General features: G+C 32.2%; 5 protein-coding genes and 1 long non-coding RNA gene across 9 annotated transcripts; 5 read left to right on the top strand and 1 right to left on the bottom strand.

Moving 5' to 3' along the window:
• Positions 1–3,316: 3,316 nt before the first annotated feature.
• Positions 3,317–6,464, bottom strand: LOC105785631 (hypothetical protein). Its single transcript, XM_012611754.2, has 4 exons — positions 6,410–6,464; positions 4,714–5,560; positions 4,466–4,624; positions 3,317–3,727 (listed from the first exon to the last, which is right to left on the bottom strand). The coding sequence occupies exons 1-4, from the start codon at positions 6,415–6,417 to the stop codon at positions 3,503–3,505; spliced, it is 1,239 nt and encodes a 412-aa protein (XP_012467208.1). The 5' UTR covers positions 6,418–6,464; the 3' UTR covers positions 3,317–3,502.
• A 25,352-nt stretch (positions 6,465–31,816) lies between these two features.
• Positions 31,817–34,016, top strand: LOC105785729 (succinate dehydrogenase assembly factor 2, mitochondrial). The gene is made up of 5 exons (XM_012611869.2): positions 31,817–31,976; positions 32,063–32,170; positions 32,276–32,402; positions 33,494–33,562; positions 33,648–34,016. Exons 1-5 carry the CDS (start codon positions 31,891–31,893, stop codon positions 33,792–33,794), a joined length of 537 nt encoding a protein of 178 aa, XP_012467323.1. The 5' UTR covers positions 31,817–31,890; the 3' UTR covers positions 33,795–34,016.
• Positions 34,017–40,704: 6,688 nt separating this feature from the next.
• LOC128042397 (uncharacterized) lies at positions 40,705–43,917 on the top strand. Of its 2 annotated transcripts, none has more exons than XR_008197735.1 (4): positions 40,705–40,835; positions 41,282–41,357; positions 42,021–42,085; positions 43,714–43,917. It is a non-coding gene; the product is annotated as an uncharacterized LOC128042397 (long non-coding RNA). The 2 variants fall into 2 exon arrangements; XR_008197734.1 differs by having other exon boundaries at positions 42,021–42,100.
• Positions 43,918–46,568: 2,651 nt separating this feature from the next.
• On the top strand, positions 46,569–51,193 carry LOC105785717 (uncharacterized). Of its 2 annotated transcripts, none has more exons than XM_012611842.2 (6): positions 46,569–46,762; positions 46,959–47,217; positions 47,293–47,329; positions 48,792–48,897; positions 49,933–50,043; positions 50,963–51,193. In XM_012611842.2, exons 1-6 carry the CDS (start codon positions 46,649–46,651, stop codon positions 51,077–51,079), a joined length of 744 nt encoding a protein of 247 aa, XP_012467296.2. In that variant the 5' UTR covers positions 46,569–46,648; the 3' UTR covers positions 51,080–51,193. The 2 variants fall into 2 exon arrangements, with proteins under 2 accessions (XP_012467296.2, XP_012467315.2); XM_012611861.2 differs by having other exon boundaries at positions 46,614–46,762; positions 46,871–47,217.
• An 857-nt stretch (positions 51,194–52,050) lies between these two features.
• LOC105785701 (floricaula/leafy homolog) lies at positions 52,051–61,495 on the top strand. Of its 2 annotated transcripts, none has more exons than XM_012611836.2 (3): positions 52,051–57,751; positions 58,098–58,459; positions 60,893–61,495. In XM_012611836.2, the coding sequence occupies exons 1-3, from the start codon at positions 57,277–57,279 to the stop codon at positions 61,265–61,267; spliced, it is 1,212 nt and encodes a 403-aa protein (XP_012467290.1). In that variant the 5' UTR covers positions 52,051–57,276; the 3' UTR covers positions 61,268–61,495. The 2 variants fall into 2 exon arrangements, with proteins under 2 accessions (XP_012467290.1, XP_012467284.1); XM_012611830.2 differs by having other exon boundaries at positions 52,065–57,751; positions 58,089–58,459.
• Positions 61,496–62,206: 711 nt separating this feature from the next.
• On the top strand, positions 62,207–65,407 carry LOC105785696 (uncharacterized). The gene is made up of 5 exons (XM_012611821.2): positions 62,207–62,388; positions 62,486–62,605; positions 62,694–62,783; positions 63,643–64,263; positions 64,949–65,407. The coding sequence occupies exons 1-5, from the start codon at positions 62,242–62,244 to the stop codon at positions 65,267–65,269; spliced, it is 1,299 nt and encodes a 432-aa protein (XP_012467275.1). The 5' UTR covers positions 62,207–62,241; the 3' UTR covers positions 65,270–65,407.
• The last annotated feature ends 1,491 nt before the right edge of the window (positions 65,408–66,898 follow it).

The raw sequence follows: 66,898 nt of genomic DNA, 5'->3' as shown, positions 1-66,898 counted from the left end.
AATTTTATCCAAGCCTAATCCGGATAAAAATGCTAAAATTTGGGCCTGGCCCGACCATATTAATTTTTACATTATTTTTAAATATATATAATAGATCAAAATACTAAAAACATCAAAATAAATATTTCCCAACAAATTGAATTTTTTTAAAAAATATATGTATACTTAAATAACACTAAGATATATGTAATTTAACAAGCAAATGCCTCTAAAATAATAAAATTAACAATAAAACAAGTTTTATACAATATCCAAAAAATAACAACATAATAGTAAAATATTAGAAAAATAAAAAAAACAAGAAAATAACATTAAAAAACAAAAAGAAAAGTATATATTTTTTTATCCTTTAGTGAATTTAGGTCAGGTCAAAAATGTATTACCCAAGGTTCGACCCTTTTTAAATGGGCTTTATTTTTTTGTCCAAACATTTCTTCGAGCTTTATTTTTATTCGATCTCTCTCACATTTTAAGCCAGACCGGGTAGCCCAAACCATGATTAGGGATAGCTTGCAATAAAAATTACAATTTCAAATATCACTCAAAGTATCATTGTCTTATAAATGGTTTACATTGTGTTCCTTTCAGAATATTAGTGGTGAAGCTAAGCAAGCGACACATTCACCCTCTCATTATGGGTTTCTTGCAAGTCCTGCGCAAATTTGGGTTGAAGAGATGCCACCATGTGTCTTTTTCAATACCTAGAGGTGGATAAGTTAAACATTTTAATCAGTTTGGGATTTTTAAGCCTCTTGACAGTAGATTTGATGATCATTTCTTCTTGGGTTTTGTTTTGCTTGGCTATCTCTAATTGGGAAGATTTTAGATTAATTTGTGACTACCACTCATTTTCTTAAATGAAAATAAATTAATTTGAAACTTTTAAATATGTATATCTCTTAAGTAAAAAATTAAATATATATTAATTAGGTATTTCTAAAATAATTTTAAAATAAAATATTTGTGACCCATTTTAGAATATTATTATTATTTAAAAATACATGATAAGGTGAAAACACTACTAATATTTATTACAAAGTTGAAATAAATAATGTCATCTAACATTCAATTGATGTATTTATTGGAAAATATTAAAATATATTTGAAAATAACAAGATAATAAATAAAAATAAAAAAGTAACAATTTTTATTGGATAAGGACGAGAGAAAATGATATAAAATTTTATGCTTAGAAAATGAAATCACAAAAGAAAAATTAGAAGTAAAAGTAAAAGAGTTATTAATCAAAATAATAAAATATTATTGAAGATAACAAACTGTGCCCAACTTAGCCATTCACGCGGGAATGAGGATTTTTTGAGATATTTTCATATTTGGTCCCTTAAATTTTGTTAGACTTATAATTTAACTATAAATTCTTTTAAATTGTTTCTATTTAGTGTAAAGTTTGTCTTCTTAATTTACAGAAATTAAGCATTTCTGTAAGGAATAATGATTCCAATTTGAACTCATTATAAGGATTATAATAAGTATAAAATTTTACTTATAATAATTTTTAGATATACATATATATAATTTTCATTGAAATACTTTTTAAGCTTCTGATTGGTATACAAAATTACTTACATTAATTTTAAAATAATTATAACTGTTTAAAAACATATTAAATTAAAAAATTTAAAAGATTATACAAAGTTTATAATCCATTATTTGTACAATTTTAAAATTTTAAATAAAATTTATACACTTTTTAATATTTTAAAAGTTTTAAAGTGTAAAGTATAACAATGGGGGAACCGAAGAAAAAGCCCCCTAAAAAGAGAGAAAACGATTGGTTGATTACATTACAATTTACAATGGTGTAATGATTTATTTGATCTTCTAACTTTATAAAAAAAATCATTTTAACCTTTGAACTTGTATCATTTGTCACATCACCTTATAAATGAAAAAGATTACGTTGGTTAACTTTGCTGGTGTGACATTCACATGACAGTTCATGTATATGCCACGTTAGCAAAGCTAACAAATGTTAACTTTTTCATCCATTTTGATGTGATTTGACAAATAGTGCAAGCTTAAGAGCTAAAAGAAGTGAAAATTAAATGAAGCCTAAAATAAATTTTTTATAAAATTAGATGGTCAAATAAATCATTATATCTAAAATAAACTCTCTTTATAAAGCAAATTGTATTATTTTAAAGGGTTTTTTTGTATCTTTTAATTATCGATAAAATAAAAATATATATACATAATAAGATTTAAACATGTATCTTTTTTTTTCTTCACAATTTTTATACTTTACCATTCAAATCAAAACATTAGTTATTCATATCAATTTTAATTATTCATATTAACGTTATATCTATAATTCTATTTATAATTATTTTTATATATTACATTTGTGTGTATCGATTCATTTATATTTTGTATAATTTATCATGATTCAATTAAATGTTGATGGTGCGTGAAAAGAAAATACAGATATGGCCGCTTGTGGGGGAGTTATTCAAGATTGAAATGGAAAGTGGATTATTGGTTTTTCTAGGCTTATTGGCTCTTGCTTAGCGTTTGAAGTAGAACTATGGGGTGTTGTTGAAGGATTTAAGATTACCTGGAGAATTGAACTTCAAAAAATTGTTCTGAAAATTGATAGTATGGAGGTTGCTACCATGTTGTCTAGTAGTGCTAAGCCTGATGATCATCGGTTGTGTAGGGAGGCTCGCAAGTACACAAATAAGGAATGGGAGGTGATTACTCTAACATACCTATAGAGAAGGTAATAAGCTCGCCGACGGATTAGTTTCAATGGCTTGGGATCAACCGCTACAATGTTTTGTCTTTTATTATCCACCGGATACAATTCATAGTTTACTAAATGCAAATGTAAATAGGGTTGTGACGCCAAAATTTGTGGTTGACTAGCCACTGTTTTATGCTCTTTCTTATTAATTAAAAAAAAAAGGAATAAGTGGTTAAAAGCTTTATATTTGCCATTCATGTTGAAGTCTCGACTATGAAATCTCCTCTCACCAATTTGTAATGAATTAAAAAAGACAAAATTAAATAGTTGAGTAATTATTTTGTAATTTTTTATAATTAGACGATAAAAAAATTACTAATAATTGAATTAAGGGATTTGTCACCGGCACAAACACTCATGTTGAAAAAAAAAGTCAAATGTTAAACACTATTATTTAAAATCCATGTCACTGTCAAAGGTGGCAAAAATGCCTTAGTGCATGAATTTTATATGAAGTAGTTGGTACTTGATTTTGTACTTTCTTTTCTTTTAATTAAGAAGACTTTATCTATATTTTTCAATTTTCGTAAGCAACATATATTAGACATAATATAAGTATATAATCCTCTAAATAATATAAACCATTCACAAATTTGGAACACTCAAACAACTTACCTATGGTTTACACTACAACCAAGAGTTACATTATTCATGCCTATCTATCACTAATTTCACAAAGAAAATTATTGGAATTCATATATTTTTAATAACATAATTACTTGAGCAATGGCTCATTGACTAAGCCAATGTCTCGGCCACCAATATGTAGAATAGCCCCATAACTCCAGTATGCTGTTTGATACTGCTGTAATTAGACTCTAAAATTAGAGTCTCCCCTTTTGATATTTTCTTAGTTCCTGGTTTAGGGTAGCAGGTCGACATTCCTACGATATAACCACTTTCGTTTCCAGCTTCCTCTCCCGTCCCGTAAATCGGTATCGAAGAGCATAAACTCCGGCCGTCCTAAAGTCATTGTACGAAAACATGCACACCACGACATTAGAAGAAGACATTATATTACTAAAATTCACTACATGATCGCATTGGACTAAAGTTGTTAATTTTGACTTTACTTGATTAACCCGAATCTAAACCTAATTTAACTTAAATTAATAATTAAAAGTCAATAACTCTAACTTGAAATGACTCAAATCATAAATGATTTAAATTTGGAATAATCTAAACTTGAAATTATTCAAATTAAGTGTCAAGCCCGAATAAAAAAAATTCAAAATGATCCAAACCTAAAATGACATGACTCGAAAAACCTTGAATAACCCAAACCCATATATGAATGAAACAAAAAATAACTCGAAGCTTGAATGACCAAAACTCTAAATGACCCCAAAAAATAACCTAAAATTATCTAAGTTTAAACTTGAATACCAAATTGAAATAACATGAACTAAATGTCAAAACTGAATGATTGAACTAGAAATGACTCAACCCAAAAAAACTCAAATGACCTAAATTCAAAGCGACTCTAATTGTATTTGATCCAAATTCAAAAGAATTCAAACTAGAATTAACCTAAATCCAAAATAATATGTTAAGTCAACCTATCCTATTAAATTTATAGATATGCATTGAACACATAAATTGCTTTTGAACTACCATGTTGACATTCTTATAAAATTTATGGGAATTGACCATTGTATTTTGGATAATTTATGCATATGCATGCAAAGGGAATTTCATTACCTTCCCATAGAGAGCAGAACCAGTGCCGCCCGCATGTTGGTGTGCAACACCATATACCAAATAACCACCAAATGGCATTTCGAGACTAACGCTTTTGGCGTCAATGCATTTGTCGTTTGCCGATCCCGTGGCACGACAAGATTCAACTTGATACTCCACCTGCATAATTGTATTCATCACGATCATATTCAAAAATAAATTTGATTCTACGAAAAAAAATTGTTACATCAAATAAACATTTTAATTACCTGGCAATTGTGCTCTGAATTAATCCCAGTTGAATTACGAGATTTCTTCCAAATATCAGAAACATCAAATATATAAATATTAACTGGCACAATCAAACTATTCATATCGATCCACTTCACGGTGTATTGGAGGTAAAGGTTTCTTTCGATACCAATAAACCCATCTTTCAACCTACATTTTGTGCCATCATAGCAACATGATAGTCCCCCATCATAATTTGGACTCAAAGGTGTTCCATCTTCCTCCTTGGTAACATTATACAAATCGCACCGACATTCGGTACATCCCGTCCTATCTTCCACTCCCCTTGTATCGATAGCATGGACGTTCAACCCCCATATTTCTACAAACCCTGATGGAATCTTAGTAGGGTTACCGGTTTCTATCCCGTAAGGATCAGGGATATGAGTCTTAGTTCTTCGTGTCTCGGAACCGAGACCAAAAAATTGATCAAGTGCTCCATCTTGACATATTCCGCTATTTCTCCCCGAAATATAATCCGAATTGTTGAGCTTTGAAATGTCTTGATTTTCCAAACCTTTACGTACATAGAATTTAAGAACTAGCCAATGATGCAAGTAAGTATCATACAATGGAATTGGATTCCCACTTTCATCAACAACCTCAGCATCGAAACTTTTTAAGGCAATATGACCTCTCGGAAAATCGATATTTGAAAAAAGTTTATTCGCTACCGATCCCGGCCCGAGCACGAACTGAGGTGATCGGAAAACACCAGTTTTTACCTTATGTTGTTTAGTCCGAGAGGCTTGTGAAAATGGTAGAGCTGAAATCAACAAAACTGCAGCAAAAAGTAACCATCCAAGATTGAAAGTCTTCATTTCCCTGTCAATTTCAATGTCTTGAGTTAAAACATATAATCCCTAATTAAATATTTCAATGGAGCCAAATTTTATAAAATTATATAAAATAAGAAAATTTGTTAGTGTTACTGTACGAAATGAACCAAAAGGGTCTTTTTTGCCAAATTATTTTCATAGTCATTTTGATGGCGAAAAGCAACAAGTATAATTTCGAAATCATAAATATATAATATACATACGGAAAAAAAAGCAAATTTTCAAAAACTGACCCTTCATGGTGCATTATACATAATAAAGATATAAAAGAAATGTTGGATGCTTTATTTAAGCATTTAATTATGTTTTTTTATAATTCGATTATGAGAAGTTACAAAATAATCATTGAATTATTAGTAAATTTTTTAGTCACCAAATTATAAAAATTACAAAATTATTCAACTATTCAATTGTCTTTTTATCACCTAAATATTTTGTATTTTTTGTGTTTCCATTTTTTTTAGAACAATTTCATTATAGGTTTTAATAATACTGCTCTTTTTGATATAATGCGTAGAACTACTCATATCTCCTCCTCAATCTATAAAGCGCATTCAAACCTACGTTCTCTTGCATTGGCAACAATGTTCATGCCAATCAAATTAAGACTCAATCGGGATTGTGTTTCCATCTTTACATTAAGTAACTAGTAGTTAAAAGGGAAAGGAGGAAAAAATCAAATCAAGTACTAAAACAACTTGAATTCGATTTGATTAATAACTCGAATTCAACTAAATTACCACTTAATCGTATTCAAATTTTTCGACAGGAAACAAACATTAAAGCTACTTGAATCGAACTGAAAAAATCAAAAGGAAAAAGAAAAGCAACGTACCTCAACATTTTGAGATTATTTTCTTCACCAACTATTGCTTGCTATATATTTCAACGTTGATGTTGATCAAATATCCAGAGCTTTAGTTCAATATATATACATAAACATTTTAATTAATTAATTAATTAATTAATTAGAGATGGTGACAAGGTAGCATATGAGACTTGACTTCCTGTTTTTGACTTTTCTCAAGTGTATTTTGATATGCTAATATTTTAAAGCAAAATTCACATTAAAGAAACCCCTTAATCCAAAGTGGCTGCTGCTGAGTGCTGAGCAACAGAGGCTTACCATTCGTGCCTCTTGTTTTGACTGTTCTACATAATAATATTCCTCCTTGAACCTCAAAAAGGTCTATTTTGGGTGTCAGTTCTTGTACTCTTCCAATTTTTAAAATTTAATCTCTTAGACTTTTCAAATATTTAACTCTTCTACTTATTTGATTTAAAAAATAAACTTCAATTGAAAAGGGTGAAAATGGACTTGTATTAAGACACATTATCAATAAATTAATAAACAATTTTATAAATTCATTTAAAATAACTCTTTAACAAGTAGCATCTTAGGATTCATTGATAATATATAAATCAAATAAATAATCTATATTAGCAAATTTAAAATACTAAAATGCCATATATTAAAATTTAATGGAACTCCATTAATAGTATTACCGATGGAATTTTAATAGTAAAAAAATTATATGGTCACTCTAAATTTTTGATATTGAGTAATTCGATTCTGTAAAAAATTACAACGTTAGTGTTTTTGTCAATTGTATATATTTTATTGGTACCCTAAAAGTTTATAATATCAAAACTGTACACTCGTGTACTAATGGTAAAAATTCAAAGATACATGATTGAGATGGGTTTTTAAGAAAATGAATCTGAGTTAAGAAAAGTAAAAGGTAAGCTTTATAACATACTAGATAAGTCTTAGTTTAATGTTCAAACTTCTCAACTTGTTTCATTGACTCTATTTTTTAATTATATTGCTTGCGTTACTTCCAAAAAAATTACAAAATTACACTGCTTACGAGGCATGACAAAAATAAAGGGCATTAAAGTTTATTCTTAGAGATAGTGAAAGATGCTTAAGTTAAAAGCTTCGTTTGTTTGTCATTTAATTATTTATTTTTCTAATGTTTGGATGAATCTGTGTAAAATATTTTCTGTTGTTTGGTAGATTTCTTGAAAATATTTTCCGAAAAAATTGTTTTTACATATATTACAATGATTTATTTATAAACAAATCAAATTAAATATATAATAATACTCAATTATTAAGCTAGAATATACATTAGAAAATAAAAGGGAGAAGAACAATGCAAAATGTGAAATATTTAAAATTAACCTGTGCTGTCAAAGCACAAAAAAATTATTACTGCACTTCGACGCGTGTCCTGTAAGACAGAGCTTTGAAAACTCCATAAATCAATTTATGAATTCTGACAAATAGATCCATAATGCCAAATACATGAAGAGAAAAAAGGCATGTAAAGATTAACTTCATTACTTGAATAAGCAATATGCCATATACATAAGTAGTCCGGATTACATGTGTTGGTTTTTTTAGCAGAAAACTAAGGAGAAAAAGAAAAACGAATGCAAAGAAGTTTGAACAAGAAGAAAACTGAATTTGATCTCCAAAAATCATATCTTTTTCATTGACTTGAGAAGCATTTATGTTACAATGAAATATGGCAGTTACCTAATGTATAACTGCTCCCACTAATAATTGACTAAAGCCTAGCTAGAATTACACACAAAATGTAGTTGACATACCAGCTATAACATCAAACATAAATCAACAACTACTCCTACTAACTTTAAGTATAAATTACATTGGAACTAAATCAAGTTACAAATGAACAAGATTTCCTTTGACTTTACATAACAAGAAAGATGAATAATTGTAATAAGATCTGAAGCTATGATTTCCTCTGCTCATTATTAACAGTTTTAGATTTCAAGACTAGATGATCAGCAGACATAATCTACTATAGCTAGAAATTAATACCAAAAGAGCTACCCATAAGCAATATATAATGTTGAAATCCCAAACTGTTGAACATTTTACCTCTTAATATTCTGTCTAACACTTGATCATATTATGCAACTTAAAACAATATAAGATGCTGCCCAATTGTTACAACAGCAAATAAACAAACTCATTAATTGTTAGGATGAATCTAATAACCACCCCCATACTTCATACCTGACAGAATACAAATCGCTAACACCAGCAAAGCCTCCTAGCCCTGAATCGAGAGTAGCTCTCTAGAAACCTGTGTAAGAACCCACAATTAGCAGGAGTTAGTGGGCATCGTGGACAGAAATCACCCTGGTGAAAAGACTTAGCAGCATGAACGAGAGCACACCCAATTGGACATAGCCACATGCAAGCTACTAAGCACTGAAATTTGCTAGTATTAGGGCCTTTTGACATAGAACCAGAAGGGGATACTTACAATTATCGACGATGTAGAATGACAGATTGAAGGAGGAGGAGAATGTCAGGTTTGAGGGGAAGCATTGACTACAGACAAAGTTTAACCCTACAAAGAAACGGGTATGTATTTCCCTCAGACTACTACCCTGCCTGCTCATCACATAAACTTATTGAGATGTGCCAACAATCTCAATCTAAAAGTGCACATATTTATTAAACTAGCAGAACAGAACAACTCGCTTTAACCATGAGAATGAAAAACCAATATTAGTATACTTTGTAATTAGCATCACAAGTTGCTCTCTTCTCAAACTTACCAACATATGGAAAGCTCTGTCTTCTAATAAATCCCTAGTATCACATACATGATCCATAAATAAAAAAAGATGACTCTTCTTTACACATATAACACACACTTAACAGAGCAGTACATTGTTTCACGGATTGACATCACGATGTAATTTCTTCTCAGCAAAGTGGGTATGGGATAATAAATCACGTTTATGTTAGATCAACATATGTAAAACTTGTTCACGAAAGAAAGAAAGGTAAGGCAGAATAAGAAGGGAGAGGGAGGGAAGAAGGTCTCCGCTACCCAAAGACATGCGTCCAAAGGTAAGGGAAAAGGAGAAGCTTAGCACGAGACAAACAGAAACCCAGAAACAAACAGAGCATAAAAAAAGCATAAAAAAGGAAGAAGAAGAAGATTCTTCAACAGACAGATGAAATACAGAAAATAAAAAGCATAAAAAACTTTTACCTTGATTGAGATTCAAGAAGGGAACCAGATGGAGAAGGAGAAGGAAGATGAAGAACGGAAAAAGGAGAAAGAATACGGTGAGAGTGGAGGTAGATTTTCTAGAAAATGTCTTACAGAAATAAAATTGGTAATGTTGAAATATACAAAAACTATATCTGATGAATATTCTTTTTTACTTACTTATCATAAGACTCAGTACATATATTTATACAGTATTGACAGAGAGTAACTTCCTCAACTAACTAACTGTTTACTTAACAACTAACTACTTCATTAATAGCTGGCTTAACTACTAACTTTCATTCTATTACTCTAACATTCTCCTGGTCTTTTTATGTCTTTTAATTCAATCAACTCATCTTTTGTTGTAACTCGAATAGCATGACGAATATCTGCAAACTTCTTGGGAGCTATAGGTTTTGTAAGCCCGTCAGCAATCTGATTAGCAGATGGTACAAAATTGACCTGTAACGACCCATCTGTCACCTTCTCTCGCACGAAGTGATGATCAATCTCAATATGTTTCACCATTACATGATGCGTAGGGTTGGCTGACAGAGACACTGTGGACGTGTTATCACACCAGACTGTGGGTGCATGATCCATGCAAATCCCTATCTCATCCAGTATTTGTCGAACCCACAACAACTCGGAGACACAGTTTGCCAGACTCCTATATTCAGCCTCTGTAGATGAACGGGATACAACAGGCTGCTTTTTGGAGCACCAAGCTATTGGATTTGTTCCAAGATAGATAACATAACCTGTGGTAGAGCGGCGATCTTCAATAGAAGAGGCCCAATCTGCATCTGAGTAGCAAACTAACCTGAACAATCCTTTGGAAAGAAATAACCCATGACCAATAGTTCCAGCTAAGTATCGAATGACTCGTTTGACAGCTTTCTAGTGAACTTCAGTAGGTGAGTTCATGTATTGACTCAACTTATTTACACAGAAAGACAAATCCGGTCTTGTAATACACAGATATTGTAACATGCCTATAGTGCTACGATAGAGATGCCCATCAATAGCATTACTACCATCAGAAGAAGCCAATTTAGGGAAACACACCATAGGAGTGGGTGTGCCAGCTGCACCATCCATCCCTGTCTTCCGTAGAATATCATGAATATACTTACGCTGAGTGAGTAGAAGCCCGTTAGACACTGACTGAACCTCGATGCCCAGAAAAAAATTAAGAGGACCCAGGTCTTTAAGAGCAAACTGCTTGTGCAACTAAAGAACAACTTCATAAATAACTTGAGCAGAATCACCAGTGAGCACAATGTCATCCACATATGCCATAAGAAACAATTGACTGGTACTGGCCTTGGATGCTCGAAATCCCAGCTTACTTACCACAAACTGTTGGAGTGTATGAAACCACGCACGAGGGGCCTGTCTTAATCCATACAAAGCCTTGTTTAATTTACACACCAGTTTCTGACCATCTGAGCCACACACTTCGAATCTTGGTGGCTGATCCATAAATACTTCTTCAATAAGTTGCCCGTTAAGGAACGTATTGTTCACGTCCACCTGTCGTAGTGGCCACTCTTTCATGACAGCAATAGCAAACACAATGCGTATGGTAACAGCTCGAACCACTGGACTAAATGTATCTCTAAAATCAGTCCTTGTATGTTGAGAGAAACCCTTAGCTACCAAACGAGCTTTATATCTGTCTATGGTGCCATCTGCCTTCTTCTTCACCTTGAATAACCACTTGCAGCCAATGGTTCGTCGGTGAGGTGGAAGTGAGCATAGAGTCCAAGTATTGTTATTGACAAGTGCATCCAACTCGACACGAACAGCCTGTTGCCAAAGTGGGTGAGCCATAGCAGCGTGAATATTTTCAGGAACATCAGATGAAGTACCAGCCTCACTTAGATAAACTTTCGGTTTGAAGATGCCGGCTTTACTGCGAGTAATCATAGGATGATTATTTTGTGGTTCAGAAGTAGGAGTTGGAAGAGGCATAGGGACAGGTGGCAGAGACAATGACACAGGTAAGGAATTAGTTGACACGGGTGACATGGGTGAGTGAAGTTGTGAGCTGACTGATGAAGGGGATAATGACTGAAATGCAGACACAGTAGGTTGAGTAGTGGATAGTGTAGGTGACGTAATATTGGTTAAGTTAGGGGCTAGAACCATCAACTTGGAGCTGGTATGCGTAGGCTTAGACATAAATGTTGGTTTAGCATGCATTTCTTTGAACCAAAACTGATCTTCATGAAATGTGACATGTCGAGAGACATATACACGGCCATTACTATCCTGACAACGGTATCCTTTATAAAGGCTTGAGTAACCAAGAAAAATACAGGGAGAGGACCGAAAATGAAGTTTACTCTTGTTATATGGTCGTAAGTTTGGAAAACATAGGCAGCCAAAAGTTTTAAGAAAGGAGTAGTTAGGTTTAGTTTGGAAAAGCTGTTCATAAGGAGAAATAAAACCTAGTGGTGCAGTGGGTAACCTGTTGATGAGGTAGATAGCGCTGCTGAAGGCATCACTCCAATATGTGATAGGCATTGACGCATGAGCAAGCATTGAAAGCCCAGTTTCGACAATCTGACGATGCTTGCGTTCAACCAACCCATTCTGAGCTGACGTATAGGGACACGTGACTCTCTACCGAATTCCATGATGGGCAAGATATGGTCGGAGGGCTTGAAACTCACCTCCACCATCTGTTTGCAACTGTTGAAGTTTTAACCCAAGTGTTCTTTCAACTTGTCTATGAAAGTGAGGAAACACAGTGGCAACATCAGACTTTCTATGTAAAAAATAGAGCCAAGTGTATCTTGTAAAAGCATCTGTAAATGCTACATAATATCGAAATCCATTAGACGATACTGGTGATGGACCCCAGACATCCGCTGCTACAAGTTGCAAAGGAGCAATATACTGAGTCTCGGATGAAGGTAGTGGTTGTTTATGCTCTTTACCAAGATGACACGCAACACATGCAAACAGATCTTTATTAAAAGCCATATTACAACGTTGCAAAGCTTTGATCAATACATTTCTGCTAGGATGACCTAGTCTAGCATGCCACAAACTTAGTGGACTTGAAACATGAGCCTGAAAACAACTAGCTGCCTGACCAGACTGATTCTTCTTAATCGCATTGTTGAGATGAAGTTTATACAATCCATGCTGTACAGTGCCTTGAAAAAGGACCTCCTTGGTCTTTAAGTCTCGAACTTGACATTGAGAGGGAAAGAACTCAAACATCACCTGGTTGTCTCTGGTGAACTTAGACACAGAGAGTAGATTTTTAGTTATGCCAGGTGTGTATAGTAAGGACTTCATATAAAGAGGTCTGGTCTTAGCAGAAAAAGTTGATTGACCGGAGCAGAACACAGGGAGAGAATTGCCATTACCAACATAGACCCTACCTGGCCCAGAACGAGAGGTATTATCACCAAGAGACTCAACCGAATGGGTGAGATGATGTGTGGCCCCAGAATCGGGATACCATGCAGGGTCCCCAACTGTGTCAGGTGTAGCAATCATCTCATGTGGTTGAGGAGTAGACACTGATATGGGTGGAACCTGTTGTACAGTATTACCAACAAAAGTATTTGACCAACTAGGAGAGGGTGTCACCTGATACGTCCAGTTTGGGTAAGTGACCACAGAAGGAGCTGTCATACAAACATTAGCCTGTGGAGGCCTCATGTTTGTGCTTTTGTAGGACTAATCGAACCGATGATAGCAACGATCCACCAGATGTCCTATCTTACCACATAACTGACACTGAACCCGAGTACTTGAAGAACGACCACGCCCCCGGCCACGAGAGCCAGGTTGGCGATAAACCGGATTAGACCTGTCTGTGGTGGAGTCAACAGGCTGCTGGGACACAAGATTAGCAGAGCTAGGAGCCTCAACCATTAGAGCTTGATGTCAAGACTCAGCATCAATCAACATAGTCATGACACTCTGAAGACTGTGCAATGTCGGACTGGAAACTATGATAGAAATAATTGGCTCATACTCAGATGGCAGTCCATTTAAGATTGCGGTGATGTGTTCATGTTCACCAATAACCTCTCCACAGCCAGCCAAACTATCACAAAAAGACTTAACCTTCATTAAAAATTCTCGCATACAAAGATCACCCTTTCTCTGTGAATGTAGCGCACGGCGATAAAACATTAGCCGTGACGTAGACTTGCTTGCATACAGCGATACAATGGCATGCCAGATCTGTGCACTGGTATCCAGGGCAATTAAATGCGGAAGAACCGTAGTACTAACAGAAGTCAGAAGGCAAAAAGCCAAAGCACTATCTTGCTGTTCGAACCTCTCAAAGTCAGCATTTGCTTGAGGTACCCCATTGTCATCAAGCACCGTGGAGGGAGGAGGAACAGTGTGTAAATCAAGAAAGCTTTGCAGTTTATAAGCCTTTACTGCAAATAGAATTTGTTGTCGCCACAACAGATAGTTAGAGTCATCAAGAAGAACACTAACCTTCTTGGTTGAGAAGAACCTACTATCAATAACACCAGTAGACAAATGAGACGCCACCGCGGGAACTGCAGACTGAGCAGCGGACGGACTTGACGGAGGATCCATGCAAACAAACGAACAAAAGTTTTACCCCAGGAAAAAACTAACCTCTGATACCATGTTGAAATATACAAAAACTATATCTGATGAATATTCTTTTTTACTTACTTATCATAAGACTCAGTACATATATTTATACAGTATTGACAGAGAGTAACTTCCTCAACTAACTAACTGTTTACTCAACAACTAACTACTTCATTAACAGCTAGCTTAACTACTAACTTTCTTTCTATTACTCTAACAGGTAAGACATTTTTTGGAAAAACTCATCTCATTTACCGTGTTTTAGAAAATATTTTCCCATGTAATTGATTTTCAAGCAAACAAATTTCCTGGTAAACAAGACCCTAAATCGAAGAATAAGATAAATTTAAAAAAAATGGTTTAGGATTGAAAAATAAATTATAAAATTTTGGGAGATTAATATGTAATTTTATAAAACTTTAAGGGTTAAATAATAAATTTACTATTTTTAAAGGCCAAACCACAATCTACCCTTTTGTTTTCACCCGTGTCAGGAGCTTAAATAAGGGTAAATTACACCAATAGTCGCTCTGATTTCAATTCAAACACTCAACTTTCGAAAAGTAATAAATTAATCACCCATTAACATTTTCTATTATAGGCCTAATAAGACAACTGGCGTGACTAATTAACATGCCACGTTGGATGATGAGCCAAACAATCTAAAGTTTAGACGGGTTTAGAGAAATGAAAAGAAAAGATGAATTGATTGATTGATTTAGGGTAAAAAGAGAAAGGATCAATTGGGTTTTTACTTTTCTCCTTCTCCTTATTTTTCTTATTCTTTTTCTTCTCTCATTTCTCTTCATATTCTTTTACCACCTCTTTATCATTGTGTTTTCCTTCTTTTTTCATCTTTGCCACATTGTCTTTTTTCTTTCTTTCTTTTTTCTCTATTCTTATCACCTTTTTTATCTTTGTGCATCTTCTCATTTCTCTCTCTTTTTTTCTCCTATTTATTATTCATTTTTCCAATTTCACTATCTTCATATGTAACACCCCTTACCCGAGACCGTTGCCGGAGTCGAGCACGAGGCATTACTTATCTTATCTTACTAATTCGAGGCATAAAAACTTGTTTTGAAATTTAATTTCAAATTTTACAGCAATCTATCCAATCGCGCAGCAGTTACTAAATTAGTTATAACTCAAGCTACGGAACTCAAAATTTAACTCCATAAATTTTTCCTGAAACTAGACTCATATATCTTCCTACCATAAAATTTTTAGAATTTTTGGCTTAGCCAATTAGTACAGTTTATTAGTTAAAGTCTCCCCTGTTTCACCAATCAACTGCCCTGACCTCTTGTCACTAAAAATAAAATTTCTCATTATGGGATTTTCATATAATGCTACCACTTATTTCTACAGAAAATAGACTCAATAAGGATTCCATAAATATAAAATACAACTCATAAATATTTTTTACCATTTTTAGTGATTTTCTAAACTCAGAACAGGGGACTCCAAAAACAGTTCTGACCCTGTCTCACTAAAATTCATATATCTCAAAATATAAAATTCCTTTTTCTACACCGTTATTTTTCCATGAAAATAGACTCAACAAGATTTAATTTCATATATCATTCACCCTCTAATTCATTTTATACCATCCTAGGTGATTTTTCAAAGTCACATCACTGTGCTACTTGAATTCTGTTTCTTTGCAAACTTTTACCCTTTTCATGATTTCCATGCATAATATATCACTTAGACTCTTATAACCACAAACACTTTCATACTTAACTATTTTAATAACCATTCATCATAAAATACTTACACCTCATTCTTTAGCAACATCATAATTACAAACATACAAAATAACTAAATCCCTATACATGCCATAACCCAAACATGTTTCATCATAAAATACCGAGTAGTTGTTCTTGATAGTGTGGACGATCTCCGACTTCTTTAGGATCCTTGAAGTAACCTTACAATACTATAAGAGAAAGAGAAATAAAAGACGTAAGCATAAAGCTTAGTAAGTTTACTAGCAAATAAATAACAATATTTAACACAAATAATTAAACTCAAGTGTCTATATCTCTATTTTACTCTTTAGTTAATCTCATACTAGTTCTCTTGCTTGATTACTTAATATACTTGTGTTCATAACTTACTCTTCTCTTGCTGCATCATTGAATATCAAATGTTAATATAATAAATTCTCAACTCCTATAACTCACCAGAGCTTGCCATTTCTTATCTTTAACTGAACTTTCATGTACCTGATTCGTTTACTAGCCCGTTGAACCACATTGGAATAATAAGGATACTCGGGTATCTTCTGATCATAACATGCCAAAGCTATGTCCCAGACATGGTCTTACATGGGATGTTCTCGTATCGGTGCCCATGCCATGTCCCAGACATGGTCTTACATGGGACCTCTCATCTCGGTGCCAACGCCATGTCCCAGACATGGTCTTACATGGGACCCCTCATCTCGGTGCCAACGCCATGTCCCAGACATGGTCTTATATGGGACCTCTCATGATCTCAAGGATGCCAATGCCATGTCCCAGACATGGCCTTACATAGGATCTCTTTACCCAAATGTCATGACATTCGTATCCAGTACCATCCTTATGTATCAACGGGACTTTTTAACTTCAATTCTCTATCATTTCATGCTTGGATCATCATCAAATAAATTCAAAAAATAAATTCATAATTGCTGGAAAATAGCAGCATTAATAATAATTATTGAAATATTGCATTTATTTACCGTAAACTTACCTCGGTACCAACTATAGTCAAATTCACCAACTTAGTCTTCAACTTTACTCTTTCCTTTGTCTAACCTCGAGTTTCGTTCTTCTTGATCTAAAATAGCAAATTTAATTAATTTAATACTCACATTCATCAAAACAGCCCTCGACTCTAACTTTTTCAAAATTACAATTTTGCCCCTAAAATTTTGCATAATTACATTTTTGCCCCAAGGCTCGGAAATTAAACTTCATCCCTTATTATTATGTTTTATGACATGTTGAACATTTTTCCCTTCTATGGCAACATCAAATTCCCACTCTAACATGCACTTAAGAACATTAGGTATTTTTACCGATTATGTCAATTTACTCGTTTTCGCTTAAAATCGGCTAGCAAATTTTTTAACATAATTTATAGCTTCATATTCTATCATAAAACATAAAAATAAACACTTTTCACCTATGGGTATTTTTCCAAATATAAACCCTAGGTTAAATTATTGCTAGAATAAGCTAAATTAAGCTACCAGGACTCCAAAAACGTAAAGAACATTAAAAACGGGGCTTGGGATCACTTACTATGGAGCTTGGAAGCTTGAAAACCCTAACTATGGCTTCCCCCCTTGCTGATTTCATCCTAATGAAGAAGATGATGATTTTTTCCATCTTTTTCCCTTTTAATTATTTTTATTACTAGATTACCAAATTGCCCCTAACTTAAAAATTTTCTATTTCACTTATCTCATGTCCATTTTTGTCTACCAAGTTCCCAATGGTCTATTTTCCATATAAGGACCTCCAATTTAAAGTTTCATAACAATTGGACACCTCTAACATGTAGAACTCAACTTTTGCACTTTTTACAAATTAGTCCTTTTGACTAAATTGAGTGCCCAAACATCAAAATTTTCGAACGAAATTTTCATGAAATCATTTTGTGAAATCATAGACCATAAAAATATAAGAAAAATAAAATTTTTCTTATCGGATTTGTGGTCTCGAAACCACTGTTCCGATAACCTTAAATTTGGGCCATTACATCGTATTTTTCCTTATCCTTCTCTTTATGTTTCTCCCCTTATCCTTCTCTTTATGTTTCTCCCTTTATCATTCTTATGCTTCGAATTTTCCTTCTCCACTATTTTGGTCATCAATTCAAGTTCAACCTCAGCCTTCTCTTCATTCTCATGGTTTGGCTCCATATCATTCACCTTCGCTTTGAAATGTAGTTCTTCCTTCTTCACCCTTTTTTCCTCTACTGACAATTGATTCAAATGTACCTTGCAACTCAAAACCCTTTACCAAAAATTGTAACTCGAATGTAAGTCCTTCTTGATTTTTCAGCAAGTTCTCGAAAAGAATGCCAGATATAAATAAGCATGGAAAAAATACAACCAAACATGAATAGACTATAGGATTCATTAAAAGACACAACATGATGGTTGGTATCTTACAACTACTAGCATTACACATAAATCAAGTTTAGCACAAAACTGCTGATAGTAGAAGCATGATGTTCAAAGTTTCAAACAGAAAAGTGATCTGGGTTTTATGCAAGGATGAATTTGTGTCCTTCAACTAACTTGATTCCGAATACTTTCACTATTGTCATATGTTGACAGGAAGTTAAATGACATTTCAACTGAATGACAAGGAGAGGGATAAAAGTAATGACCCTTCAACTGGCCGGTTAAATGATAGCAAGCATCTTGTTAAATGCTAGGTCACTTTTCCATTATGTTTGTAATAGAAAATAGTTAGTAGGACTGATTTGTTATTTTTTGAAAGTCGAGTGATTGAATTGAAACCAAAGTGGCAGCTTTGTTAGTTGCATCAAAGTTGAGTGACTGTTAGTGTAATTTTCCCTTTAAATAATGACAAGAAAAAGAGATTATATGCGGCTTTTATTCCTAATTTAGAGTTATCTAAAGAATTTTTTGACTTCTATAAATGCACTAAGGTTGGGTGATAAGTGATAAAAGTAACATGTTTTAACCCTATTCTTAATGCCTTTTTGGATGATTATTTGGTGTAAAATGGTAAATTTTATGCTCCTAATATTTTAAATTTATGTTTCTATACTTAGGAGAGCATTTAGGAGCAAAAGGAGCAAAAAATAAGTAAAAATCGGAGTAAGTTTTGGAGCCACATGGGCTGGACCCTCCCACACGGGTTGGGCACACAACCGTGTGAGCCACACGAGGCTGCCACATGTCCACGTGCCAAACCGTGTGGATTTCATGAATCGTATTCCGGACACATGGAAAAATGCAATTTTTAGGTTTTTTGAGCATTCTAAGACCTATATATACCAAATATAAGAAGAGAGGAGGAAGCCGTCAAAGATTTTTGAAGAAAACAACTCGGAAAACACCTTTGAAGCCAACTTAGAAGCAGATTTCCATCAAGATTGAAGATCTCATTTTGATTTTTTTGAAGTTTATTATGAGTTTCTTTATTTCTTGTGGTTATACTGTCTCTAAGATGTTTGTATTTGCAATTATGAACTAATTTTCTAAATACCTAGGGGAGATGAACCCTATGATGAATTCTGTCTTTTGATTTTCATTTTACGCAATAAATACCTGGATCTTGTTCTCAATTTTGTGTGCTTAATTATTGGTTTAATATTTCCGGACTATTAATCCATATTTGATGTGCTTGAATAGAGGATGAAAAGTCTCTGTTTAATAGTAGATTTAGCATAATTGAGTAGAGTTGTATGGAATCCTAGAAATAGAACGATATAAAATTATTAGATTAGAGTCAAATCTAATAAAGGGATCTATAGATTGGGTTAATGTGACAATAAGGGTTTCAATTAGAAAGAAATTTCAATTAATCAACCTAGAGTCAGTTGCTCTTTGACTTGAAAGAGATATTAGCAGAATTTAAGGATTTCTACTAATCAAGATACTGGGTGAAGAAATTGTTTAATACAGATTGATAATGATAGATGAAATCTAGGTGAATTCTTTCTTGGGTATTGTTTCGCTTCTTTGTTGTTAATCGTTTGTTTTCTTGATTTATTCTTTGTCATGTTCTTTAGTTAATTAATTTAATTAATTTTAGTTTTAATCAGTCATTCTAATTTGTCGGTTAAATAATAGAAAGACGGTAATTACTAGTACTTTTAGTCTTCGTGGGAACGATATCTGTGCTCACCGTAGCTATACTATTAATTGATAAGTGCAATTACCTTTGTCGAATTTTTAGTTGGTTTCGTGGACATTATTGAGTAAATTTTTATCTTAGTCAGACAAAATCAACAGCTCATGTGACTCGTAGGCCTTAAGCCTTTTTTCCTTGGGCTAGTATAATAATAGTTCCTCGTTAAATATAAGATAAGTTATAAATAAACCTGATCATAGGCCGGGCCACCCTGCCTAGGTCTGAAGGCCCACTCAAAAAATGAGAGGTTTTTGGTAAAAGTATAGGCCCCGAAAAATAGTTTTGAAAAAAAATAAGATCCGTTTTCTAAATGGGCTAGGCCACAGTAATATTTTTTTACCCGACCCGAATCAACCTAAATTTTTTTCCACTGTTATTTTGTTATCATTTTGTGAACCAACTTTAAGGGTTTAAGTTGACCCGATTCTTATATGTCTTTAAGGTGGATTAAGAATGATGTAAATAGGACCTCGACCCACTATCTAACGAAGATAGGAACCTCGGTATAGTTGAATGCCACACTTGATTAAAAGTGATAAGTTCGGGTTGCAAAGGACAAAGGTTGACGCCACTAACTAGTAGATAAGCCAACTAAGTCTTTGGACGAAATTGAGAGAAGAATTCCTCACAAAATACTTAATTCAATATTCAAAATGGCAAAAAAAGTCCTTTTACAAATAAACAAGCAAATATTTATAGTTCTTCAAAGGCTAGCCGAATAGACAAACTTAAAAGCTAAGAAAAATCAAGAAAATTCCGAATTAATTCCTCAAAAGATTCGCTGAATGGGCATTCAAATGGCCACTTAAACATGAAGCAAATGCACCTTGCAAAGATGAATGCATCGGTAGATCAATGGTCTTGTCCAGTTCGGCCTTGCTCTTAAATTACTCCTTAAATTGGCAATTGTTGGTGAAAAGATAGGAACATTAAAGATAGTTGTTGAACACCACACAAGTGTGAAAAGTCGGTTTTGAAGAGTCAAATATGTGTGAACATCATCAATTGAATAGTCCCCATGTGAACACTTAAAATAGGTTGAATGTAGATGTTTAAAAATGGAACATTCATTGAACATTCATTTGGGTTGCCATGCATGAATCGGCCAAATGCAATGAATCTAAGATGCATGCACCTTTGCCGCCCAAGGTAAATTCTCGCACCAAATTAAAACAACAAATTAATCATGTATAAAACAAATTAAATTCGAAGACAAATACTTGTAAAAATCGCACATTTAATCATGTATTAGTTTAGGACATATTTAAAACACTTGAACTAATTAGGACATAATTAAAACACCTAAACTAATTAGGACATATTTAATAATATCTAATTATTATTTGACCAGAACTAATAACCTAAATACTTGGACTTATGACAAGTTAAATAACTATTCCAGCAAAATAAATATAAAGTCAAATAAGTCTAAGATGAGACAAATGAACTAAAACAAGCTCATTGAGCTTGGAGAGCATTAAGTAGAGTGCACGATTTGCTCATCTTGCTGGTCCATAAGCCCTCAAGTAGACCGGCCACGGATTCACCCCAAATCCGATCAACCAAAGCTGAAATTCCGTCTTTGAACTTCTTAGCCCTAGCTCGGGTAATAGGTCCTTTAGGCAGCTCGAGGGAGACATCGTTTGCACTTGATAGCTCATGGGCTTGATTGCATCATTCCCTCCCTCTTCGAGGCGATTTGTCCCCAAATCGCTACCTACATCAAAGGGAGATAAATCAGCCACGTTAAAGCTTGCACTAATATTGTAATCCCCTGGGAGATCAAGCTTGTAAGAGTTCTCATTAATTCGTTCCAACACTTGAAAGGGACCATCTCCTCTTGGTAGTAGCTTTGACCTTCGTTGTGCCGGAAAACGTTCTTTTCTCATGTGAACCCAAACCCAGTCTCTGGGTTCGAACACTATTTGCTTTCTTCCTTTATTTGCTGAACACATATATTGTTCGGTTCGAGCTTCGATGTTGGTCTTCACCCTTTGATGAAGTTGCTTGACATATTTGGCTTTTCTCTTAGCATCAGAATGGACAAGCTGATCATTGGGCAAAGGAAGCAAGTCTAACGGAGTTAGAGGGTTGAACCCATACACAACCTCGAATGGTGAATGTCTAGTAGCAGAATGGACGGATCTGTTGTAAGCGAATTCCACATGCGGTAGACAATCTTCCCACGCTTTGAGGTTCTTTCGAATAATTGCTCGCAATAAGGTTGAAAGTACGCGATTCACAACCTCCGTTTGTCCATCCGTTTGAGGATGACATGTTGTTGAAAACTGCAGCTTCGTTCCTAACCTTCCCCATAGAGTTCTCCAAAAATGACTTAGGAACTTTGTGTCTCGATCGGATACGATGGTTTTCGGAACTCCATGAAGTCGTACAACCTCCCTAAAGAACAAATTAGCAATATGGACAGCACGTCAGTTTTAGAACAAGCTATAAAATGTGACATTTTGGAAAATCTATCTACAACAACAAAGATAGAGTCCTTCCCCGTTTTGGTCCTTGGTAGTCCTAGGACTAAATCCATTGAAAGATCGACCCATGGTGCGTCAGATATGGGCAATGGTTTGTAGAGTCCATGCGGATTGATTTTGGACTTGGCCTTCTTGCAAGTTATACATTGACTACGAACCGCTCAACATCTTTTCTCATCCTGGCCAAAAGAAATGCTCATGGAGGGTTGACAACGTCTTCGCCACCCGAAATGGCCCATGAGTCCACCACCATGTGCCTCGTTCACCAACAATTTCCTTATTGAACCTTGCGGCACACAAAGCTTACTTTCGAAAAGGAAACCATCAAACACGAAATACTTATCAACAGCTTTGTTTTCACAGGATTTATAAATATCACCAAAATCAACGTCATCAACATACAATTCCTTCAAAAAGGCAAATCCAAGCAATTTTGAATCCAAATATGATAGCAAAGTATATCGTCGAGATAACGCGTCAGCCACAATGTTTTCCTTACCCTTTTTGTTTTTGATGATATAAGGAAAAGATTCTAAATACTCTACCCATTTGGCGTGTCGTTTATTCAATTTTGCTTGTCCCTTGATATGTTTCAACGCCTCATGATCCGAGTGTATGACAAACTCTTTTGGCCATAAGTAGTGATGCCATGTCTCGAGAGCTCGAATTAGAGCATACATTTCCTTGTCGTACGTCGGATAGTTGAGAACGGCTCCATTTAACTTCTCACTAAAGTATGCCACGGGCCTTCCATCTTGTGTTAAAACGGCTCTAATTCTGACACCTGATGCATCACATTCAACTTCAAACATTTTAGCAAAATCAGGCAACACAAGTAATGGAGCATTAGTTAAACATGATTTAATGGCAATAAAAGATTTTTCTTGTTCCTCATTCCAATAGAAAGCGGAAGACTTTTTTATCACACTAGTTAAAGGTGCTGCCAAGATGCTAAAATTTGGAACAAATCGTCGATAGAAGCTTGCCAATCCGTGGAAGCTCCTCACTTGGCTAATGTTCGTGGGTCTAGGCCACTCTCGAATGGCTTTCACCTTTTCTTGATCAACCTCCAGTCCTTCCGAGCTGACCACGAATCCTAAGAAAATAACCTTGTTAGTACAAAAAGTACATTTCTGAAGATTAGCAAACAAAGATTCTTTTCTAAGCACATCCAAAACAGATTTTAAATGCAACAAATGGTCATCTAAGGATTTGCTATAGATAAGTATATCATCAAAATAGACAACGCAAAATTTTCCGATAAAAGAACGAAGAACATGGTTCATCAAGCGCATGAAAGTGCTGGGCGCATTGGTAAGCCCGAATGGCATAACCAGCCACTCGTAGAGCCCATGCTTCGTCTTAAAAGCGATTTTCCACTCGTCCCCTTCACGCATCCGAATTTGGTGGTATCCGCTCTTTAGATCAATTTTAGAAAACAATCGAGCACCACTCAATTCATCCAACATATCATCGAGTCGCGGTATTGGATGTCGATACTTAATAGTGATCTTATTCACCGCGCGACAATCTACGCACATATGCCATGTTCCATCCTTCTTTGGCACCAATAAAACCGGTACGGCGCATGGACTAAGACTTTCTCGTATATATCCCTTCTCCATAAGTTCATTGACTTGTTTTTGCAATTCTTTGGTCTCTTCGGGATTTGCACGATAAGCTGGACGATTGGGAATAGAGGCTCCGGGAATGAAATCAATTTGATGTTCTATTCCTCGAATGGGCGGTAACCCATTAGGAATGTCTTTCAGAAACACGTCCTCGAATTCCTGCAAAAGAGAAACAATCGGAGAGGGCAAATTTGGATCCAACTCGTTAGTATTCAAAAGAGTTTCCTTGTACATAAGTACAAGAACCGATTGCTGCATCAAATAATATTTCCCAAAATCACTCTATCTCGCATAAACACTCATTTTCTTTTGCTCTTTTTCTTCTCTCTTTTTTTGTTCGATCGATTTATTGTTTTCTCTCACACCTTTCAAAGGTTTTTCTTTTTTCTTCTCAATGTGTTTTTAGCTCTCTTTTTCATTCTTTTCTTTTTGTACATTCTCTCGAAATTTTTCAAAAGACTCTCTTAACTTCAATTGATCTTCATAAACCTGCCTTGGCGTCATTGGAACTAAATTACATTCTTCCCTTCAAACTTGAAAGTGTAGCGGTTTGTAAAACCATCATGAATAGCTTTACGGTCGAATTGCCATGGACGACCCAATAACATGTGACCAGCGTGCATAGGTACCACATCGCATAAAACCTCGTCGGAATATTTTCCAATAGTAAACGGCACCAAAACTTGCTTAGTTACCTTCAACTCCCCTCCATCATTAAGCCATTGAAGCTTGTAAGGTTGAGGGTGCTTAGTTGTTGGCAAGCCGAGTTTTTCAACCATTAAGGTGCTAGCCACATTTGTACAACTCCTGCCATCCACGATCAAGCTACACACCTTGCCTTGGACATGGCAACGTGTATGGAAAATGTTCTCCCTTTGTTGTTCGTTTTCAACACTTTGAAGACTAAGACTTCGTTTTATGACGAGGATTTCGCCATCAACAGCATATTCAAGTTCGTCTTCTTCTTCGGCGACTTCACCAGGTTCTTCATCATCATCTTCCTCCGATTCGATTTCCCCATTAGCCCGCACAATCATGTTACTTCGGTTAGGGCATTGACTTGCAATATGGCCCCTCCCTAAGCACTTGAAGCACTTTATTTCTCTCGATCGATTCGGAATGGCAACTTCTTTGCCTTTGCTAGTTTGGCCAACGGGTTTGTTCATCTTAGAAGACAAAGATTGATCCTTAGTACGATTAGAAAAGTCTTTCTTACCCGTGCCTTGGTTCCACCTTTGAGGATTGTTGGTGTTAGGAAAGGTTCGGCTAGAACTTTTTCTTTTCAATTACTTTTCAACTTTGATAGCAACATGCACCATATCAATAATATCAACGTAGTGTTGAAGCTCCACCATATTGGCTATGTCACGATTAAGTCCGGCCAAAAATCGAGCCATGGTTACTTCGCGATCTTCATCCACGTTCGTACGTATCATGGCAATCTCCATTTCTTTAAAATAGTCCTCCACGCTTCGATTTCCTTGCGTAAGATTCTGCAACTTTTGATAAAGTTCACGATAATAATAAGAAGGTATAAATCTCCTACGCATTACGGCTTTCATTTCGGTCCAAGTTGAGATTGGCCGCTCCCCGTTCCTTCTTCGACTTGTAGTAAGTTGATCCCACCATATCATTGCGTAATCGGAGTTCGATTGCCACCAATTTCACCTTTTTGCCCTCCGAGTTGTTGTGACACTCGAAGACCAACTCAATTTTCCTCTCCCATTCTAGATAAGCTTCCAGATCAGATTTCCCATGAAAGGGAGGAATGGATAGCTTAATACTTTTTAAATCATCATCAACTTGATCTCGTTCTCTAGGACCCCTATTCCTTTGACCCCGTCGCCTCTCACTTTGATTCGACGCTTGGTCACTTTCCACCTCGCTCAGTTCGTAGGGATCATTCTCAAAAGGTCTTGCTCGTCCTCGCCCCCGTCTCGGTCCTTGAGGGGTTCCTTCTCGTGTTGGTCCTACTTCCACTCGATCGAGTCTCTCATTAATAGATTCAAGTTCAGTTCGAAGCATTCATTGGAATTCCCTTAAGAGGGCTTGTTGACCTAAATCGGGAACTCCTCCTCCGACATTTCTTATTGGTTGTTTTCGGTCCTTTCCGTCGCGTTTTGCTCGGGATTTTGAGACATAATAAAGATTCCTCACCACAAAGACTCACGTTCACTCAGAAAAGAAAGAAAGAACGACACTCACGCTCGTGTTTACACTCTTTTGGCTTTTACCTCCTCTCGAATATGCTCACACACTAGTGCCTTTTTCCTCTCGTTTCTTCTCTTATAATTTCGTATAAGACTTGGTAGGGCTTGATCTTTAGTTTAGAGGGTCGGCTTCAAAGGGTTTGCAAAGGAAAGTCGTATGGTTTAAGGTAGGCTCGAAAGAAAGAAAGGTTTAAAGATGTGGCGTATAAAATGGTTTCACTAATTGGAGAATTTTTTTTAATAGCGTGAAATTTCACTAAGAGGGATATAAAATAGTGTAGAATGTGATTTTAAAAATTTTTTTGTTGAAGTGTCTCTAGACTCTTTTTTTTTTACGGATCTTTCACGTTCTTTTCGTCCGCACCTAGACCGTATACAATTTTTTTCTTTTTTTTCAATTTTTTTTGATTTTTTTTTTGATTTTTTTTCAAATTTTTTTTCACGAGTCTACTTACTCCGGCTCTTCTCGAACGTCCGTTCTTCTCGTTTTAATCAGCTCTGATACCAAATGATACGCCCCGGCCTCGTGGATGATTTCGAGTCGTTTTTGTTGCCCGATCGTTCTAACGATGAAGTTTCGTTCGACTTGATTCAAAAGGTTATGTTTGTCCAACAAAGATGTTAATGGTTCAATCAAGGTTAAAATGGCAATGGTATATAAGGTACTTCGGCTAAAAATGAAAGAAAATTTTTATTAAAAAAGGTTTGGAGTTTCGTTTTAAGGTAGAATGGGTGGAAAGCTTAAAAATAAGAATGAACCAACTTTAAGGGTTTAAGTTGACCCGATTCTTATATGTCTTTAAGGTGGATTAAGAATGATGTAAATAGGACCTTGACCCACTATCTAACGAAGATAGGAACCTCGGTATAGTTGAACGCCACACTTGATTAAAAGTGATAAGTTCGGGTTGCAAAGGACAAAGGTTGACGCCACTAACTAGTAGATAAGCCAACTAAGTCTTTGGACGAAATTGAGAGAAGAATTCCTCACAAAATACTTAATTCAATATTCAAAATGGCAAAAAAAGTCCTTTTACAAATAAACAAGCAAATATTTATAGTTCTTCAAAGGCTAGCCGAATAGACAAACTTAAAAGCTAAGAAAAATCAAGAAAATTCCAGAATTAATTCCTCAAAAAGATTCGGCTGAATGGGCATTCAAATGGCCAGCTTAAACATGAAGCAAATGCACCTTGCAAAGATGAATGCATCGGTAGATCAATGGTCTTGTCCAGGTTCGGCCTTGCTCTTAAATTACTCCTTAAATTGGCACTTGTTGGCTGAAAAGATAGGAACATTAAAGATAGTTGTTGAACAGCCACACAAGTGTGAAAAGTCGGTTTTGAAGAGTCAAATATGTGTGAACATCATCAGCTGAATAGTCCCCCATGTGAACACTTAAAATAGGCTGAATGTAGATGTTTAAAAATGGAACATTCGGCTGAACATTCATTTGGGTTGCCATGCATGAATCGGCCAAATGCAATGAATCTAAGATGCATGCACCTTTGCCGTCCAAGGTAAATTCCTACACCAAATTAAAACAGCAAATTAATCATGTATAAAACAAATTAAATTCGGCAGCAAATACTTGTAAAAATCTGCACATTTAATCATGTATTAGTTTAGGACATATTTAAAACACTTGAACTAATTAGGACATAATTAAAACACCTAAACTAATTAAGACATATTTAATAATATCTAATTATTATTTGACCGAATTAATAACTTAAATACTTGGACTTATGACAAATTAAATAACTATTCCAAAAAATAAATATAAAGTCAAATAAGTCTAAGATGAGACGAATGAACTAAAACAAGCTCATTGAGCTTGAAGAGCTTTAAGTAGAGTGCACGATTTGCTCATCTTGCTGGTCCCATAAGCCTTCAAGTAGACCGCCACGGATTCACCCCAAATCCGATCAACCAAAGCTGAAATTCCATCTTTGAACTTCTTAGCCCTAGCTCGGGTAATAGGTCCTTTAGGCAGCTCGAGGGAGACATCGTTTGCACTTGATAGCTCATGGGGCTCGATTGCATCAAAAGACCCACTCAAAAAATGAGAGGTTTTTAGTAAAAGTATAGGCCCCGAAAAATAGTTTTGAAAAAAAATAAGATCCGTTTTCTAAACGGGCTAGGCCACAGTAATATTTTTTTACCCGACCCGAATCAACCTAAATTTTTTTCCACTGTTATTTTGTTATCATTTTGCTATTATATTGCTATTATATTGTTGTTATAAAAACTTTTTTTATGTATTTTTAAATTTCGGGAAACATTTATTTTAATGTTTGTAGTGTATTTGATATATTATATTTTTAAAATTTATTTTTATGTACAAGAATATAAAAAAATTAATACGAGCAGGTCAGGTCGGGTCCAACATTTTTTATCTAAACGGGACTTAATTTTTGGGCTGAGCTAAATTAGAACCTATAAAACGGATCTAAAATTTTACATCAATCTGACCTAATCCATAATCAAATTTAATTATAAAATCCACTAGTGAAAGATTTGTTTATGGGTAAGATTGCTTAGAACTACAGTGTCTGAGAGAGTGTAAAGAATTTTTATTTTTATTTTTGTGGGGATAAACTTTGCATTTAATTTTGTCATTTGAAGGATTTTTAACACAAGAATTTCTTATTACTTATTGTTGTTAGTTTAATTTTACTTCAAAGTTATTTATTTTCTTTGCATTTAATTTTATATTAGTAAGTTATATGATTGTAAGTGATTTTACGTGTTTAATTTTTATTAATTTTAAATAACATATTTTTTAATTATTATTACATAGTGACAAATTCTCTTAACTTTTAAATATTATACAAAGTTGGAACTATAAGAAAATAAACTATAATAATAATTTGAAAAAATAATAAAATTTAGTAAAAATAGTTTATGATATATATAAAAATATTTACATTAAATTAATAAATATATTTAATAATAGTGATTAAAACATAATTGTTGAAAATTGACTTTCTTTTAAAAAACTCAAAACATTTTCCACATGTACCAAACAAATAACAAATAGAAAATGACAGTTTTGAGAGTGCTTACTTCACATAGTATAAATAATTTACCTCATCATCAATTAAAATAATCACCGATCACTTTTCGATGTTATTATTATTCGAATATTATTTAATATTGTCTTTTGAAGAACCATTGCATTAATGCTTCATTCTTTATATATATATATATATATATATATATATATATAAAATTTTAATTTATTAATACTAACTATCTCTATTTTAATCGATAAATTTTTAATGCTACTTGATTGAATATGTCTAATTATTGAATGCTATTTATAAAGCTAAATTTAAATTTAAATCGGTATATAACTTTAATATTAATTAAGTGATAATTAACATGTTTGAAGTTCTATTCAAGTAATAATCAGATATTAAATTAATAAAATTAGAACAATTAAATTATAATTATAATTATCATAATTTTTATAATTTATGCTTAAATATCTATTCCAGTAATAATTATATTTTAAACTTAGCATAATTTGTTTACTAATAGTTTTAAATTAAATTATCATTTTTAAAAATTAATTTACAAATGCAATATAGTAGTATATTTTAGCTTTTTTCTTCATAAAATTAGAATTAGCATAAAAATTCAATAACATTTTCATAAATTGATTTTACTTTTATTTTTAAAATATTTACATAGAATTTTAATTAAAAGTTTGAAAAATATAAAATAATGATACTAATAATTATAATCAATAATACAAACTTTCAAGTGACTTTACAAAAGAAGTTAATTAAAAGCTGAAATTTTGGAACATTGCAATAATTGGTTTTTTATTATTATAAACTTTTAATCATGGTTCTCTAATTATCAAACATTGCAAATTTTATAAAAAATTTAACAAATAAATATATCCTATTTTAATAAATACACATGGTGCATTGCACGAACTAAGAAAATTAATTATAAATATAAGTATGTTTATATGATGTTAACAGCATGCATAGACATGACCGAATCCGAGCCTACAATGTCTGTATTCAACATAAAATCGAAAGGTTCTACTCTAAAGTGCATCTACTTTGAATGGATCAACTCATTTAAAATAGTGTTTTTAAAATTGGATTAGATCGGTTGGTTAGGCTGGTTAGATTAGAAATTAGTTGATACATCGGTTCGGAATAAGGTAAATAATTAGATGACTTGCGAACTGGTACGAACCAATTGAATTGAGCTAAAAAACTAATTAAATTAAATTTTATGAAAATTTTAATAATTTATTTCATTTGAATAGAATAGATCGATTGGACAAAGAAACGATAGTATGACTTATTCGACCACCAAGTCAGTTCCAAAAACATCATTTAGAAAAGGCATCCTAAACCAATGTTTTTTAAATCGGACCGGTAGTCAAACCAATCAAGTTATCGATTCATCAGTCAAATTAAAAAATTATTTAAAAAAAACTAAAAAAAAAATGGTTCTACCGGTAGTTCCCTATCTAACCAGTTTAAAGCCGCTTTCTAGACATGTCCCTCCTATCGGTTCCCAGTCCAATTGGTTGGTCTGTTCTTGTTCAAACAACACTGGTCTAAACTTGTTCATGGGTCGGGTGATCTACCTGGAATGCTCTACCCGTCTTGACTTGGTCGAACTTGAACAAAAACTTTTTTGCCCTCGAGCTGGCTCAACCCGACCCAATTTTAAATTAAATAATTTTATTTTAAACTTAATTATAAAACATATAAATATTAATATAAAACAATATTTTTAATATTTCATTATTTTAAAATAGTGATTTGAATTATCTAAGTGGATCGGGCCAAACTGGGCCGGGCTCAAACCTGAATTAATTTTTTTAAATTTGGTCCTCACACCAACAGCCATTTACGGGTCTAACCTGCAGCCTAACTTCTTTACGTGGATTAAAATAAGCCACGTTTTCCTCTTCACTTTGATTTTTAGGGTAAATTGCACTCATGGTCACTATAAAATAAGATCTGTCTTATTTTGGTCACTTTAAAATTATTTTTCCTTAATTTAATCACTCTAAATAAGAAAATTATATGAATTAGTCACTGCCATTAAAGTTTCCGTTTTTTTTAACGGATTGCTGTATATTAGCACATTGAGTGACTAAGATATTAGCATATTGATTAATTTTTTAGCCAAAAATCAACAAAATCTATCAAGTGTCAATCACTCAATCTGCTAATGTGCCACATTAACAATATGTAAAAAGAAAAATAAAATTTTAAAGGCAATGACTAATTTGCACTGATTTCTTATTTCGAGTGATTAAATTGAAAAATAAAATTTTAAAATAATCAAAATAGTACGGGACCTATTTTAGAGCCATTCCAACATGGCCTAATTTTTAATTTATTTATATATTGCTTTTCTGCCCTTTCTCGAGAGTGTTCCAGAATCGGTTCGTTAAGACAATGGCTACCCTCAGAATAGCTCTTCGTAACGTCCACCGCATCGTTAATACCTACGCCGTTGCCGGCCGTACAACGACCGTTTTCAGGTACCCATTAACCCCTTTAGTTTTTCATTTCACCTTTGTTTGCTTTTTTGTTAGTTTTACATTATAAAAGAATTGTCCTTTATTAGGCCACAGTATGGTTGGGTTTCAACATATTTTTCAACTAATATTAGTAACACTCAGCCATTAAACATCGATCTTTCTAACGAAGAAAGCAAAAGGCGTCTTTATAACAGGTAAGCTTTTTATATTTTGGGTACTTTTTTTTTTCTGATTTTGATGATCAATATTTAGCTGGATTTTGAATTTTTTTGATTGGTCCCTGTTTTGGGTTTTTATAGATTGTTGTATAGGAGCAAACAAAGAGGGTTTCTGGAGCTGGATTTGGTTTTGGGAAAATGGGTTGAAGAACATATCCATTCCATGGATGAAAATGGAATTAAAGCTCTTGTTAATGTCCTCGATTTGGTAAAAAATCCATTTTTTTGATTGCTTATAAGCTGAACTGACATGCCTTTAAGTTCAAAAATACTCTCTTATTGGTTCATGCTTGTAGTTGGTGTTGCTTATATGAAACTATAGTGGATTATCATGTTTCATTGCTAGTGGAGCAATGTCTTGGTTGCTGTATTAGTAATAGAATTAAAGAATTCTTGGGGTTTTGGATGCTTTTCCCAGAACTATATCTGAATATTGTCAGTTTTGAAGCATGCCTGAGCATTAAGGCTTGAACTGCCGACTATTGATCTTCACTCATAAACATAATCCTTAGCTGGCTTCTAATCTTCCTTCTCTCATCTCTGAGATACGTTTTATGAAGAAAATGATTTTTTTTTATCTAAAGATCAGAAAAAAAAAAGGGTCTGCATCTCCTGTAAGAATGATTTAGAAGATCCAAAACCAAAAATATCTGTATTTGCTAGCAACAATATGGTGGAGGCTGTCAATCAACATATATTGATCCAAAATCTGATTCTAGTGGTAAAAGTATCATGGAGGCCACTGTATTAGGAGTCAGATTTCATTTTGCCCTCTCTAAAAATGGGTAAATTACGTTAAATCAAAGAGCAAATTGGTTTTCCTGTTAAAAATTCTATGTTCACGTGACATGCCATGTGTATCTCATGTTGATGTATAAGGGTTAGGTTTTCGACAGTAATTTAACATAGAGGGATTAACTTGCTCGTTTTTTGAGTAAAAAGAGCAAAATACAATTTGACTCCTAGTACAAGGGCTTTTATGGTACTTTTAGTGATTTAAGTCCAGTATGGTACCTTTGAGTATGTAAGAAATGTTTTGAATTGATTCATTTTAATGAATCAATGATGTTGGCCCTAGAGATTCACCGCAGATAGTAGAGGCACCGACAATGTGTTTTCCAATGCATGATATTGCTGATCGTATTAAGCATACTAGTGAACTGTGTATTTCTATCCATAAAGTGATATGAAACCATAAAAATGATCTTTCTCAATACTATAACTTTGAGGGAAGAAATCTAACAAATCATGCATCTCATTACTATCCAAATGTTTGCCATATTTCTTTCTCTTTTGCAGGAAAACCCCGACCTTTGGAAATGGCTAACCGGTCAAGAACAACCACCCGAAGCAGTGACCATTAATCCTGTAAGAGATGATCTAAAATATAAAAGTTTTGCACTTGTATTTCTTTTATTTCCCAGCATTCTTATATGATCTTTCGGTTGTTTAGGTCTTCTCTGCAGTGCAACAGAAGGTCTTGAAAAACCTCAACAACCATTCCTCTCCCGAGACCCGAGCAACCCGTGGCCGGCCATGGGTGAGAGGGTGGGATGATATCAAAAAAGGTCGCGATAGCCCAATCACCGGAAATCAGTAGCTTTTCTTTTGCCTTTGAGATAACAGGTTCTGAAGGCTTGTTTATTTCGAAACAAATTAAGGTTTGTAATATGTAATTTCTTCGATATTGTATGCTAGAATATGAAATAAGGATGGCTGCATTGCTGCAGTGAAGCTGGAGATGTAAGAAAACCCTGAATGTATTTGGTATAGGCCTTATTTAAGTTGATCTATAGCATAAAAATTGTGGCTTGAATTGTCATTTCTTCTCTGTGCGGTAGCAAATAGTTAGAAATAAAGCTTTCTAGTACTCTTTGAGCCAAATGTGTTCTTATTGTTACTTATTGAGTTTAAATTTGCACATTCCTCTAGTTTCAAGGCATGTTTTGGCCTCTAGATTTTTATTTTTTATTGCAATTAAAGCATGGGAAATGTCTTCCTAAATTTTGCATCTCTTACAACCTAAATCAACATCGATACCTCTCTCCCTCAAGCAAACTCTACATGGAAAAATTTTTTTTAGAGCACGCCACAGGAATGTGAAGGTTCCATAGAAGCTTCCAATTCAGATAGTATGAGGAGAGTAAACTTTGATTGTAAGGGAGGGTAACAATTGAGTTTATTGTTTTAAGGATAGATTGGGCTTTAGTTACTGAAGTAATCTGGACGATTGTTAAATAAAACCATTTTCTGAATGAGATTTCATAAAATAAGATCAGTAAATCCGAATTATATTAACCAAGTTTATGTGTCTATCTTCTCTCGTTCTCTTATTTGGTGCAGATGCAATGGCAAAATTAAAATAATTAAAATATTCAATAAACAGTTTTAAAGTCTTAGCCAATCAACCATTAAATCCAACTTACTCGCTAGTTACAATATTCCTACAAAGTAATAAATTACAAAGAAATAACTTCTCTCAAAGGCCAAGTTACATAATCTTTTAGGGTCAAAAATAAATTATAATTTTTTCGATAGTAAAAATGTGATTTCACCATTTTAATAGTTTCTATCTTTGTAATTTTTAAATGATTAAATTAAATTTTTATCATTTTTAGGAGGGTTAAAGTGCAATTTTATCTTTACTAATTTAAAATTTTAAAAATTTCAAAAGACCTAAATAGAAAATTTTCCATTTTAAGGGGTCGGGGCCCTTGCCAGCCCCCTAGTTCCGCCCCTGTCTCCCTCCCTCTCCCTCTAGAAAAAAAATAAACTAAATTAACGAAATCCAATTAAATATGTTTCATGAAAAATGGCTTATGAAAATTGTTTTCTATATTTTTTTGTATTTGTTTTGTGGAAACAACTTACAGGTCAATGAAAAATAAATCATTTTTCCTGAAAATTAATTTACCCTTTCAAAAAATGTAAATTATTTTCCAGAAAATAACTTCTATTTTTATATAAAATTAACTTGAACAAAACATAATATTATTAATTAATAGTAAATATTCAATTTTAATATTAATATGTAATATTATAATATTCAATAATATTAAACATACATATTTAATTATTTATATTGAATAATACAATAATTTATATTGAATATACAATTTTATTTTAGTAATAAAATTTTAACGGTAATAATTTTAAATTTCAAATAATATTCTTAATATATTAATGAAAATATTTATATTAATATTTTAATAATCTATCTATATTATAATTTATAAATATTTTATAGTATAAAATATAAATATTTTAATTACATAAATATAAGTATTGGTTTAAATATGCTTAGTTTCATTTATCATGTGTCACTATCCATTCTCATATATTATATTATTATAAAAATTTTGATTGGCAAAAGAAAAGCTATTATAATATTTTGTAACAAATATGTTTATATTATGTTTATTTTATAAAGAATAATTTTAAAAAATAATTTTAGAAAAATTTGTCAAACAACAGAAAATATTTTACAGAAAATCATTCAAACATCAGAAAATATCAATTTTTTAAGAAAATCAATCAATTTTTAAAAATCCTTTTTATAAACTATTTTTAATTAATCAAACGCAACCTAAATAAAATAAATAATTAATACATCTATCAATTTAAAGTATCACCAAACAATTTTATTGAGCAGTTGCTTTTTCATCCCAAACTCCAATAAATGCTTCCAGCATAGCCTAATAAAATTTGTGACAACATGAACATAAGCATGGATCGGTGCAAACACGCGCGTAGTGTCCCGGTCCAAAGTAGAATTTTTTTTTTATTAAAGTTTTTTAAATTTTTTAAAATTTAAAATTAATAAAGGTAAAATTACACTTTAACTCCTCTAAAAATGATAAATTTAATTTAATTTTTTAAAAATTATAAAAACATAAACTATTCAAATAATAAAATTATATTTTTACTATCGTAAAATTTAAAATTTAATTTCAACCTTCTAAAAAAATTTTCTACTATTCACTCTTAGGCTGTGTTTGATAGGGAAAACCAATTTCGGAATTGGTTTTACACGTTTTCCAGTGTTTGATAGCAGGAAAATATTTTCCTTTTGTAAAACCAATTCCGCTACACGGGAAGACCTATTACAAATTTGGGGAAAATGTCTTACGCTTTTGAACTCGGTAAGACATTTTCCGGAAAATGACGCCTTCTTCTCCCCCTTCCCTTCCCCTTCCCTTTTCCCTTCCCCTTGGGTTGCAAATCAGTTTGGTCAAGGACCTCTTCCGGTTCCTCCTTAATCCAGGTAAGGCTCATTCTTCTTCTTCCGTTCTTCATTCATTTTTCTTCTTCTGTTCTTCATCTTCTCTTCTCAGCATATTCTGTTTTGTTTCCTCTCTTTCTCTCTTTCTCAGGCAAATTTACCATGAATTCTTCGCCGGGTCTTGGCTTAAGGCGATGGTCGTTCTTTGATTTCTAACATTTTTATTTTAATGAATTATGCTGATTGTCATCAAATTGAGAGAAAGTATAGTAGCCGATGAAGATTACAGATTATCTATTGGGCTATTCGCCTCCTATTTGGGCGACTTTTCTTGCTGGATGATATTTTGGTTATATACATATGGTTGATTATGTCATTTAAGCATATATTCTTCATAAATCTCCCCTTGACAAAAAAAAGAAAAAAGAACTTTCTTCAGTTCAATGGTGTTATTCAATGACTACCTTTTTACTATGCGAGTCTTGATACGCCATAGATATAATTATGGAGCCATCATCCTACTAGGTAATCATTTTGGATTTGGTTTTAGCTATTACACAAGCTTCTGAATATAAAATGCTAACATCACACAACTTACTTTTTTTTTTGATAAATCACACAACTTACTATCAAATGAATATACAATGGAACATCTTAGTGGCCAATGTCTAATCCCTTGCTCAAATTACCAGTGATGCCATGGACTTGTGATAGTTCACTATTTGTCTTCTAGGTGAGCAGATATGGAAGAGAGCAAAACTCTTCCCCAAAACGTAGATGGATAGGATAAGATGTGGACTAGGGTAATCTTTTATATGAAACAGAGTATTCATTGATGGTTTATTGCATTGCCTCTAGTGAGATTCATAGGCATCTTCACTAAATGTATATCATATGATAACCAGTTGGGTTTGGGTTAAGTCTAGAACTGTTTTCTACTTTTGCTTTGTGCATTTTTGGCTAGGATGAGTTGTGCAGGCAAGTAAAACAAATTTTAGCTTCGAGAATTCCTATTTCTTTTTCGAAGAATTTTGTCACTCTACTTGATTGTACCAAAGCATCAAACTTGTATAAATATGTGAAGCAATGCCCTAGAAATGTGCAGATGTTACTATTAGCTAGTAGTCGCACTTCCTTAGAGTCTTCTATTAGATGTTTTCGTACCAAAGTTCAAAGAAGATATGATCGACGCCATATATTTATTTAACTAAAATATGGCTTGTGATATTTTCTTGCATTTGAGGTAATGTTCTTAATAACATTAAGAAAACGATAGTAATTATCCCTTTCTTTTTAATGCATATTTAAATGGAAATGGTTTTTGTGATCAAGATGAAAAGAATAGAGCACATATTTCAAAGTGGCTAAGGTTATCCATTAGAATGTATGGAAGTTTTAAAGGAAATGATTAAACAAATTATACCAAATGATATAACCCCTAAATGATATAATCCAGTTTGAAATGTATGTAACATACTCATCAAAAGTTCTAAGAGCAAGATTGTGAGGTTCAATGAGCCTAAGTGGACAATACCTCATCAAAAGTTCTAAGAGCAAGTTTGCGACCTCTTTCTTTTACGAAGGAGGAGTGCGGTTAAAATTGTGAATGGGAGGTTTATATTTGATCGATTTCTCTTTTCTTCTATAATTTCTGGCCTTATGATGCGGGAACCTTGTTGAACCCCATATTCTTTTAGGAAATATAGTCATTTTTCTCATGTTGTACTAGTTTAATCTGTATTGTTCTTTTATATATGTCTTGCTATAATTTTACCGGGTTGTTATACATTATCTTAACTCACACGACTTGTACCTGATGCAAATGTCTATATATACATGACAAACGCATTCTAAACATGAAAATATGAGTTGCATTTTACTAATATCTCTTGCGACTGGTGCCTAATGTGATGTCCATATATCCAAACATGAAAATGTTGGTTCCAATTTACATATCATGAAGATGGTAGTTATATAATTTTACATTTATGTGTTTTGGTGTGATTGCAGATCAAGGATGGTTTTGCTGAGGGGAAAGACCTGGTTGTGTCTGTTATGTCTGCAATGGGGGAAGAGCAGATCTGTGCTCTCAAAGACATTGGTCCTAAGTAGTTTCAAATTCATTTATTGCAAATCTTAGATGGAACCATAAAAGACTTTGGCGATTTAAATGCGGTTTTGATTTTTGTTTTGGGTTTGGATAGAAAAAGAGAACAACAATATAACTAGTTTCTTGTTGTGCTATGGATTCTTGTTTTGCTTTTCTTTTCAATAATTTTTATTATCTCGTCTTTATTTTTGTGTTGGTAACATTTAAATTCTAGCTTTTAATTGCATATTACACTTGCATTAGTTACCCAATATATATTAATGTAGCAATTTAAGTTTGACATATCATTTAGTACGAGTTAATACAATATACTAGTTTTTAAAAAATGAAATTTTCTAATAATTACAGATTTTTATTTTAATTTAAATCCCATGTTAAATATATGCATCACAAGAATCGGATTGGATAAAAGTAGAATCAAATTAATATAAAATTTAAATACAAATAAATGTTTTAATAATGAAGAAGTAAAATCAAATCGGTATAATCTACAAATAGATGAACATTTGGAATTTAATTAGATAAAACTTTTATTAATAAAAATTTATTTATAAATAAATCATTGCAATATGTGTAAAATAATTTAAAATATAAAAATTTATTAATATGTATATAAATTTATTAATATATGTAAAAACAACTTTTCCGGAAAATATTTTCGAAAATCATCAAACAATGAGAAAATATTTTACACAGATTCAATCAAACATCAGAAAATATTTTCCAGTAAATCATTTTACAGAAAAGTAAAACATTTTCCAAAAATCATTTTACGAAAAATATTTTACTGCCAATCAAACAGAACCACATCAAAGTACTTAAAGCTCTAAATCAATCAAGACTTAGAACAGTGAGTTAAAAAAATAAATCCAAATATAGGACAGCGAAAGTGCAAAAGGAAGGGAAGAGAATTAAAAAGGAAAAAAATTAGGGGACAAGTAATTGATGATTCTTTCATTTCAGACAATTATTGTCGTGGGGAATATCATTTGATTTGTTTAAGTACAAAGCTCTTATATCAGTTAAGTACAGGAACAATGGAGCAATGGAGTTGACTGATACGAGAAATAGTCACTGGAAGTACCATTGCAAGAACAATGGAGCACTGGAGTTGGCAATGATAGGAGAGATAATCCACTATATTTTAAGTTTCTACAACCAGTACTTCTATATTTAAAGATCAAGTTAGGAGTTGAAATGCATTAAAACTCGGTTATTCAAAATATCACATTCCAAAATTAGGGTTAGAAAAAATATAATTAGATTTTAAAGTATAAAAAGAATAGGGTAAACAAACTTAGAATGCTTGCTAAAGTTTTAACATTTCTTTAAGTTCTAGTTCTAAATTTGAAACCTCTTCTGTATTTTCAGCCAAAATATTTTATTTTCTTATTTTTACTCTCATAAAGTACCGAATTTTTAAACCAACCTACACCGAAATATGATTTTTTTGTCCTTAATTTAAATCAACCCTAATTTTAAACTAATTCCTAATTCTTTTAAATTACGATTTTTTTATAGTCAATCTTTTCAAAACCTAGAATTCTTATTTAGAAAATTATTTTTCAAGAAAAGCTCTCAAAATTTTCTCTTCTTCTTCTCAATTGCTGAACCATATTCTCAACCAAAGATTTCAAGGTTTTCAATTACATCCCTCTTCTTCCAGTGATTGTCGATTTCTTCATCCAAAAATAAAGGTTTTTGTGTCTTCAGTCAGGTGTGGGATCTAATTTAAGCCTGTAATGACCCAAAATTCACAAGCATCAGAAAAAGTACATTATTGGGCCCCCGTCTTAGTAAATTGAGTTCGAAAATAATTATTAGAAATATTTATTAGACTAGTTGTGTGTTTAATTAGGTTTTAGATAGGTGAATTAGCTTAATTAAGAGTAATTAGTAAAAAAGGATTAAATTATAATAGAAGTGAAAGTTTAATTATAGATTAAAATAAAATAAGAGGGACTAAATAGGTAAATAAGCCAATGGCTTAAGTTTAGGCGGCAGTGGATGCAAAATCTTAGATTTTTTCTTGATTTATATTATAAAAATATTATTAAATTAAAATATTATAGGAAACAAATAAGATTAAGACAAATGTATGTTTATGAATGTGAGATGTGTATTAAAAGATATTTATATTAGTTATTATATATTATATTATTATAACAAAAAAAATAAATGAAATAAAAGAATAGAAAAAGAGAAAGAAGAACAGAAAAGAAACAGAGAAAGAGACGAAAACAGGGGAAGAAAAAGGGAAAATAAAAGAAAGGGGGAAAATTGAGATTTTGAAGCTTGAAGTTTAATAGGTAAGCTAAATCAAGTCCTTTTCTCATAAATTTGATGTTTTTTTGGAATCCTAGAGTGAAATACTCTTGGATTTAAGTTAAAAATTTGAAAGTTAATAGATTTTTGAGTAGGGTTTATGTTGAATAAATGATGGAATTGAGGGTTTATTTGATAGAGTTTCTAGTTAGAGTTGATAAAAGGATTAAATTGTGAACTAAACTATAAGTTTTGAATTTTAGGGATTAAATTGAGGAAAATTCGAAATTAGTGAAAATGCTGAAAAAAATTAGTAGATAAATTTGAGTTTGGAAGAAATTTGAATAGAAATAGTGTGTGAATTAAATTAGAAAAGTAAATAAATTTAGTTAGGATTAAATTGGAATTAAAGTATAAATTAGATAGAAATTCTATTATTATTATAAATTAATATTGTAATTAATAGTGTAAATTATTATTATTTTCGTAGCTAACAAGGAAAACGAGGCATCGGCATCCAAAGGAAAAGAAAAGATTGTTGAGGAGTAAACGCGTATTCCGGATTTGTATTACTATAACTTAAACTATTTACTAAATGCTATATTGAAATATATGTGAATTGAAATAATAGATGTTTTGAATTGTTTGAGTATTTGAGATTGTTGTGGAAATGAATTCGAAATTGGAAAAGTAAAATAATACCCTATTAACTTATCGGACTAGATTGGATACAAATGGCATGCCATTGAATTTGTGATGTGATGATGAGATTTGTAGTTCGGCCGAGAAGATGATTATATTATTATATGCTTCGGTTTATCCGAAGAGGCATTTAATGCCTTATTGGTGTGTTATGGAGGATTTAAATAATTTCGGGTGTGTTTAGGTTGGATATTCTGGTGTGTTTGGGTGGAATCCTCGTATCTGTCAGAGTCCGAGCCTTGTTAATAGGGTAAATAATTGAAATGAAAATTTGAAAATGAAATTTGTTGATTTGTCACTATAGAAAAATACGAGAAAGAGTGTATGAGTTAAATTATGAATTGAATTAGTATGTAAATATATATATTTAAAATTTATGGAATGATATATGAATATGTATATTTAGTTTAAAATGATTTATAAAGCTTATGGTCAATATTTGAAATTTTATTATTATTAAATAGTATAATTTATAGTAATACCACTGAGTATAAAAATATTCAACATACGGTTGTTTCCGTGCGCAGGTTGTAGAAGTCAAGTACTGATCCAGCATCCAAAACTAGACCCGACTTCAGCAAATTTTGGTGATGTATATTTTCTTTTGGTAATGTGGCATGTACATAGGATGTGTATAAACGTTATTATGTTTTGAATATAAATAGTTAAAAATGTTAGTATTATAAATCTAAGAATTTTAATGAAAGAAATTTATCCATTCCAATTTAATTAGTACATTGATAAATTTAAATTGATATTGAATTAATTGAGTTTGATTAGAAAGTATTTAGAATAGAAAATGTGAATGTGAAATGAATTGGTTGAATTGGTTATGTTTGGAAAAATTATGGTTTTATTTGCGGAGGTTTAATGTAAAATAAATGTAAATGTCAGAAATTTTTATAAAAAAAAAACCGAATGAAGTCAATTAGTAATGTTTATATGAATTTATGATTTATATATTTTTTTAATATGTTGGTTATTTATGATTTGTTTATTTGTAAATTGTTTAATATGTCCGGTAATGTCTCGTAACCTTGTTTCGGCGACGGTTTGGGGTTAGGGGGTGTTACAAAGCCATTATGTATGATTAATTAAGTTGAAGCATTGGGAATTAGGGTTTAATGTGGAAAGAAACAACATGCGAACCCTTTTTATGTAAATAACCCGCGAACCCTAGGAGAACTATTATGTGAACCCTCATGTTATATAGTATAACATAGTGAATTGTTAATACATGCATGCGAACCCTAGGTGAACTATTATGCGGACTTTTATGTGAAATGTTAAAGCGGACCCTTAGTACATGTATGCGAACACCTTTAGAGAATATATGCAAACCCTTAGTACATTTAGGTGACCCCTTAGTGAATATGTATGTGAACCCTTTATGCGAACCTTCATGTGATATAGTATGTGAATTCGTATGTGCGAACCCTATATGTGCGAACCCCCTGTGATTTAGTGTGCTAAGCCTATATGTGTACCCTATGTGTGAACTTGTTATGTATGTGCTAGCCAAACTAGAACGATAAACAATCTAATATTAATATAATATTACAAGTTTAATTTGCATGAAAAATCTGTACATGTGAAAATTGATATGAATGAATGCATGAAAACATGTAATTTGGTGATAGTATGTGATAATTAACGTGCTTGACAAGTATTGCACCGATTGTTGACAAATAGCATGATATGATGAGTTTATGTGCATGATTACATGAAATTGGGTATGGAGGACGGAGGAGTTCTGTAGGAGAAAGTGGGAATTTAAGTCCACACCGAAAGTCAGTACTGCATGAAGTAGGCGACAATTCATCGAAGCCAAGCAAACCAGGATGATAGTTTTAAAAGCCATCAAAATCGGGCAGCCGAGATGATAAGTTATTGTAGTAAAAGTCATCGTCACAGATGACAAGTCAACAACCATCGTCACTGGGAAATCTTGGATGGTCAATTATTGAAATGTGTTTTGGAGTGTTGAACGATGCTCGAGGGCGGATAGGATGGATGCGTGAGAACTTAAAATTAAAATTGCATTGCATCATGAACATAACCTATACATGCATTGATTTACTGAATGCTCCTTACATTATGCTTAATTGCTATGTTGCTATAAATTAATGCTTTACTATTTGCACGGTTATATGTAGTGGTAAAAATTAGACACACACTGAGTTGTCATAAGCTCACTCCCTCTTTTTCCTTACCTCTTAGGTAATGCAGGAAACTAGGACTCAGAATGGCATTAGAGGAACCTCGGACAGCTTGTTTTTTTTTTTTTTAAGTTTCCATTAAAGTTTCCATTAATTATTTTTGGGTTGTAATTATTAATTATTTATTGCTTTTATATCTTAAAGATTGTTTAGCTTGTTAATTTTAAGCATGATACTTAGTTAATACTATGATAATTGCAAAGTACTTAAAGTTTTAATAAGTCTTTTTAGACCTTAACTGTTTTTCTCAAAACTTCATATTATTAATATTGAAATTGGATTGATAAGTAAAACTGATTTAACCAATGAATGTTTTTCTTAAAAACAAAAGAGTGATTTTCATACAAACCAACTCAAGTAAAAGAATGACTTTACTGAATCACTTCGGTGATTAATGTAACGCCTTCGGTTTAGCCGAAACTCATAAACCGGGTTGGGGGTGTTACACGAAAAGTATAATAACTAGTCATTCTTTAATTAATTATCAAGTCAGGATTTGAAACTGAGATGATAAAATGAATCAAAATTCGAAATGTCATTTGAAAAGTACAATAACTAAACATTTTCTCATTAATCATCAAGTTGAGAGTTGAACCTGAAATAATAAAATGAATCAAAACTCGAAAGTTGGGAATTGAACCAGTGATAATAAGATGATTCAAAACTCAAACTGTCATCAGAAAAGTATAATAATTAAACCTTTTTTAAGTAATCACCGAGTTGAGATTTGAACCAAAAATAATAAAGTGAATCAAAAATTGAAATCTCATTCAAAAGTTAAATAACTAAATATTTTCTAATTAATTATCAAGTTGGAAGTTAAACCTAAGATAACGAAATAAATCAAAACTCAAATGTTATCCAAAAAGTAAAATAAAAAATTTAAGATTTGAAACATAAACAATACGTATGTATTTGAAAAGGGTGCGTATTAGTACTCTAACAATATATTTATTTTTATTTCACAAATAATTTTAAAAATTGACATATCTCTTTTTTTTAATATTTATTTTTTTTAATTTTCTGATAGGCATATAAAACATTTATCAAAACCCTTAAAAATGTTAGTTTTGGGTGAAGGTTGTCAAGAAAGCTATCTAACTGGTAGCAATGTTATCAATGTCCTTAATTATCCCAACGCTCCAACCATCTAGACAGCGACGTGAATTAAATTAACTCACCAAGTTGTGGGGCTTTCTTCGATGATTGGGCATTTAGGGATTGTCAATAATGGCCGGTGACCAATTTTTTTACATTAATTTTATTATAAATTATTTTATACGATATTTAGAATTATTTATAGTTACTTTCTAACCCTTAAAATAAGAGAATAATGTGTTTCAGTGTATTCAAATTCATATAATTTTGCACTGTTAACAACATCAATACCAATTGAATTAAGAATCAATCGGCTACTGATGAGGATTATTTAATTAAAATCGGTTTATAATAAATATCATATATCATATTATATATATATTAGAAGGTTTAAAATCAAAGTTGATGTAAACGATTTGTTTTAATATCATGTGAACTCTTATTATTTTAAATTATTATATTTTTATCAATTTTAAATAAATAAAATTTGAAAATTTTATGTGAATTTTTAGGTAAAAAGTAAAATTTATAAAAATTTCAAAAATATGGAAACAAAATATTTAGAAATTAAATTTTTAATTTTAAAAGGCATATTAAATACTTGAAAATCTAAAATTAAAATTAAAATATGTGTTCACATAATGGGTTTTAGACTCAAAATTTTAAAGCATAATGATAATTGAAGTAATTAAGATTATTGCTAACACATACAATCATAAAATTTATTCATATTATTAATAAAATTTTATTTAAAATATAAAATAAATTAATATATTTTAATTTATACATGCAATCAAATTGTGTATTGCACGAGTAAAAACCTAGTATATAAATAAACTAAGTTATATTTTTAAGAGAATATTCTTATCTTTTTATATAATAAAAGCAAAATTTTGATCATAACCAAAACATCATGTTGATAAATAATTAAATTTATTATTATAATTAAAGTAAATTTATGTTTATGCGGATCTTTAATATAATATATTTGTTATTTAATTTTTTTACCCGCAACGTGAAACATAAATAAAATATTTCCTAAAATGCTTTTCTTTTTTAGTTTTTTTATTCTTTAAAATTATAATTTCTTGATAAAAAATTTGTAACATTTATTTTAGTTTTTTACAGAACTCAAAAACTATTATTTCAAATTACGAATGGAAGTTGAACTAAGGTTGGGAGCAATCAAAAAGCCACACGTGCCGCCAACCATAACATCACCAATAATGAAATTTAAACAATAATAATAAGGTAAAATTCTGCTATTAGTCCTTGTATTTAGTAAAAGTTGTGGATTCAATCTCTGTATTTTTATTTGGTCGTTTTAGTTGTTGTACTTTTAAAATTTTAAAATTTCAATCCTCACCATATAATAATTGTTAAATTCATTAAGTTCTATTATTTCTAAAATCGATGTGTCAAACATATTATCATATGTGTAATATCAAGTCAACTTATTATTTCTACATATTACTTACTGAAAATCCAGTTAATAGGTTACCAACTGTCATTTGCATTAAGATTGAAATTTTAAAATTTGGAAAGTATAGGAGTACTAGTGAATGAATTTAACTGCTATTGTTTGGGTCAGGACTAAAATTTTATATTTGAAAAATACAGGGACTAAAATTTACTAATGCAAAAAGTACAATGACTAAAATTAATCAAATAAAAGTATAAGGACTAATAGTAAAATTGAACCTAATAATAACAACAAAAATGAATCATAAATTTTGCTTGAAAAACTTGATATATGGGGTTTGAAAAATACAGCCCTATATTTTTCAGTTGTGAAAGTTAAATGGTTTTTCACAGACAACATAAGGAAGTAGACAAGCATGATGATGAGTTCAAATAACATGGAGTGTTCCGCTAAATCGAAGGAAGAAGAAGAGATCACCAAAATAAGTCTTATGAGAAGCTTGGTTGAAACACAAGATCCTTCTTCCAAGGTATGTTTTTTTGGTTGTTTTTCATTTATACAGTCGGATTTAATCTAGTTGGTTCAAAAAGTGACGTATTTGGATCTTAATATCGACAATGCCTGTTTTTATTCTCAGGCAAAATCATGATTTCTTCTGTTATGTCAAAATTATGATTGGAAAATTGAACCAGAAGTCCGACAAGTTGAACTTTCGCTTCTTGTAGGAAGTAGATGATATGACAATACGAAGATTTCTAAGAGCTCGTGAATTAGATGTGGAGAAAGCATCGAGCATGTTCCTCAAGTACCTGAAATGGAGACGAAGCTTTGTTCCTAATGGTTTCATTTCTCCATCAGAACTCACACATGAAATCCAACAGAACAAGATGTTTTTGCAAGGTTCCGACAAGAAAGGACGACCTATTTCTGTTCTTCTTGCTGCAAGACATTTCCAGCATAATGGCGGCCTCGACGAATTCAAGCGTACCCCTTTTTCTCTTTTTAGTCTCTCTGGCTGTGATAATCTTGATATTAATATGCTTTTTGGTTAATTTACAGGTTTTATAGTCTACATTTTCGACAAAATATTGGCCAGGTAATATTTTTATTCGCACTCCCTCACATTGGTGGAATAAGGCTTAAGCACAATATTAGCGGACGATTTTTAAATCAGATTGATAGTGAAATCGAGTATATCATCAGTTTGTTGGTGTCATCGGACAGATTAAATTATTAAAAATTCAAAAAATATAATAATAATTAAAAAAATTCGGTTCAATTGTCTTGTTTAACTGGTCCATGTAGGTTTTCAAGTCAATCGGTTCAAAGTCCCTCCTGACTAATACTATAGTTAGTTCTCAGTTCAATTGGTCAGTCCAGTTAGGACCTGATTATGGCTAATAAAATAAGACTTGTTTTTCAAAATGGTTGGGCCTTGGGTAGAATTTTTTTACTTGACTCTGGCCCAAATTTGCCTAAACTTTATTTTCTACTGCTGTTCGGCTATCATTTCGTAATTATATTGTTACTATTTTGTTGTTATTGTTTGGATATTGTATAACTCTTGTTTTATTGTCGATCTTGCTACTATTTTGAGACATTTGCTTGCTAAATTGCGACCACTTAGTGTTATTTAAGTATAAAGACTCTTTTTAATGTATTTTCAATTTGTTGAGAAATATTTATTTTAATGTTTTTAGTGTATTTTATGTAGTATTTTTTTTTAAATTTGTTTTTATATAAAAATAATATAAAAACTTAATACAGGCGGGCTAAGTTGGGTTCGAGTTTAGCATTCTTAATCTGGTTCGGGCTTGGGTAGAATTTTAGGCCTATTTTTTGCCCGAACCTAGAATTTTTGCATCGGGCCAACCCAAATCTAATCAGACCTGGCTCATGATCAGGTCTAGTCCGATTCAAACAACATTGATATTAACACACTTTATGCTTGTTAATAATATAGGCAGGCATAAAGTGTGTCAATATCAGGTCTAGTCCGGTTTGATTCAAAATATGAGTTTAAAATTTTACTCACGTCTATATATTTGTAAATGGCTAACCTAAACTCATTTTAGGTCTGCCCATATTATTTTTAAATTTTTTAAAATATTTATATTATTTTTAATTTTATATTTACTAATTTTATTTATTTTTATTTAAATGTTATATAAAGGTATCTTAACATTTTAAAATTTTACATTATAGTATTACATATTGCTATAGATTTAAAATGTGTATTACAAATTATATAAGATGTAAAAATAACATAAGATAATATATTACAAATTTAGAAAATTAATTGAGCCCAAGTCCAGCTCATATTTTAAATGGAGTTAATATTTTACCCAAATTCATTTTTCAGATCTAATATATTTCTTTAAATCCTTCTAAATTTTGGTTTACCTTCGAGCTTGGATGGTGCAGATCTAATGTGTGTACAAGAACAGTTTGTAAACTTATAGTGTTATATATATATATACAATCAATCATCTGTCAAATTTAATTATTATAAAAGATGACTGTAATAATAGCGATTGATAGTCTGATTGGGGTGACAGGATGCCTCCAGGACAAGATAAATTTATTGTGATCGGAGATCTTGAAGGTTGGGGATATGCAAATTGCGACATCCGGGCATACCTTGCTGCTCTATCTCTCCTGCAGGTTTAACTCTTAATCATATATTAGTTTAGATTTTATTTCTCATTTAGATCATTTTTAACTTATAATTCATTTGAATCTGTTCGGTTTTTTTTTTTTTTTGCTTGCAAAATACACTATATTAAAATGATTTTATATAATAATGGACCCCATTTTGAAATAAATTAAGTCTTGAATATTTTATATAGTATATTTAAGTATAAGCTGAGCCAATCCAAGGTTAAAAACATTTTATGTTTTAAAGAGATTTTAATATTTTTAGGAATTTAGTCCTAATTTTAAAATATCACTTCAATAATTTTTTAAAAATAATTGTATTAACAATTAGATTTAGATTTTGAAATTTGAAAAGTAAATGGACTAAATTACTAGAAATAAAAGTACAAAAACTAAAATTTAAATTTATAAAGAGTACAGGGACTTATATCATAGTTTAACCTTCTAAAAAAGAATGATATTTAAATCGGGTAAACTATGAAAATAGTCACTTTTATTCGCCTCAGATGTCATTTTTGTCACTTATGTTTGAAATGTTATGTTTTAGTCACTTACGTTATTGTTTTGTTACGAAGTGGTCACTCTACCGTTAAGCTCCGTTACCTCCCTAACGGCGGTCCTATGTGACAGTTCAAATTAAATTTATTTAATTAAAAATCTATTTTTATCCCAGCAACTAAACATGCAAGTTGGCATTTAAAACCCATTTGAACTGCCATGTAGGATTGTCGTTGGGGAGGTAACGGAGTTTAACAGTAGAGTGACCACTTCGTAACAAAACGATAACATAAGTGACTAAAACGTAACATTTCAAACATAAGTGACTAAAATGTAATTTGAGACAAATAAAAAAAGACTATTCTTTTAGTTTACCCTTAAATTTTTCCTAAATAAATTAATATTCCGTTCATACGTGATACCATCTGAATCAATAACTTATAAAAATAGTATATAAATAAAGGTTGGAAATCCTTTAACAAAAATAAAGCCAAATAATTTATTAGCCAAAGAGTAATATTTTTTTTTAATGAAAATGGGCAGGATTACTACCCGGAAAGATTAGGAAAGATGTTCATAGTGCATGCACCCTACGTTTTCATGGCGGCCTGGAAAATTGTTCACCCTTTCATCGACGTCAAAACCAGGAAGAAGGTAATATTATCTAAATCTGAATTAAATATGTGTCCTTCCTAAATATCCGAATTTTATAAGCCAAAAAATATTTTTTAAAGAAAAACTTGTAGAAAGTAAAATGTAAAGAGATAACGAATTTAGCTATCTAAATCCGAATTTATAAAAATCTTAAATATTCGAGTCTACAACATATAGAGTAAAATGAATATCTATACATACCCACCTAGGGCATAGGGCCAAGCAAGAGTCATGACTTCTCCTAAAATGAAAATTTGTTGCTTTAGATCTCTCAAAATTCATAAAATCCTAAGCTAATGTATGGTCAAATTATAGTGTGCCTCCCAAAAGGTTAACATTTCAATTTAGTCCTTCTAAAACCCCACACACACATATATATAAAAGTCAATACAATAATAAAATTACATTTTAACCCTCATAAAACTATATAATTTAATATCGTTCCCCCTAAAAATTTCTAGCTTTGTTCCTATACGTACGATTTATTGTCATCACTATATATGTTTGGTCTAGTATACTTACTATTTTTTTCTTATTATAAAAAAAATTTATTTTTATACCTATATTCAAATATGTGTCGAATCAATGGTGGAGTCAGGTGGCTGGCAAGGACTCTGACCCTCTTACAACGAGAAATTTTTCTTTTAGCTCATTTAAGATTTTTAAGATTTTAAATTAGTAATAGTAAAATTACAATTTGATTCCCAAAAATGATAAAAATTTGATTTAATAATTTAAAAATTATAAAGATTTAAATTAATAAAATAATAAAATAATATTTTTATTATCGTAAAAATATATAACTTAATTCTACCCCTAAAAAATTTGATGGCTTTGCCGTTAACAAAAATTTAGCTTACTAAAAATCATCTTGTATGGTATAGATTGATATAGAAAAAATTTGGTGTGGAATATACAGATAGTATTCGTTGAGAACAAAAGCCTGAAATCAACATTGCTTGAAGAAATAGACGAGAGCCAACTGCCAGAAATGTATGGTGGCACATTACCATTGATTCCCAGTCAAGACAGCTAAAAAGCTGTTTGTTAAAGAAGCTTTAAGGGAATATTGAATGTCGTTTTTTTATAGTTTATGTTTAAGATTTGTAGCTGTTTTTTTTAATAATGTTATCTTTGAAATTTAAATCTATATCATTCCGTACCTTATTATTACATCTAACACTTGTTAGTTGGAATATTATAGACAAAATCTATATTTTTATTTATTTCGTGATACTAATTGAAAATAAAATCGAGGAATCTAGCAAAAGAAGAGAAAATAATTAAATCTAAATTTATGATTACAATCTATGATGAATTCGTTCATAATTGATAAATTTATATAAATTTTATGATTAAAATATTTTGCCAATTATCTACTTATGTTTAAGTTAATACAAAGTTATAATTTAAATTCATACCTTTTTTTTATGAACCTCCCCCTCTCTTTATCCTTTTAACTTCTTTTAGAGAGTAATCTAGGACTCACGTGTGGTTGGTTAAAGCATATGTCATTAATATAATAAAATTGCCTCAAATTTCTTTGTTTGCTCTTTTTTTTTTTCATTAGGTGTCGCCATTCGGTTCTGACAATTACATATTGTCTAGTTGCTCAATGCCATATGAGTAATTGTAAGAATTGTGTCATTTATGTTACTAGTTTTCTTGGGCTTAAGGCTTAAGCTCTTTGTTAATATAAAAAAAATGTCCTTTTCCTCCGTTAGGTCTAAAGTACGTTATAAAGTGATCTGATGAATACTTGACAAATGCAGTAAGAAGTTTTGTTGGTGTCATTTTATTCATTGAGATTTTGAGTTTTTATTAGCTAGAATGGATTGGTCTTTTCCACAATATTAATATTAAGTTGCATTACAAGGTTAGCAACTAGATGGTTTTACTATATTGATATCAACTAATATTTAGTTGAACTAGTGGTTCAATGATTTTTGCAAGTAAATAAAAATGTATAAGTAAATATTGACTCAGTGATTACCTAAGGTTTAACTAGTATTAAGTTGAATTACGTGATTGGATTGTAATGCGAGAACACAACTTATATTAGTAGGAAATCTACATTTTTTGTAGTCCATGGGGTCAAATTAAGCAAATGACTCATGTAAGGACTATGGTATTATTTATAAATCTAATTGAGGAGATAGTTTGTTTTGGTTGTCGAAGCTAGATTGACTCTAAAAAATAGAGACATAAATGTGATTGTTTGATTGGCAATACATTAGATAGAACCCAAGTTGAATTTATCCTAGATTCGTTTATGAATTAATTCACTTGCAACATTCTTAGTGTGACTTACATGAATCTTGAGTAAGTGAACGGTCATGTGTGAATGGCTCTAGTGCTCTAGTATATTGAAAACACGTGCTCTCATGGTAGTGAGCCGAAAGTTGGTATGTTGAGCACATGACATATGCATGACATACTGGCATGGCTTCACTTACAATAGTGAAACATAGCTTGATTAAAAGAGTAAATTGCATCCTTCCATTAGCATTGTATAGATTATAAAATTACAACATGACCATGGGTCATTTGTATAATACCCTTTACCCAATCCAAAAGTTTGGTTAGATAAAGAATGCCACATTAGTCATCAAAGTGACCCAATCAAACAATCATACAATCAAATCATAGGTAAACACGTGTTATAATCATACAATAAACAATTTCAAACTTCCACAAACAATTGCAAACAAAAACCAAGCTCAATCAAACCTTAAAAAAATCAATTAGAAGCCTAAAGTACGAATTATACACTCATGTCTTAAGACACAGAGGTCATGTCTTGAGACTTGCCTTCTCTTGATCTAAACTTAGTTACTGACTTCAAATGTCTCTAGACTTTACCCCTATTTCTTAAGACCTTGCTTGTCTATCTCAAGACTTAAACCTAGAAATTTCATCTTGTCTCCAGACTTAAGCCCAAAGTTGCAAAAAAGTAAGGTTCAAAGTCTATTCTTTTCAGAGTTCACCCCAAAGGCTATTCTTAACTATTATGTTTGCGTGAGGTTTGCCCATCATCGTCTCGGGACACGCAAAGAACCCCATTGGGTAACCATCATTCCTTAGTTCTTTTTCAGAGGGTGCTATGACCATGGACTTTTCCTTCAGAGTTCATATCAGAATTCGTATTTTTAGTCCCGATAGTTTCCATTAGACACTATCGCTGTGAACAGACACAGACTCTCTTAACAAACTCTTCGTGCATTGAAACAATCTAAATTCAACATTTTACTTCCGTAACATACACTTAAACATAACACACATCTCATAACATACATTTCACACACATACATACTCAACCATACTTCAATGTTTCAATACTCATGCACCAATCATCACATACTATACTCTTCATGACTTCAAATCCATAGTTCAATCAATTTTCTATAGATGACTCACAATATGAACAATATACATGCAGGAGTCAGTGTAGAACTTACCTGACACCCACGTACAACAACTTGAATTCCAAATTCAAACTTCTATCATGAAACCGCAGCAACCACTGCTTATAAAACATAAGAACACCATAACTACTCTTATACATGCAAGTTGCTTATCATTTCAATCGCTATCAATCCCATACAAAAACCTTATACTTACAGTCTCATTGTTCAATTTCCAAATGCAGATTTACTCATTCAGAACTTAACATGCAGAGTTGAAATACTTACCCTGATGCGAAATAATTATTGATCATAAAAGAACCTTAGCCTCTAAATCATCGAGGTAGGATACATCAGATTTAAGGAAAGCTTCAGTAGATACCACTTGGGGAAGAGAAAGAAGAACCCCTTTCAGAACATATTCTCACATATAAATATGACTCATCTTGCTCAGTGGAATTTAACAAGTGTCATACATATCAAAACTTGCATTCTTATTAGCCTACAATTTTCGAGAAAAGTATAAATAAGTTCCCTTCATCAAACTTATCAGGTTGAACTATACAATTGATTTCTAACCTAATTACTTAAAGTTTAACTAGCACGGTATTCCATACAAACTAGGCGTACTATACCTTTAGCGAATACTCATCCCATTTTTCACTTTTATCTCTTAACACGAACGCCTCCTTCATATAGCAAATATCATGAAATCAAATTTTTACCAACTCAAGTGGCGATTACTATCTATCTATACGTATATGCCAAAATGGTATTGGGCGGATAACACCACGTCATGCAGACTGTCTACTTCTATACACCCAGAACTTTAGATCCACCAGAATTGGGGTGTTACAACACCAGCCTCAGTGCCAACTAGAATAAGTGATAGTGCAATCAACTCTCCAATCATATTTGAATGCACATGTAAGAAGCCCACCAAGTCTCAACTATTAGTTTCCTCCATAGGATACCTGCCAAATGACTCACATCTATCTATATAAACTCTCCTCACTAACTAGATCTCTTTAAAACACCATTTTACACCCAACATTGCCAAATTGGCCAAAGAACCTTTCTTTCATTTCTTAGGTTACCTAAAATATCTTTTGATGGCTCTTAGCATTTCTATGTGAAATGTCTCCAACCTCTATCACTAAATCCTTTATCAACATTGCCATAAGAATTTATTTATATCATGTTATCACAAAAAGTAGAACCTCGTGTTTTTTTATAGATTCTTGTTATACCTTTACAATATCACCCTTATTGAACCACTCGATGTCTACGTTTGATAAGTGCTAAAAGTAACATGTTTTAACCTCATTATTAATGTGTTTTTAGGTGATTATCCGATGTTAATTACGAATTTTATGATCCTAATCCTTTAAATTCATATTTTAATACTTAATAGAGCACTTAGAAGCAAAATGAGTGAAAAATGAATGAAAATCGGAGTGTCGAAACAAGTTGCAGAAGCCACACGGGCTGAACCATTTCACTCGACCAGACCACACGACCGTGTGGTAGACTGTGTCGATTTCATGGGATTATGCACCGAACAACAGAAAATCGTGATTTTTAGGTTTTTCAAGCATTCTAAGACGTATATAAGACAAAAATAAGAAGATAAGAGGGAGCCGTCAAAGAATACTCAATAAAACAACTCGAAAAACACCATTGAAGCCGATTTTAAAGTAGATTTCTGTTAATATTGAAGATTCCCAGTTGATTTCTTACGAAGTTACCATGAGTTTCTTTATTTCTTTTGGTTATATTGTATCTTAGATTTTTCTATTTTCGAGCATGAACTAATTTTCTAAATACCTAGGGGAGATGAACCCTATGATGGATTTTTTCGTTTGATTTTTATTTTATGCAATAAATATTTAGTTTCTTATTCTCAATTATGTGTGTGTAATTTTTGATTTGATATTTCTAGAGTATTGATATATGTTTGATATGCTTAAATCGGTAGTTGAATAGACCTTGTTTAAGATTAAATCTTGCGTAATTGAGTGAAGTTGCATGCAATCCTAGAAATAGGACGACATAAATCTACTAGATTAGAATTAAATATAATAGGGGAATCCATAGCACGAGTTAATGTGACAATAGAGGTTTTAATTAGAAAGAAATTCCAATTAATCAACCTAGAGTCAGTTGCTCTTATGCTCGAAAGAGATATTAGCATAATTTTGAGATTTTTACAGATCAAGGTACTAAGTAAAGAAATTGCATAATTTAGATAGATAGTGATAAATGAAATCTGGGTGAATTCTTTCATGGGTATTGTTTCGTTTCTTGGTTGTTATTCGATTATTTTCGTGATTTATTCTTTTTCGCGCTTATTAGTTGATAAAATTAGTTAATTTTAGTTTTAATCAATCATTCGAATTATTTAGTTAAATAATAGAAAGACGATAATTATTAGTATTTGTTGTCCTTGTGGGAACGATATATTTGTTCACCGTAACTATACTATTAATTGATAGGTGCATTTGCCTTAGTCAAAATTTTAGTTAATTCTGTGATCATCAACACTTAAAGGTAAAACTCGACAAAGCTCAACTTTGTGACTTTGCCTGAACACCATATTATATGAGGCACCTTAACACATTCCCTAAAATATATATGGGGAAGAATTTTTGTCAACACTTGTCAATCCATCACCACCACGAACTTGCCAACTCTCCAATCGACCATCTTACATAGTCCCCTCTCATCGTCTCTACAATGCTCTTAGTTAACAATTCACCGCTCTACCACCTGTATCTGTAGAATATAACATTTAATGGTCGGGAGCCACACCAAGCCAACCTCCCTCAATAAATACTTCCTTTCAACACCAAAAAAAAACATAAGATAAAAAATAGCTTACATTCTTCTCAAACATTCTCTCAACTCAAATAAACAGACCATCCTTGGTGGCCCTTTATACCCCTAAGGTGTGAACCTCCACTATTTTTAATAGCTCTTCACACTATTTACAATACGAACCATCATCATTATCTACTTTTAACACTTCGTATAAGCTTAGTTGTTAATTTAAAGAATTCAATTCACATGTAAAATATTGAGGTCATTAATTATGAACTCGAGAAAGAAAGAAAAGATACATACAGGCAAGATATCAAGGAAGCTAGGAAAAGGATTGAAGAAAGGAAGAATATTGACTGTTCAAAAAGAAAAACAATGGTGAACAGTATTTTTCCTAAAATTTGTGGGGCAATTTGGGTACATTCAAACAGCAAAAGAATGATGGTTCAAATGAAAATCAGACCATGGGGGCAACTCCAAGGAATTAAAACCGAAAACTCATGCTCAACACCCTAACAAAAGGAAAGAAAAAGTCAAAGTCAAAGGAAACATAATCTGGCACTCACAGATGCTTCAAAATTGCCCTACGGATCTCTATAATAACCAATCAAATGGTTCAAAACATTACAATAGTAATAAAAAAAAGGGTCCTCATCTAAAACACCAAAATCTGGCCGTATCCTGATATCAGGGTACGTTAAAAAAAAGTCTAATCATTTACCTATATTGACGTGTCGATTTCCTATTCGTTCCCTATATATAAATTGAATAAGGAAAACCTCATGCAAAGGAAACATTAACTGCTGTCTCTCTCACTGGTTACTGGTTAGGTTCCAACTGTCAAGTTCGGTTCCCTTGTAACAACACAAAGAAACCAATTCATGCAAGGGTATTTTGGGAATTCCATAGTTGCTGTCTTTATATCAACCGGCAGCTTCCTCTTGCCAACCAAACATAAAGGGATAAGAATATTTTTTTTCTTCTCTATTTTCTTGTTTTCACTTCAAAAATGGACCCTGAGACTTTTGCTAGTGGGAGCTTCTTCAAGTGGGATCCAAGGGGACTGATGGCGCCAACGCCGGCTCGTTTGGTGGAAGCAGTTGCCGCCGTACCTCAGCCGCAGGCGGTGGCTGTGGCTGCTGCTGCTGCTTTCATGGGGAGGCCGAGGGAACTTGGGGGTATTGAAGAGTTATTTCAAGCTTATGGAATCAGGTACTATACTGCGGCGAAGATAGCTGAGTTAGGGTTCACTGTAAACACCCTTTTAGGCATGAAAGAAGAAGAGTTAGACGAGATGATGAATAGTGTATCACAGATATTCAGGTGGGAACTCCTCGTCGGTGAAAGGTACGGTATTAAAGCCGCTGTTAGAGCTGAAAGGAGACGGCTTGAAGAAGAGGATTCACGGCGGCGACACTTGGTTTTAGGTGACACCACCACCACTACCACCGCCGCCAACGCTCTCGATGCTCTCTCACAAGAAGGTTCGTTCGTTATTTTATATATATATATATATAAGAAACCCCTTTGATTACGTAATTAAAAGAATCTAGACAAGACTTCCCTTTGACAGTTTCATTTTGCTGTTTTTCTTTCTTTGGTAATATACGTATTTGATGTTCATTTTTATTACAGAGACTATTACACGTAAATGTTTTGTATGAAAGCTTTGAAACAATCTCATTTTCCATGCAATAAGCTCATCGTCAATATATATATATAAGAGCACCGTTGCCATCCCTAGGTGCAATAATATTATATGTATGTATATAGTTAGTTTTGCTGTATTTGTTGGGGGGCGTTGAAAAGAGTGGTTGACAGGGTTATCAGAGGAGCCAGTGCAGCAAGAGAAAGAGGCGGCGGGGAGCGGCGGAGGGGGAACGTGGGAGATGGTAATAGGTGGAGGAAGGAGGAAGCAGCAGCGGCGGAGGAAAGGGCAGAAAAAGGTGGTTGAAGTTGACAACGGGGATGAATTCGAGGGTGGTGATGATGATGATGAAAACGGTGATGGTGGTGGCGGTGGCTACGAGCGGCAGCGGGAGCACCCTTTCATCGTAACGGAGCCCGGCGAGGTAGCACGTGGCAAAAAGAACGGCCTTGATTACCTCTTCCATCTCTACGAGCAGTGTCGGGATTTCTTGATTCAAGTCCAAAACATAGCTAAGGACCGTGGCGAAAAATGCCCCACTAAGGTAACATATCAACCTTTTTTTAATGTTTTTTTAATGTTTTTAAGTTGATATGAACCTTAAAACCAATATGAAATTAATTAAAAATTTTAATTTTAAAAAATTCTTAATCGAAATTATTTTCATATTAACCCTATTTAATTAGTTGTTTGTATTATATGTTATATTATTAGTTATATACATTTTCATATAATAATATGAATTTTTATATATAAGTAAAATATTAACTATTAGGTTTCACCTTTGTTGTTTTGGATCAATATTTTATGTTCCATTCATTATTTAAAATCTTAAAATTAATTAACTTATTTTCATTATGTGTCATCATGTGTATAAACTTATACATCTTAATTGCATCAAATATAAAATCTATTATTTTTTGTTAGTTTTATTTGCTAAGTTATGTATATATTTTATCAAGTTCAACATGGATGCTTTTAACATAATTAGAAATTTGGTTAAATTGATATCATTAATTAATTGAATTTCAATTTAATTGAAAATTTATTAAAATTTATGTTTTTCTTTTTACAAATCGGTACTACTATAATGAGAATTTTTGTCAATATTTAAAACTTTTAACTTTGTCATTTTAACTAATGCTTCTTTTGATTTTTACATAAATTTAAAAATATATTTTTATATAATTTTTTCACACACATCATGAATGTATCATAATTTAGTATCAATAAAATATTCTAACTTTAAAGATTAAAGCATAATTAGGATCTTTTTCTGTAAAAAAATTTTAAAATTCTTCAACTTTAATTAATTTAAACTCAAATGAAGTTTTAGTTTTCAATTTGCCTTTAAATTTATATCTAAACAAACTATTAAAAAAGTTAAAATGTGTTGTTAATTAGTCTTTAAATTTTATCTAAATAACCTACTAAATAAATTTAGTCCCTTTAATTAAAAATTTAAAAGTTTTCATATTTAAAATTTTCAGTACAAGTATTAAAATCTAATTTTTGTCAAACTTTGTTAGCTTGAAATTTTGATTAGGTTGACAAAATATGAACATGATAAGTTCACAAATTTTAAACAGAAATTACCAACAAAGATGATGGTTAAACTAGAATTCTATATAGGTACAAGGATTAACAACATGTTTAAAGGAACAAAAACAATTAGATTGAAATAAGGGTTAAGGGAGTTCATTGAACAAAACTACATTTAGTTGAAGGACTTGAATAGTTATTTAGCCAATTTAAAAATATAAGCAAAATTTGTCCCATCTAAAAGCAAAGAAAATAGGGATAGAGGTTCCCAATAAAGCAAGGGGGATTGAAAGCCAGCTGTTACAATGAAAATATGACAGATCTGGTACGGGCAGGAGTAGGCTCTGGGAAATATGGGTTCGAAAGAAAATATTTGCAGGTGGGGGGGTCCCTAACTGTACTTTGTCTGAAATCATTTCCTGTCTTTTTTACCCTTATTGAGCTGGCATGCCCCCCATGTGACATCTACTCTCCTTTTTTTCTTACGTAACCACGTTTTGTCGTTTTCTCAACCTTTTACTGTTTTATTAAAAAACAAATTTTAACTTAATGCCAATCAACTGTTTTATTAGTTCTATTATATGATAATGAATTCTTTTATATAATTAATCTCTCTTCGACCTTAAATAGGAATATAGTATGTTCGAACTCGCATTCTCCTCTATAAAACAAACTGATCAAAATATCATTTTGATCGATTATCAATTTGAAACCGGCTAAAATAACAAACCAAATTAGATCTATAACTGAAAAAAACCACCCAAATTGAAGGTGACTAAACCGAATTGGTCTCCTCTATTTATACACCCTATTAATTTTAAATCTCACTTTTTTTGCTAAAAAATTTAATTTCATAGTACATTCTCAAGCTATAACCCTCGTTTTAAATTAGTCTCTAAACATTGAAATATTTTAATTATATTCTTAAGTTATCAAGGTTAAATCAATAAGACACTTCTATTACTAAAATCATTAATTTAACCATCAAATGAGACGTCAAATCTTATATTGCATAATTTAAAATGTAAAATTTAAATAGAAATGAATATTGTAAAAATTTTAATTTTGAAGTTTTCAAAACTTTTACAAAAGCTTTTATTGTTCACTCTCTTTTCCGAATTTACTTTATTTTTAGTTTTAACTTTTAAAGGTTATGCAATAATGTTTTACAATTCTTTTAAAAATTCATTTTAAATTATATTATATAAGATTTGATGTGTTTTTAACGATTAAATTAGTGGTTTTAATAATATAATGACTTGATCAATATAGGATCGATAGTTTTAGAATGTACTTAGAATATGTTGAAGTTTAGGATCAATTTATAAAGAAAATATCATAGTTTGATAATGTCTAGTGCATTTAACTCTAAAAAAACAAAATCAAAGTTGATATGAAGTTTGATTTTATTGGTTTTTAATTGATTTTTTTGTAGGTGACAAATCAAGTATTTAGGTACGCTAAGAAAGCGGGGGCAAGCTACATCAACAAGCCTAAAATGCGACACTACGTGCATTGCTACGCCCTACATTGCCTCGATGAGGAAGCGTCGAATGCGCTGCGGAGAGCTTTCAAGGAGCGAGGCGAGAACGTCGGGGCATGGAGACAAGCCTGCTACAAACCACTAGTTTCGATTGCGGCTCGCCAAGGTTGGGACATCGATGCCATCTTCAACGCCCATCCTCGACTCGCTATTTGGTACGTCCCGACTAAGCTTCGACAGCTTTGTCATGCTGAACGTAATGGTGCTGCCGCCGTTGCCGCTGGTTCGAGTTCGGTTTCTGGTGGACATGATCATATGGGGTTCTAAAAAGCTTGAGGAATTTAGAATATATGTATGGTTTAAGTTGGAACTGAATTAGAAACTTTGAGAATTAATGTAGTTTAGTTTAGTTTAGCGTCTCTAGATTTTAGGTTTATCAGATTGTATAATGTATACTGTACATTATTTCGAACTGATCTTAATTTAAGCAAGAAATTGTGTGCCTTTGTTTTCAAGTCTCTCGCTGTATAATAATCGATTGGTTAAATTTTTCTATCAGTCCTTGTACTTTACGGAAGTTGTGAATTTAATCTTTATACTTTTCGAATTTTTAAATTGCAATATTCACCAAATATAATTATTAAATTTATTAAGTTACATTCTAATGATATGTTAGTTTGTTATTTTCACATAATACTAGCTAAAAATCTAATTAATGGAATGACTTGTGTTTGTGATAAGATTGAAATTTCAAAATTAAAAAGTATAGGGACTTAGAATGATCTAATTTGATAATATAAACTAAATATACAAATATACTTGTAATATAAGACTAGTAATTGAAATTAAAAATATATATTTAACTGTAATTATTTGGATTAGGATTAAATTTTCAAAATTCAAAAATTATGATAACTAAAATTAATCAAGTCGAATAATATAAAGACTAAAATTGATCAAATAAAAGTAGATAAACTAAACCCACAACTTTCATAATATAGTAATAGATATAGTGAAAACTTGATTAGGTTTCTAAGATGCTTGAATTAGATATTAAAATGCATCAATCCAACTCCCTCGATAACTTGAGTGGTTCAAATACAATCTCGACTCGGTAATTACTGAATTTTTTTTTTTTGTTAAATTGAAGGGTTTTTTTGGTCTTTTATTTATCTTTTGTTATTATTGGAGAATTCTTAATATAAAACTCGTCGGTATCCAAAATTTTTAAACCCGTAGAACTGTTACTGTTAAGATCAAAAGGTTTTGAAATACCGTTTGGATAATTTTCCCGCCAAAACATGGAGAATCGACGGAGATTGCAGGATTCGGCATCTGAATCAACTTCTTCGATCGGCGCAAAGCTTTCGAGACTAGCTTCGCGGCAGGAGGAAGTGAAGATTGCTTATCACCAACTCAAATCGCAGATCAAAATCGGTTTGGCCGAAGTATTTGCTTCTGATTTTCGTGATTTTCCTCTCGTTTGATTTCGTGTTTTTTTGAAGAAATTAAAACGATGAATCGCCGTTGATTTTTTTTTTCCAGGCAGAGGATGTCTTCTCTTCCTTGGCGATTCCTTTGATGAAGTTGGTTGGTTTGAAAACAGAGGAAATGGCTGAAGAAGGACGGTTCACCGCGATCATCGTCGATGCTGATTTCTCTCCTGTAATCTAGAAATTTTGAAAAACTAAATCAGTAAACAAATAACAATTCTAAGATTAGGTATTAAATTTTAATTTTGGTTTCATGGCAGGGCCAGGAATTCCATAGGAATGGTCTGAGTCTCACACCTGAATCACCAACTGCAGCTGGAGGAGAATGGAACGATCAGATTTACAGAAAGGTAGTTTAATACATAAATTTTCATTCTGCAAGAACATTTTAAGTACATTTATCAAGTTCAAAATCTCTAATCTTGTTTTTAGCTTATTATCAAATCAGTTAGGGAAAGTATAGTCAAGTATCTCCTGGCATCCATTTTTTGTACCTTAAACTCCTCTCACCTCTAATAATTCATTAGCTAAAATTTTACATTAGAAAAGTTAGGAATAAGGATCTAAATTCACGTGAAAAGCTTAGCCAAGAATATTGGGTTTTATGGTGAGGTTTTAATACATAACTACCATCGTAGACTACATTCAAATGTTATCAATGTATATAATCCGATGAAGATTATCTTACTCCTACTTTGAAATTGATTTGGATAGGAGCTACTGCCATGGTGTTGTATAGCCAAAGAGAATATTTGATGTCATTTCTCTTGGGTCAAATTGTGTTTTTCATCCATGTATTATACTCACTTTTGGGAATTTAATTCTCGTATTTAATTTGACATAATTAGATTCGCATGTTGTTATTCATATTATATTTTAGATCACTAAGATCTTTAGAAAGATTTCATTGGTTGAATGATGTGGAATTTTTAATTTTTTAAAGAACTCAAACTTGAAACTTGATTTTTTATATCGGTGAAAGTATAGTAATTAAAATAGTTGTTTTTCACTATTTTGTCATTCAAGAACAATTTCAGGTTAGCCTCATGATTTGGCTTGTTTTTCTTTTTAATAAATTCTATATTAGCCTACTATTGGATTTTTTAATGATGTCAGTGATGATATTAACAATAGTAGAAAAAAATTACAAGTTGAGTATTATACACCTTTATATTACACATTCAATAACCCAGTTTTTTATCCTTGCAGGAAGAAAACTGTGCTGCTAAGGCAATAATAGCAGGCAAAGAATTTTATGAGAAGCAAGAAACACAGTTACTGCAGCTTGTCCACCTGCTTAGACAAGTGGAAAACCGAGTCAATTCTCACCAGGATGACATTCTTCAAAGCCTTGCCACTCAACGGGGCTCCCTTCAAAACCTTTTCCGCAAAGCAGTTTATTATATATCTGCTTTTCATAGTCAAAACCATGACATCTTTCTAATCACGCAGAAGCTTCTTCAACTCATATTTTATAAAACAGATGCAGTACTTAGCTCAGTTGAGGATAACGTGCAGGGACTAATGCAAGACTTAGCTGAACGAATGTGTAACCCAATGGTAGAGTATGTCAAAGGCCTGAGAGCTGATTTGAAGATTGGAACATGTGCACGTTTGCTGGACACTGTGGATGAGATGGAAAGATGTATGAGAAATGGTAGGATTGAGTTAGAGGAAGCAAGGAAGAAGGTCAGAGTAGCAGAGGAGGGGAGGATCAAGGCATTGTGCAAGTTAAAGGAGACCGAAGAAAAAGTTAGGAAAATGAAGCAATACCATGAGTTCATTGCTGCAATACAAAACCAGCATATTGAACAACTTGCCTCAAGCAAGGTTTAACTTTCCTGCCTTTTTGTGCTTTGTAATTGTGGTTCATTGCTTTCCAGACTAGAGAGATGCATGGGTACGGCTTAAGGGCTGCCACTCATAATTGCTGCCCCTAATAACTTGGTTTGAGTAAATTAGTCAGATTTAGGTAAAAGCATCATGGAGACCACTGTATTAGAAGTCAGATTGCATTTTGATCCCTGTACTTAAAAAATGGATAAATTAATTCCTATATGTTAGAACTAAGAGCAAAGTAATCTTTTGTATTAAAATTTTCATCCACTTCTTTTGTTAAAAACTAGTATGGTTGATGAAATAAACAGACAGTTATACATGGGTGCCATGTGTACCTTATGTTAATGTATAGGAACTAGCTTCTAACAATAAAAATGATGGAATTTTTAATAAAGGACAAATTTGTTCTTTGATTTAACGTACAGGGATTAATTTGTTTATTTTTTTAGTAAAATGGACAAAATGTAATCTGACTTGGGGATTCCATGGTACTTTTTTCCGTCAGATTTAATGATTAGAAGGCAATTGAAGTCATTGTTTTCACTTTCTCCTCATGTTCTTTTGAATATGTCAGGGTATCACTTGGTCCACTAGTAAGGTAGAAACAAAGGCAAATGTTCTCGGTATAGTAATAGATTGATATGATCTCTTTTCTTACTGTTTTATTTGTATAAAGTTCTTAGGCGTGGAGGAAGCTAATGCAAACGATCACAATCTAGTATGGGAACTAGAGAGGAAGATGAGGAAATTTCGAACACCTGGGAGTCCAATGGGGCTTAAAGAACTTGTCGACTATGAGAGAAAAAAGAAGCACCATCAATCTACAAGAGCAAGGTCTTCATTACATCACAGGCCAGTGATTCAGAATAATGTGCAAGCTCTGGGTCCAGAAACCCCATGCGTCGACGCTCGGATCCCCTTGGGTTTATCACCTTCATCGGCAGTGCAGCAAGTGGTTTCACGCAAGCGCATCAACCCCTACCCCTTCAATCCTTGATGTCTTGTAAGTGGTTTGATGATTTTTCACTATTTCGAATTTAAATGATCGAATGGACCCCGGTTTTATTATCCTAGTGTTGTGTGTGAACGCTTTTGAGAAAGATTAGGAAACTTTTAAACCAAGCATTTGATGAAACATGCTGTTAATTTTCATGTTTTAATGTGCATAAAATATTATTTCAAGACCATTCGTATTATATCTGTCATATTATTTCGTACATTCGCATCGGGTTTAAATGACAAGTTGGAGTGATACCCGAATGAACCAACTAGATTCAGCAATATTTCAGATCTATCAATTCTTAAAACCTGTCCCACTGTCATGGCTTAATTTGAGATCTAGAGTGTATGATTAGTTGGACAGCTAAATTTGGTCATAAGGTGAGAGGGTTAGTTTGGGTGAAGTGTATTTTTTTTTTATCGTTTATGATTTTTTATTGTTCATATTTAGAGTTTGTGTTGTCTCTAGTCCCAACAATGTTATTTTTAAGGTTCAAACATGCATTCTCTACTTCAGAATCTAATATATTTTATCATTGCATATAACACTTTTGGTGTTTGGTAAAGTATATGATTATGTCAAAATTTATTTTAGTTTATTTGTAACATGTTCATAAATGCATACTGTGTTGATGTTAGTTTTGTATTATGATGAATTTTACATAGTTTATAAATTCAATTTAGATAATAATTTATATATTTATTTCGAGTTCGTGATTTGTGTCAAAGCATATAAGTTGTGCACACAATTATCCACTTATCAGTATTTAGGTAAATGAATTAATTTATAAATGGATCTAGGATTAAGTAATTTTGGATCCTATCTGAAACATTGTTAGTCTAAATAATTACATCTCTGTTTTTAGGAGTCAATCTAGTTCTAATAGCCAAGACAAACATAATAGTCTTAACATGAGTCATTTGCTCATTATGACCCTATAGAGTTTAGACCCTTTTAGATTATCTATTAATTGTCTTCTCCATTACACATAGTTCTTATGATACAACTTAATATTAATTAAGTGAATTAATATTTACTTAATCATTTTATTTTCATGAAAAAACATTTAGGATATTCATTTAAAAATATTAAATAATCATATAAAAAATTTATTAATTCAAATAGTTTGAAATATTATAAGTAATATATGACGGAATAATTACATTAAGGGCACAAATTCTATCAAACAAATTCACCCTCAAATCAATTATGAAGATAAACAACAGATTGATACTTGAGTTAAACATGAGTTAATGCTTGAGTTAAACATGAGTTGTGATTGAAGATACAAAGATTGTCATTTCACAAGTTATAACTCTTGTTGATGAGATAGCACACTGGTACATTCCCTTTAACAAACCTGATAGAAGTTGACCACGAGAGAATGGAGTAAGGGAAGAAATAATGAAGTCTTGATGTTTATTTGTGGTGTTAATGATTTCTCATGTTTCGATTACAGTTCTATTTTTCTTGCTTTTTGGTTTATTCTACTTGTTTTACAGCTTGATGTCACAAGAATCACCATAATCTGCCTGGCCAAAAAAGGAGTATGGTCAGCTCTATGTTGTTATTTGTGCTACTTTTGATTGTGGTTTTTGAGTTGCTATTACAAAGGAGAGATGCTTA

Source organism: Gossypium raimondii, chromosome 7, assembly GCF_025698545.1.
Source record: "Gossypium raimondii isolate GPD5lz chromosome 7, ASM2569854v1, whole genome shotgun sequence".
Classification (NCBI taxonomy): Eukaryota; Viridiplantae; Streptophyta; class Magnoliopsida; order Malvales; family Malvaceae; genus Gossypium; species Gossypium raimondii.
This window is presented reverse-complemented; position numbering and strand designations above follow the sequence as displayed.

What these genes read in the sequence shown, in the direction of transcription:
- LOC105785631 (XM_012611754.2), bottom strand. An exon ending in ATTCAGAGCACAATTGCCAG is followed by an intron (nt 4,625 to 4,713) that starts GTAATTAAAATG and finishes ACAATTATGCAG; the next exon opens with GTGGAGTATCAAGTTGAATC. An exon ending in GTTCTGCTCTCTATGGGAAG is followed by an intron (nt 3,728 to 4,465) that starts GTAATGAAATTC and finishes CAATGACTTTAG; the next exon opens with GACGGCCGGAGTTTATGCTC.
- LOC105785729 (XM_012611869.2), top strand. Translation starts at nt 31,891, where the DNA reads ATGGCTACCCTCAGAATAGCTCTTCGTAACGTCCACCGCATCGTTAAT. An exon ending in CGTACAACGACCGTTTTCAG is followed by an intron (nt 31,977 to 32,062) that starts GTACCCATTAAC and finishes GTCCTTTATTAG; the next exon opens with GCCACAGTATGGTTGGGTTT. An exon ending in AAGCAGTGACCATTAATCCT is followed by an intron (nt 33,563 to 33,647) that starts GTAAGAGATGAT and finishes TCGGTTGTTTAG; the next exon opens with GTCTTCTCTGCAGTGCAACA.
- LOC105785717 (XM_012611842.2), top strand. Translation starts at nt 46,649, where the DNA reads ATGATGATGAGTTCAAATAACATGGAGTGTTCCGCTAAATCGAAGGAA. An exon ending in TTCGACAAAATATTGGCCAG is followed by an intron (nt 47,330 to 48,791) that starts GTAATATTTTTA and finishes TTGGGGTGACAG; the next exon opens with GATGCCTCCAGGACAAGATA. An exon ending in ACGTCAAAACCAGGAAGAAG is followed by an intron (nt 50,044 to 50,962) that starts GTAATATTATCT and finishes TGGAATATACAG; the next exon opens with ATAGTATTCGTTGAGAACAA.
- LOC105785701 (XM_012611830.2), top strand. Translation starts at nt 57,277, where the DNA reads ATGGACCCTGAGACTTTTGCTAGTGGGAGCTTCTTCAAGTGGGATCCA. An exon ending in CGATGCTCTCTCACAAGAAG is followed by an intron (nt 57,752 to 58,088) that starts GTTCGTTCGTTA and finishes AGTGGTTGACAG; the next exon opens with GGTTATCAGAGGAGCCAGTG. An exon ending in GCGAAAAATGCCCCACTAAG is followed by an intron (nt 58,460 to 60,892) that starts GTAACATATCAA and finishes ATTTTTTTGTAG; the next exon opens with GTGACAAATCAAGTATTTAG.
- LOC105785696 (XM_012611821.2), top strand. Translation starts at nt 62,242, where the DNA reads ATGGAGAATCGACGGAGATTGCAGGATTCGGCATCTGAATCAACTTCT. An exon ending in TCAAAATCGGTTTGGCCGAA is followed by an intron (nt 62,389 to 62,485) that starts GTATTTGCTTCT and finishes TTTTTTTTCCAG; the next exon opens with GCAGAGGATGTCTTCTCTTC. An exon ending in ACGATCAGATTTACAGAAAG is followed by an intron (nt 62,784 to 63,642) that starts GTAGTTTAATAC and finishes TTATCCTTGCAG; the next exon opens with GAAGAAAACTGTGCTGCTAA.